Source organism: Cydia fagiglandana, chromosome 4 (genome assembly GCF_963556715.1).
Source record: "Cydia fagiglandana chromosome 4, ilCydFagi1.1, whole genome shotgun sequence".
NCBI lineage: Eukaryota > Metazoa > Arthropoda > Insecta > Lepidoptera > Tortricidae > Cydia > Cydia fagiglandana.
The window spans coordinates 20,287,724-20,359,812 of NC_085935.1; the positions used below are offsets into that span (position 1 = coordinate 20,287,724).

The 72,089-nt window shown below is 37.6% G+C and overlaps 3 protein-coding genes across 5 annotated transcripts in view; all 3 read right to left on the minus strand.

The window, feature by feature from the left end:
• Nucleotides 1-19,281: 19,281 nt before the first annotated feature.
• On the minus strand, nt 19,282-22,851 carry LOC134664026 (uncharacterized). The gene has a single exon (XM_063520589.1). The coding sequence runs from the start codon at nt 22,846-22,848 to the stop codon at nt 19,282-19,284; it is 3,567 nt and encodes a 1,188-aa protein (XP_063376659.1). The 5' UTR covers nt 22,849-22,851.
• A 3,667-nt stretch (nt 22,852-26,518) lies between these two features.
• LOC134664027 (uncharacterized) lies at nt 26,519-34,080 on the minus strand. Its single transcript, XM_063520590.1, has 4 exons — nt 33,897-34,080; nt 31,161-31,387; nt 30,233-30,397; nt 26,519-26,676 (listed from the first exon to the last, which is right to left on the minus strand). The coding sequence occupies exons 1-4, from the start codon at nt 34,010-34,012 to the stop codon at nt 26,519-26,521; spliced, it is 666 nt and encodes a 221-aa protein (XP_063376660.1). The 5' UTR covers nt 34,013-34,080.
• Nucleotides 34,081-68,892: 34,812 nt separating this feature from the next.
• The window catches only part of LOC134664189 (organic cation transporter protein-like), a 5,195-nt gene continuing 1,998 nt past the window's right edge, over nt 68,893-72,089 (minus strand). The window contains exons 1-6 of one of the 3 annotated variants that reach the window (XM_063520778.1): nt 71,983-72,089; nt 71,484-71,715; nt 70,914-71,169; nt 70,199-70,828; nt 69,823-70,004; nt 68,893-69,365 (exon numbers count right to left, since the gene is read on the minus strand). The exon at nt 71,983-72,089 is cut by the window's right edge and continues 1,998 nt beyond it. In XM_063520778.1, coding sequence (XP_063376848.1) covers nt 69,159-69,365; nt 69,823-70,004; nt 70,199-70,828; nt 70,914-71,169; nt 71,484-71,715; nt 71,983-72,089 — 1,614 coding nt within the window. In that variant the 3' untranslated portion in view covers nt 68,893-69,158. Of the gene's footprint in view, nt 69,366-69,822; nt 70,005-70,198; nt 70,829-70,913; nt 71,170-71,483; nt 71,725-71,982 lie in introns of all 3 variants that reach the window. The other 2 variants (XM_063520779.1, XM_063520777.1) reach the window with 2 other exon arrangements.

Below are 72,089 nucleotides of genomic sequence, written 5' to 3' on the forward strand. Positions count from 1 at the left end.
CATCATTCACTCCTCCGTTACGATCGTGTATGGTGTTCGTACATTCTCAAAAATGAAGCGTGGAAAAAGATTATCCGTTTCTTTAGAGGAACAAAAGTGTGTTTTCTTACAACACAGTGAACAATTCCGTGATGTGACTAGTTTGCCAAGTTCTGGAAGTGATGTTTACAAGACAATAAGTCGTAAGTTAAGTGCTCAAATATCACCTAAGGCTTTGTACCTTTCCGCTAAAAGAAATTTCAATTTATTTTTTAGTGAGATGGACATTAATAAAAATATTAATCATGAACTATCTATCGGTAAAAGTAACGGTTGTTCCGAAGATTCTTCAAGTGTGGATAGCAATAGTGGTGAGTCAACATTTTCTGATAGTAACAGTGATTGTGATGACAATATAGTAGAATTTGAAATGGAACTATGCGAATGGGAAAAGATCAAACCGCAGCTACATAATGACATCAAAGACAGTTCTGGTCGCCGCAGTTTAAAAAAGAGATTGCCGTCAGGAGTTTGGAGCGACAGTATAAGAAAACAAATTTGGGAAAAAACTAAAAATAGGTGCACATGGGTATTCAAAAATAATTATACTAATGGTGACAGTGTAAAAATAAATGGTTACTGTCAAGAATGCAGTGGTAAAATTTTTATCTACACCGATAATCGTGATAGTAATTCGATTTCTGTAAAGTGTATTCTGCAAAATGTAGATTCAGAATTGATCCACAAGAAAAAAGTTAGAATAACAAAATGCACTAAAGAAAAACTTGCTGCTAGCTTGGAAAATGAATATCCAATAGTATTTCGAAACAAATTAATGAATAGTGTCCTTGGTGATGATGATACACAGGAACCGCCTTTCATTCCTACACTTAAAACTCTTCAAAATATAAGGAGCCGGACTAATACTTCCACATATTATCACAGAGTTGTGACGATGGCGTTATGGATAATGAGTTTTACGCCACCATTTGATACTGTAATTCGGAATGTTTCCCTCAACCCCTTCTTTGTCTATTATTGGACGAAGTTGCAGCGAACATTTTATGAAACATTTTCACATACAAATTATACTTCACTGAGCCTAGACGCAACTGGATCATTATTTAAAAAAATACGGCCTCCAATCGACCCGAAACGCTGTTACCAGTCAAAACATCTGTTCTTATACGTTGTACTTCTTAAAATTAAAAACACGTCTATACCAATCGCTCAGATGATTTCAGCTACTCAAACACTAGACAACATATATTTATGGCTAAAAACATGGATACAATCTATGCCAAAACCTAAGGAAGTGATTACCGATGACTCCAGCGCTTTGATCGGTGCTTGTGTTAAAGTGTTCACTACCTTTAATACGACAAAAGCTTACATAAATCACTGTTTTTCACTTTTAGAAGGGCTAACGAAAGTTAGTCCAAAGTGTATAATGCGCCTTGATTCGTCACATTTTATAAAAACTTTATACAGACTTAAATGTTTCAAAAATGTTGAAATGCGTGTGAAGAAATTTTACATACGGCAATTGTTAAAGCTTAAAACGTGTAATATTTATGCGACGGCGAAAGAAATCATACTAAATGTTATAATAGTTGCAGTTAACAGATTTGATCGATGTACAAAAAATGGCCAGATAACGAGATGTGAAATAGCTAAAGAAAAGTTGCTTGGCACAACTGAAGAAATTGAAAACATTCTTGAAGAAATGGAACAACCAGAAGAAGTAATAGAATCAGACAACGAGGGTTCGATATTTGAAGAAAATGATGACGAATTACTTCTTCAGAACACAGTTATTGCCGATTTCGAACATATTATAAACAGAGAAAAAGTGCACAGTGATCTGTGTGAAAACACTAATTTTGAAAATGTTTATTTTTTTCCTATATTTATAGAAAGCTTTAAGAAACTTATATATAGACTGCCCCTTTGGACTAATCTAATGTTGCCTTTTTTCAAGGAATCGACTGACAATGCTAGTAGCAGCAACGTTGAAAGTTATTTTAAAAACATTAAACAGCTACTACTCAATTCAAGAAGCGGTCTTTTGCGTGTGGATAGATTTATTATGGTTCATACTGATTATTTATCTGGAGAATTAAAGGCCGCGAAATGCTCTTATCCTGATATTTTTCAGACAGCAAATGGTTCCCTTGATTGTACTAATGATTCACAAGAAAAATCACAGAAAAGCTTTGATGAAACTGATAAATCTTTCGGGGATAATTCTATATTCATAGCTAAACCAAAAAACGAAGAAAACTGGCGAAACAAAAACAATACTAATAAATCGAAACCTTTAATCGAAACAATTAAACCAAAGAGTAATAGAAAGTATGTACATTTGATTCCAAACGGAAATATTAGTAGATCAGGAATGAAAGATATAATTTTGCAAAATACATGCGCGTTTGATGCTGTTCTACAAGCATTTGCCGTACTTTATAAAGAGAATAATGTTTTTGCTCAACATGTCGACCGTATAAAATCGACTTTTTCTATGTTGGTTAAAGCAGTATCTCTGAATGACTTGGATGTTGATGTATTACGATTAAGGTCAGATATTCTTATAAATTTTTGTGACAAAATTTCTTACCAGGGTAATCTCAAAATTTATGATTGTCAGTGTAATGTGACCAAGATTTTTGAGTCGATTCTCTTTAGTGAATATTGTAGTGCAAGAATTTTAAAAACATGCAATACTTGTGACAAGAGAACAGAAAGAATGTTACCAATTTTACCGTTGAATATCCTATACTTGGAGGAGAGTCTTGCTGGCTTAGAATCATCAGCAAACTCTATGTTGAGCAATGAATATACAAAGTGTAATAACGAACAAGGTTTTGGCACAGTTGCGATGACCTATAATTTATCGGATCATATTATATTTGAAGTCGTTAATACAGTGACTATAAAAGAACTGCCAAAAACATTAGTTCTGCAAAGCAACAGACGATACGACCTAGCCTCAATTATTGAATTTGTACCTCCAACAGTTGCAACAGGACTTGGTCATTTTACAGCTCATTGTAAAACGGGACCTTACTGGTACTGCTATGATGATCTCAAGACAAAGGTACATAAAACAAATTTTGGTAAACCATTTCAATCAAACATACTTATTTACATCAAGAGTTAATTTTATTAAAAATGCAAAAAGTCAATCAATGTTTATATATGTTTAGATGATGATATTTTGTCAATAAGATAACTTAAAAATAGTTTTCAATCGATTTGTTTATTATGTTTCCTTGTATAACATATTTTACGTTAAACAATTAAAAATGATATAAAAATATGGTTTTATGAATTGTAACTCCTATAAGTACCTAGCAATAAAAATAAAAGTACTTAATCTTCGTTTTAACGTTATCAAGATACTTCAATAATGTCATGTAAAAAACACGAAGGTACGACTAAAAATAAGTACGTACGTTTATGATCAATGCAACTACACCCCCATTGCTGGTTGCCAAGAAAAAAATTGAACTCTCACCAGAAACCAAGTTCATAACATAAATAAAATGTGTGTATCTCATTGTACCTAAATAAAAACACAAAGTTTCGTACGTTTGATGGCTCCTCTACACGATGGGCCAACGCCAGCCACTCCAAGGGACGCAGCCATGCAGTAGAATGAGATAGCAATATCACTTGCTCCCTCTAACGCATAAATGCGTCCCTTGGAGTGGCCGGCGTTGGCCCATCGTGTAGAGGAGCTATGAGAAGTCGGCTGGAGGCGCTTGCGTCCTGGCGACAATTAGTTAATTTAACTAGCCATGGCTAACTCGATCAACATTAAAAACTGCAGTACAATTTTTTTAGGCGTCTTTTTTGCTAAAAAGTAAGTATTTACGTGAATTTTCTTTAATTAAATTTTGGGGTTGCTGGGGAGATGCTCTACAGCAAGTCCGAATTGAGTTAATTGTACTCTCGATCTATTGAGGTACAAATTTTTCTAAGTATGTACTAATTCAGTACATATTGTGTACATCAGCATTACGTTTCAATAAATCACAAAACAGACAGTGGGGTTTCCACGGAGCATGACGTCTATATTTCAGTACTAAATAATAAAAATAACTAAATTCTTTAAGGATGTTAACGGATTACTTTCAAAATAAAAAGATCACATGAAACCGTTAAAATCTTTATTCAAGTCAAACTAGGCCGGCTACAACCCTAGACATCTGACCTAAGAAGATTTAGATATGGGACCGGCAACAAACTCAGAGGGACAAATATTTTCAAAACAAGTTAAAACAACACATAACACATCCTTTCTTTATTTCACAAAAGTAAGCTACTAATGAAACATAAGAAACCAAAATAACACTTGAAATAAAACACTTAGCTAAATGGTTAAACAACGCTAGATTCTATAAGCTATCAGAATAATCCTTCAGGTATAAGCCTTCAGGAACGTAGCGAGTTAGGCACGAGGTTGGCTAACGAGTACGTCCGATCTCTAGCGCGGTCCGATCAAGAAGAACTACCAGCGGCGGAGCCACCCTGCTCCCGCTTCAAGTCAAGTTGGCAAACCTGCTCGACCAGTCTACCAACATACCGACAAAAATGCCACTCGTGCCTACGCTCACTCAAGAGAAATCTCTCGACGTTCCAAAGCCTTCTACCTGTCATTTTAGTTCAACAACACGCCAATAGATGGAGTTACTCTCTACGCAACTTTATTTCAACAATACTCCAATAGACGGCGTTACTCTCTACACAACTTTATTTATTTTGTTACAACCAAATAATACGTAGCTCAACATTGCTATTTAAAATCAATTAGCCCTATACAGTATGGTACAGGCGTCTAAAATAATGAACTATAACGCTGCAATAAGTCTTTCTGGTGTCAGGCTCCGACATACATATATATCAGTCATAATTCGCTTGCCCTTTTCCCATCACTTGGGGTCGGCGCAGCATGTCTTTTTAAGGTTCCGTACCCAAAGGGTAAAAACGGGGCCCTATTAGTAAGACTCCATTGTCCGTCCGTCTGTCACCAGGCTGTATCTCATGAACCCTGATAGCTAGACAGTTTAAATTTTCACAGATGATGTATTTCTGTTACCGCTATAACAACAAATACTAAAAATAATATGTAGATAATGGTACGGAACTCTTCATTAATCAAGTTCGTTTTCACCAACAAGCACAATGTCATCGGCAAACAGCATACACCAGGGTGCCTCCTCCTGTATGTCTGACGACAGAGCGTCCATAACAAGCAGGAAGAGGTAAGGGCTTAAAGCCGATCCCTGGTGCAAGCCTACCGTGACACTGAACTTGTCGGTGGTGCCAGCAGCTGACCGGACGCGTGTACAACATCGGTTGTACATTGACCTGATTAATCGACGGCGTTACACTGCCGGTTTGCTCCGACTTTAAGTACCTCGGTTCGCTCGTACAGTGCGATGGCGATATTGACCGTGACGTGAAAAACCGGATTAGCACAGGATGGATGAAATGGCGACAGGTCACGGGAACCATTTGCGACGCCCGAATGCCTCTTCGGTTGAAGGGTAAAATAATTATATAAATCAGTCATAAGACCTGTCGTCATGTATGGATCAGAGTGTTGGGCCCTAAAGGTGACGGATGAAAAGAGATTGCATGTAGCGGAGATGAGAATGTTGAGATGGATGTGTGGCGTGACGAGAATGGATAGGATAAGGAATGAGTATATAAGAGGAAGCCTGAAAGTTGCACCCATAACAGAAAAAGTAAGGGCAAATCGCCTAGCGTGGTACGGGCATGTGATGCGGAGGGATGAAAGTCATGTGACGAGAAAGGTATTACGAATGAATGTGGAGGGAAGTACGAGGAAAGGAAAACCGAGGAAAAGGTGGATGGACTGTGTGAGAGATGATATGAAACGAATGCAAGTGAATGATGAAATGACGGGCGACAGAGAGGTGTGGAAGAGAAAGACATGCTGCGCCGACCCCAAGTGAATGGGACAAGGGCAAGAGAATGATGATGATGATGATGGTACGGAACTCTTCATTAGCGAGTTCGAATCGCATTTGGCCGGTTTTTTTCATACCTCTTTGTCGTTCGTCATCTCATCATTCATATGTTTTAGTTTCATACTCTAGATCCCTCCACACTGTCACATGACTTTTATCCCTCCGCTCTGTACCTAATCACATGTCTAAAGGGGCCCACAGATTACCAGTTCGCCGGACGATATCAGCCTGTCAGTTGTTCGGAGCTGTCAAATTTTACATTTAACTGACAGGCCGATATCATCCGGCGGACTGGTAATCAGTGGGCCCCTCTCTGTACCACGTAGGGTTGCCAGATGGTCGGGATTTGGCGGGATTCTCCCGATTTTTAGCATGTGTTCCCGATTCCCGACAAAGTCTAAACTGTCCCGAAAAACAGCTTCACGTTATAAAACAACAATTTCAAGTTCCGAACTGTCGTCGAGCGAGCGAGCTGACGTAGTGCCAATAATGTAAAATATCGTTGTTTTTAAAACAATTACTTTAATTTCAATGTATTTTTTTTCCCGACTTAAGTCCCTAAATCCCGAAAAATTTATGTTGTTTCCCGATAATAGCGCCTTTCGATCTGGCAACCCTAGTACCACGCTACATGGCCATGTTAGTTTTTCTGCTATGGTTGCATATAAGACTCATAGTAGGGTTTCAATTGTGATTTAAAACGAATCCGAAGCAGTCCCATTAACTTCTATATCTTGTTTCTGTCCTGAGTAAACTTTCTAACGATTAGTTTGCAAATTGTGTCGATTGGATTGAACATGGAGTTGAATTACTCGGGTATTTGCTTGTGACAATTGTTTAAAAAGCAAGTAGATGTTCAAGTAAGGTCTATAGCGTTGAAAAAAAAACTGGAAAAACACGGGAAAATTTCGAAGCGGCTCGTTTTTTTTTCAAGTTTCTTTCGAAAAAAACAATGCAAATTTCAGTTACAATATTTGCGAAAAAAACTAATAAATCCGAAAAATTTTTTTTTTTTACTTCCGTATTACTATTCAATACTTAGGAATATTAATAGGTAGTAGGTTATCACTCCTTTTACGAACAAGTGTAAAAAAAATGTTTCATCAGTCAGCCGCCAATGTTTTTTTTGCGCACGCACATTGATTTACGACTGCGGTCAGTCATGGCAGTTTAAATTTCGAACGTGACGTGATCCGATCCGATAACGATAACGTCACGATTTATTTACGACAGGCAAATGTTTTATTACGAAATGTGGGTTTTTATTGGTGCTGTATTTTATTAATTAGGGGTGCTGCTACCCCGTATTGTATGAAGGTTATTACGTTATTAGGTATTTGTACCAGTGTAATTTATTGATTTGGAGACAAAGTTTAGTGTGGTACACCAAATTAGAATTATTTAAGATGTCCGAATAGGAAGAGTTCTAATCTTCAGTAACATACGGTCGGACACCTTCAACAATTCGAACTATTTTCAAATTACAAAATTGGTTATGGTTGTGATATTTATATCAAATATATAATAAATGCACATGAAAACTACAGTTTTATTCATGAGCTGCAGGAAAAGTGCTCAACGGCCTGAGGATTAGAAAAAAAAACATTTAATGTAAAATCCAAAAAGGATTTTTTATTTAAGAAATCCAATTGAAAATAATAAGTTACCCTGTTTTTTCATACGGTAAACTCTGTAATCTTTTTGGTGGCAGCTTGTGTTTTATCAACATATAAATTAATAATATATGTATTCCAGCTCCTCAAAAAAACCCGACATGACTCATTTTACAACAAACGTAAAACATTCCGTGCGTGACGTCATCACAGGGGTAAGCTTACCCATTTTAAACGACTTATGTAGCCCCTATTAAAAGGCACTTAGGCCTTTTTATAGGACTAGGGTAGTGGCCCTTGGGAGTCGTAAATGGGACAAGTTTATTGGACTTTGGATTGCATGTCAGCTGTGCTGTTAGTGAAATATGCTGTGTAATTGGTTGAATGGTGGCGTGAAACGGAACGTCACATAATTATTACATAAATAATAAACCCGGCCCAGTTTCCAGTGAAAACATCACCATTGACCAGACAACGGCACACCTACCCTACCTTGTACTGGCCACGCATACTATCTTGCAAACGAGTTGAACATTATAGCAAGACCTCTCATCAAATCTCATACTGCCGTATTCGAACTTCAAGATATTCACAAGAGACGACACGTACTAGATCCATTCTAGATACGTTATAGTTAAGATATTTATTTAAACTTTATTGCACAAAACACAAAAAAAATGTACAAATGGCGGACTTAATGGATTGCTTAGATACCTATCAACTAGTTCTTTTTTGCAGCGCAAGTCGGGCAACCAATGTCACTTTTACGTTAGATAGCGTAAGATATCTATTAGATGTGAATTGGATCTCTAAGTCATATCCTGTGGAAATCGTTCAAGAGTATCTCCAGAATCGCGCAAATGTCAAATTTGACAGGTTAGATCTTAAACATATCGTTATCGTATCTTGGTGATGTCTAAAAGATATATAATAGATATATATTTCAAAATCCGAATCGGGCCTATAGAAACCTTTGTATCTCAAATATCTGGACGACCGAGCTTTGCTCGGAAAAACATATAAAAACTAAAAAAATCGCGTTTTCCCAGCTAGACCTAGCTAGATTAATTTATCGCCCCCGAAAACCCCCATATAGCACGTTCCTCGAAATCGTTTGAGTCGTTTCCAAGATCCGTGCGTTCCGAGTTTCGTTTTCGAGAGAGATATAAATAAATAAATAAACAAGAACTGCTAGTTTAAAGGTAAGTATTCGATATCTTGATCGATCCTAGTCGTATAAGAACTTTAAAATGTTTAAAACATGTGTAATTATTTTGTTTAACATACATATAAACGCTATCAGGACATCGATAACAAAAATGATAAAATAATTGTAATTTTTATTATATATGTTTATAAACTATTATTAAAATTAAGTATAAACTAAATAAATTAAAACTAAAACTAATAAAATAAATAAATAAAACTTACCCACCTACCTTAGGTCCCCCAGATCTGTCCCCTGCGGAAGGGTGCCCATAAGACTGGCTACATTCCCACGCTGAATAGCTATGCCTATTCTTTGGCATAGGAATGAGCCTGCCCTAGGGTCACCCGTGGTTTCCAATAGTCTTTTTTTTAGGCCCTTAAAAAGATTGTGAGCGTCACGACACCACGGCCCCAGGGTCTCTTTCCTAACAAATTCTATTTTTTTAGGAAAGGCCAGTAACTATGATTGTAGTTGCCAATAACTTTAGCTGTCACCCTACTTGTTTATATTACTAAGGAATTATTATATCCTTAAATTTAAATGCTCTAGTGCAGAAACGTATCATTTTCTTCACACCTTTTAGAACAACAATGACTCCCTTTCAGAGCATGAGAAATTAAAAAGAATTTGCCCTGACAATATCATGTGAATTTTTAGTGGGTTCTTGCTGTTGTTAAAAAGGCTACATATAATACAAAACATTTGATATAATAATATTTTTCTGTTTCTTCAAGATTAAGAATAACAAAATTTCCTATAAATCCAGATACGTTTTATAACAGATTGTTCTATAATAACAAAATTGTAGACCGAAGTGGTTATTTTAAATATTTTTTATTAATCTTGTTTAACTATTCCTACACATTTTCACACAGTAGTTTAAGTATAGTACACCAGCTTAGACAAAGAACAAATTGAAATACAATGCAACACAACATACAATTTACAAAAATTTACAATTTACAATTATGTTACTGTATATCCTCACAAAAACCCATTTTGACAAACTCTCAGATAATCCAATCAATGATCCATTAACCAATCCCATTGACATCAAATACTCAAGTGACAAGTCCCATTAACTAAATTGAAAACAAAAACTCCCAATCCGCCCAAACAAGACGGCGATTTAAAAGAAATAAAAATACATTTTTAATTCGCCGACATCCATTTTCGTAAATCGAACGCGTCATCAATTAAATTACTTACCCTATTGTGACGTACAAAAGTGTACGTTATTACAAACTTGGCTAATACATCTTCAGCAAACAAAAAAGAACCCTAAACATAATGACATAAGTGTTATTTAGAGTGCCTTTATAAGTTGGTATCGAGGGGAGACGAGGGCGAGACGATGAAGAGAAATTCCCCCAAATTCTTACAGAGGGGAAGTCGGGCTATAAAGAGTGCCTCCTGGGACGTTGTATGCAACCGATGTGTTCTTGCATTTGCCTCGCGTGTTTGTTTTCAAAGGGGAGGCTGGGCCGAAATGTTTTGACGGATATCAAAATGGGAGCTTTAAATAATAAAATGTTTAGAATAACATATTGTTTGTTATGTTTTATTAATGGAAATTGGTCATGTAAAATATTTCCATTAAACCAGAGATGTGTTTTTTTTTTGTAGCTACAAACATTGAGATCTTTTAAAGTCCTTAGAGCACCTACACTCACGTCTAAAGTCAGCAAAACTTGTGGCACTGAATGGTTTATCATGAATTAAGTATAGTATTAAGTAGATTATAATAAAGTTAATTAAACAACCGTCTATCATGTGGTAAATGCATCCTTCTGCACTTCTTTTAACTTGTAACAAAACAAAATGCTTAGCGTGAAAAATGACAATTACCCTTTCTGAAACTTAAAGGGCCCTTTCCAAAACTTAAACATCATTACAATCGGCACTTAATCTCAATAACCCCACCATTGACAGATCACCTGTCGTCCCAACGATGGGCAGATCATGTCCACTTTACCCCCAAGAGACGTAAAGTGAGCGATAAGTCTTTTATTGCGTTTTTTGAGAGGGGACGCGGAATTTCGCAAAATGAACGTATGGCACTTTACGTAATTGGACGATGGGAGATTTACTTTTACGCTATTCTATAAAGATTGATATTTTATAGAGGCGTGTCGAGGGCCATCACCGAAATTTGGTATAAATAACTTTGTATATTAGATAAATTGAAAAATTCTGGAAAAATAAATACATGATTTATCATCATCGTCTTCCTCGCGTTGTCCCGGATTTATGCCACAGCTCATGGTTTGGGTGCTGGGGTCCGCTTGAGAACTAATCCCGAGAATTGGCGTTGGCACTAGTTTTTACGGAAGCGACTGCCATCTGATCGTCCAACAGGGTAAACTAGACCTTATTGGGATTAGTCCGGGTGCCTCACGATGTTTTCCTTCACCAAAAAGCGACTAGTAAATGTCAAATGATATTTCGTACATATTTTCTGAAAAACTCAAACCTGCGACCTGGGGTTCGAACCTGCGACCTCCGGATTGAAAGTCGCACGGTGTTAGCGCTAGGCCGCCAGCGTTTTTTTCACGACTGACATCTACAATCCATCAAGTGGAAGCTCAGACTCCCTAGTATCTATAAGTACACGTACTTCAATATTATATTCTCCGTTCTCCGTCAGTCAGGTGAAAAAACAATTTATTCATGTAGCGTTAAAAATACAATAAGAAACTACCTACTACTAGTAATTCCATTAAACATAACACGTCCACGTCCCATTCATAAATCGTGGCGTATCCGAAATGACTCGCGCCGCGGGCGCCATTAAGAAATACAGCTACACAGTACCCAACCCGCATGCAAACTTCTGCACCCGTGTACCCCGGGGAGTACACGGATTTAGGTTATACTGGATGAGACATCATCAAGAATGTTGGGTCAACCAAGTAAGAAATACAGCTGCAGTACCCAACCCGCATGCAAACTTCTGCACCCGTGTACCCCGGGGAGTATACTGATTTTGATAATACTGGATGAGACATCACCAAGAATGTTGATTCCAACCAACAGGAAGAAATACAGCTACAGTACCCAACCCGCATGCAAATATCTGCACCCATGTACCCTGGGGAATACACGGAGTTAGGTGATACTGGATAAATGAAATGAAATGAAATGAAAACATTTATTTTCAGGCAACTATTGGCCCATAGATAAATACCTTAAAACTAGCATACATATTAATACAAAATATATCTTAAAACTAAAAACAAAATTATGGCTGCGATGCAGTTCGCAAGTTTCGCAACCCCGCAGTGTCAGGGAGCCGGCCGCGGAACCGCCGGAACTTGACACCCTTCGGCCAAAACTCCTCCTTGGTGAAGGTCGCTAGTTGTTCAGTCGCAACGCTCAGCACAAAAGAATTAAAATTCACATTGTGTCGAGATTCCAACTTCACGACCCTCAGGATGAATCCGGACTTGGCTCGTACATACTTCACGATCTCCTCGACCTTCTCGATGCGACATCATCAAGAATGTTGAGTCAACCAACGGTAAGAAATATAGTTACATGCAAACTTCTGCACCCGTGTACACTGGAGAGTACACGGATATAAGTGATACTGATACTGGATAAGGCTTCCCTAATATTGTTGAATCAACCAATTAAGAAATACATCTACAGTACCCAACACGCATGCAAACTTCTGCACCCGTGTACCCTGGGGAGTACACGGAGTTAGGTGATGAACCGAACCACCCCGAGTTCCGAATTAAGTTTTGGTTGTACCAAATGATATTATCATCAGGCGATCGAATCAACACTTGATAGAATCATCATGCAATAAAATCAACTGTTGATTTGACGTGGATGCGAAATCTGACAGTTGTACATGTCGAATTTGGCCCCTGTTTTCGTTTCCATGAATAACTATGGAAAAGCTTATCCATGTAACTATATCCCTGTGAGATGCTGCAGTAAAAATCATCATGTAGACCCTGCATTACTTACTTTAATTTTCCTTTTACATCAAACGAAATTTGCTTTTATTATTTTAAATTAATTATTCAAGAAAGATTTGAAGGGAAAAGGTCTACGTAGGCGATTTGCTTGGCTACTTTGGCTATTGTGTTATGATTATTTTCAGAATTACTTTGTTTTGCTAATGATTTGCACACACTACAGGAAAAAAAATTTAAGAAAAATTAAAAAGATCATCGCGACAGGCAGGATTTGAACTAGCGATCTTTTGGAACGTAGCGTAGCGTTTTGCAGGCGTAGGCTTAAAAAACCTCTACTAGTAGCTAGTTAACAATGAAATCGTTAATTACATTAGCTAATTTGACTTTATTTATTTATTTATTTATTTAATCTTTATTGCACAAAAGAAAAATCTTATAGTACAAAAGGCGGACTTAATGCCATAAGGCATTCTCTACCAGTCAACCTTAAGGCTAAGCAGAGAGATTGTGAGCGGTGCTATAATTACAACAGCAAAACGAACAATAAATTACGTATAACATATTAATTACCTATACAAATATACTGTACACATATACTATAATATATATATACACATATATATATATATATATATATAAATATATAAATAAATAACGACTTTATAATGCCCACCTACAACGTCTGATCTTTTAGTACAGTCAGATACCTATTGAGTGCCAGGAACCCGCTCGGCTGGTTCTCTGTTTGTAGTTTGTAGTCGCTTTCCTCTACAAAGTAGGAAAACGCTGGTATCGGCTACGAGAGCAACGCGAAAACGTCGGCAGTGAATATGTTAAACTCGCTCGCTTAGCAACTTCTGCTGCTGACTGTACAACCCACTTGAACATAAAACATTGCGACCATAAAGAAATCTGCTCCAGCAAACTCTTTTTAATTTCCCGCCATATGTCCCATCAAACAGCAATATCCGCGGACATGTCCAAATAATTATCAAAATTATTCAAACCACGGGGGATTCCTTTTATACGCTTTTACATTACTCACGATGGGGGACCTTTTTAACGGTTCTAGGGTCATTTAACTAAATACATTAGCAAGGAAAGGGTGGAGATCTTCCACGTTATTCACAACACCTATTAGTTACATCTAGTCTTACTTGACCTCTGGATGTCTTATAGCTCTTGGTTAACAGGGATCAAAGTTAAACTGGTTTATTTAAAGAGGCGCCCAGTGATAGGTATTGCAGGACCCGATCAAGTGTATACATCTAATGTTTTTATTTGGCCCATTTGCGAGGGGACCATAGTGTCGCAAGCTATCAATTTGCACGGAATTACCCCGTTTTTTTATTGCGATGTATAAAGAGGGGTTAATTAATGAGGGTATGGTTTTAAATGTATTGCGGGGCAAGTTGGCTTTGCGAAAAGTAAAATAAAAAACATTTTAAACGGCGACCCGTCTATAAAATACCGGTATATTTATTTTGACTGGTATAGTCGGTAGTGACTCTGCTTATGAAGCCGATGGTCGTGGGTTCGAACCCCGGTAAGAGCATTTTCTTCTTGAAACAAACCAAGAAAACCAAGCTCTTAATCGCATCATACTGGAGTCAGATGATGTAGATATATTTGCTGATAGTGCTGGTGTATTTTACAGGAATCTGATAAGGTGCATAGAAAATAATACAATGTAAAATGCGTCCCGGATCTCATTGTTATAAGTTTATTTGTTGTTGTATAAATATTTTTAGAATTTTAATATAATAATGTAATATACCACATAAGTGCTTTGGTGTCATACTGTTAATTTATGTGTAAAGTATAATAAATAAAATAAAAAAGAAGCTAAAAATAAAAAATCTCAACCCACAAATTCAATAACCAACAGCGATCAGTATGCCGTCCAGGCGTCCAGCCATCTTGAAGAGGATAGTGGAATACCGCTTTTCGATACAACCTTAGTCCCCATTTTCCTCTCTGAAAATTACATTATGGAAAATACTTTTAAGTACTTGTACAATTTGATGTACTGGTTCGTTAGGGTAAGATAGAAAGGGTTTTTCACGAGGGGTAAGACAAAACATCGTCCTTATATCATCATCATTTCATCTTACCCTACACGAAAAACCCTTTCAATCTTACTCCAACGGACAAACTAACCATTGATATGTCCCTTGGTTTGACTTTTTTCAGATTTTTTATTTACTGTTGGAATTAGGAGCGAAAAACATAATTTCCATAAAAAATCTAAAAACTAGTACCTATTAAATAAAGCTCTAGTATACATTAAAAAAATCTTACAAAGTGGTATAGCTTGGGGTCTTAGAGGTTATAACCAAACGGAGATGCCTTGTGTGTAATTGTCTATACAAAACACTCTGCCGATTTCTTACAGATAAACTTCAGTCCATACATTGTGTATGACCATTTGCCGCCTATTTTCGACAGAGGGGAACACCTGTTAAAGACTACTCCGTTTGGTTATATCCTCTAAGGCTGTTGTTGATACACATAAAATTGTGTAAGAATATTTTCAGTAATGTTTAACATCCAGAGAGGAAAACGGGTGCTATCGTTTGTATGGAACGGCAGCTTTACGCGGTTCGCTTCGTCTTAAGATTCCACCAGCGCGCTAATAGCAGACACTTTAATGGATAGTCGGCCTTATTATTCCATTCGGGAACCTGCTGGGTAAATAAAATGCATGCAATTACTTAAAAACGCAAGTCCAAGTTGAATGCAAATATAGCAATACCCCACTTTGCTCCCTTGGGCGATGCGGAAGGGCTAGTGTTGTTAGTAACTCAAGTCTTTAAATAATATTTGAAGAACTTGACTCGTTTTTCTTTTAGTAGTAGTGAACATTTTATTGCACAAAAAAACATTAAAAATAACATACAATTAGTAAGAAGTACAAAGGCGAACTTATCCCTTTGAGGGATTTATTCCAGTTAACCTCCTTCAAGCTGTCTTTTTGAAGACTGCTCGACTTTGATGGCTCGGCCATATGGAGGGGATGGGAGAGGATCGTGCGGCCAAGAGAGCTTATCTGGGGCGACCAACTGGGAGAAGTCCGGTCGGAAGGCCTAGGTACCGGTGGATCGATGAGGTCTAAAAAGACCTGTTTGCGACATCCAAGCAGCTGAATGGCGTCTGATCGCACAGGACTGGATAGGAACGAATGGCGAAATCTAGTATCAGATGCCAATATCCACTTCGGGTCGCTGAGCCAGCGAAGTAATTAACTTAAGTAAGTGACTCGTTTTTACGAGACTCGGCGTTTAAAAGACTTCCGAGTCTTTTAAGTCCCGAGTCGAGTCTTTTGTCGGGTATTTTTTAAGCTTAACTCAAAAGTACTCGAGCCTCTTTAAATAACAGTATAGAAAATAGCCGTTATTGTATGATTTGTGTACCTACCTCATGAATTTACTGTGAAAATACGTTTTTTGAAAAAGATGGGAAAGGTGGACTGTATGAGTGGAATAAAAGTGAGATTTTACCTGGTGAATTATGTTTTTAATTATGATTATATTTACAACAATGGATGAGAAAAACACGTCTTTCATATGACTGTCAAATATAAACCCAAAAATAACACTAAGTGACAATTTCCTTTCCTTTTTAATAATTTCGAATTTTGATAACTTGAAATAAGAATTATATGATGATAATACTCCAAAGAATATGCAACATTTATAATTATGTAATTGTAAAAATATTGAGAGTTATTTAAAAAAGATTCGAGTCTCTACAAAAGACACAGGTCAAGACAAATTTTAAAGAACTCAATATTCAAATTGATTATTAAAGTCTGAAAAACTAAGTTGAGTCTTCAAACAGAGGACTCAAAAGACTCAAGTGTTAACCAGCACTAGAAGGGCGCCACGGGGTGGAAAAGTGCGGAGATGATTTTGTCTGTCATGCTGCGTCATACTTGCAAATTGAATCATTATTGCTAACAGTATCAAACTGTCATTCAGTACAGGGTGACCCAAAAATACGTTGCCAAATTTTTGTTACAATATTTTCTTACACGTATTTAACAAAGTAACATTAAAAATTCAAACTACAAGTATTTAACGGAAACCAAACGTGTTATCTTCAAAATATTCCCCTTTGACTTTGATGCACAAACACAAACGTTTCTTAAAATTATCAAAAATATGAACATTAAAAATTTTTTGTCAACATATTTTTGGGCTAGCCTGTATTTAAAGCGGAACAAGATTTTCGTAATCATCCGACTATGGTAAAGCCATAGGGAATGATTATGATTTTAGCAGTCTACGTAGATGGCACAAAAAATTAAATAAATAACTGTTGCTCTACTGTAGAGCTAGAATAAAATTTATGGATCTATTGTAAATTCTATGCAACTTTATAAATTAAGGTACCAAGTCTCCATGTCTGTTTTACGAGTAAGAAATTTATTTACATTCAACAAAGAAAAACTTTTGACCGAGCAAACGCGAAGCGAGGGCCAATCGTCTCCGTTTCTGCCTGAGTAAATATTCTTTCGTGTGTTTTTTCAACCAATTTTGGTCATGTGAAAATGTGAACAGACATTTTTTGTCAATTCAGTTCAAGGGAATTTTTCACAATGTCAGAACCATAGGGCTCGTAAAATATACAGCTTATACAGGTCATAGAGCACCAGTTTAAATGTAAGTACTTATATTAAGTTCACTCCTATATTTTCAATACTAAGTGGCCCGGTGAATTAAAATTATAACGAATAGAAAGAAATGTGCAAGTTTTTTATACTACGTTGGTGGCAAACAAACATTAGTATCTCCGGCTTTCATATTTCTTTAAGCTTTTGGAAAGTTTTTACTCCACGGAAATCACACTGATTAGACGAAAAGTAATCTCCTAAAATTACGTATCTTATAATTTTTAATTGAAAACATTATATTTTGATTTATGAGTAACTACAATGTTTTTCTTATATCTTAAATATTGCAAGTAAGTATTTGATTATACCTACATATTTGTTACTCATTACCTCATTACATGACATTACATCATACCTATATATTATCTGGCTGGCCTGGCGTCCGTTGGCTCGTTGTGTGGACGACATCCGGAAAATTGCGGGTCACTTCTGGACCGGGACAAGTGGCGTACTAGAAGAGACGCCTTTGTTCAGCAGAGGTGTATAGGTAGTTGCATTGGGGTAATTCAAAAGGGGGAAATTTTGAAAATAGCAATTATCTTACTAGAAACACATTCTACTACAGCAGCAGTAACCAAGATGCCTCGGTAAGCTTTGTATTTGTTTTGTAGCGTAAGTGTTGCTTAAGTATGAAGTGCTTCTGATTTTATAGATATTTTCAAAAAATATCCCGTTTTAGGAGCTACTTCTCCCAATGCACCTTAAGAAATGTCAATGACAACACTTAATAACTATTAGTAAATAAAAAATATAACATAATGAGAACTAATGAAACTGACAAAAAAACTTTGTATCACATTTATTGCCACTAACTGCTACGGGTTACGCTCGTAGCGTAACCACGTCTTCGCCGTATGGAGCGCGTAGTCGACAATCGGGTTCTTGGCGCTGAATGTGATAAAGAAAAGCAAACGTTTATCTTACGATAATACGAGCGAGTATAGGTATAGGCAAAAAGATTAGATAGTATAGAGGGGTCCTGTCATTGTTAATTTTGTAGTCACAGTAAATTTACTGCCATCTATCGACACACGATTAAAACTCAAAATGAAAACGTATAAAATTATCAAAAAAATGTATATATATGGATAAATGATTTTATTATTTTTAGTAGTAGTAGTAGTAGTAGTAAAATACTTTATTGTACAAAAAGAAACATAAAACATGAAAGAACACACATCATTAGTACAAAGGCGAACTTATCCCTTTCAGGGATCTCTTCCAGTTAACCCTTGAGCAGTACTTAGTGCTTAGTGCTTTTATATAATTTTGATCCATATTCATTTACTGATATCTATGTGTTAAAATTGTTAAATATGAAACGGTGTCGTCACGCCATCTAGCCGAGAATAGGCTAAAGGTGCGTGCGCCATCTATCCGAGAATGACTTTTTCTTGATTTCCGAGGCACGTTTTTTCCTCAGACTTTATTCATCTTATACGAAGTTACATATGTCTGGTAAGCAAAGCTGTACAGCCGCCATCAGATACAACATACCAAGCCGAGATGCCTAAGTTTTCAAAAATATCTGAACCCACATTCTAATTAACGCTTTGACAATAGAGGCGTGTTCTGTTCAGATATTTTTAAGCACCTTGGCCGCTTCCATATATTTAATGGCGACTGTACATAGTGGTTAATATTCTCTTTGATTGTACATAGCTCGTATATTGACGTTTTGACCAGATCTTAAACGGAACAAACAATGTAAGGTGCACAAAACAGACAACACTTTTATAAAAATAATTATTTATATAAAATTGTACATACATATAGGGGGCAGACATTTAACCTCAATAATAATTAACACAAAATTAGTTGTTTATTTTTCCTTAAATTACGTGGGATTGAAATAAACAGCAACACCATATCTAATTTAAAATTCTATATTTAATGAAAAGCGTAACTCATTATTATTTGTAACTTTCAGATTATCCTTAATATCACTGAAGTCTAATCCGTATTTAAAATATCTATTCTCATGTCTTACAAACATATGACTAGCCAAAAAATGTGCTTCTTTAGCATCTTTTTCATCTAAAATACTTTTTATAACAGCTATAACAAACCTCTCTTTACTATAATCAAATGATGTATAATCAATATACTTATTAAGGTATTCCATCAACTCTTCTCTATATATTTCTCTTATGCTTTCAAAATATTTATCTTGTAATTCTTCATAATCAAGTGCAAGCAATTTGCCAAAAATATTTCCAAACATATCAATACCTTTGTCAAGATTTTGAAGATCACTAGTAAAGTATTCAAGTTTCTGACTAATACAGATTCTGGCTACTTTGTAATAAAGCATTGTTAAATGTAACTTAATGTAAATATCAAACCATTTCTCTATAGTCAAGAAACTGTGCAACCAAGCAAGAACTCTTTCAAAAACAGGCATACACGAGACATACTTAACGTCAAAAAATACTTTATTATATTTTAAGGCTTCCAAAAATGTTTCCAAAAACAAGCTTTTCGAAACATCATCATCAATTATTTTCCAATATTCTTCCAGCCGTTGCAATAAAGAGTCTAAGCTCTTCATTCTTATCTTTTGAGAGTCCTCAGAATCGCAAAGCAGTATGTACTTTATGATAAGTCGAATATATAAACATGATTGTTGCCTGAGGAAATATTCACGATTCAGTAACTCATTATCTACTATTATATTGTTCACAAGATTACAGAAAAATGATTCATTTACATCGTAACATATATTTTCTATATCGAAAAGTATGCTTAGTGATGGTTTGTATAATGGACTTTCGTCTTTATCTATTTGTGTAAAAGCTTGATATACAAGAACACAATACTCGGGTTTAATCAAGGATGGCACAAATTTAATATTCTTAAGGTTTGCGCAAAGTCTGGGTCGTTTAGTAAAATCCAGTTTAGTAATAAGAGATTTTACAATATTCCAAATCGTTAGAAATTCACTGCCAATTTTACCGACTTTTAAATAGCGCAAAAACATTTTTAAAGCTATCCCTGGCCTTAATTCTGCCATTATTTTATAAGCGATCTTAACATCTTCATCATCTGTCAAAGTAAGTGTCAATCGAATAGTGCGTCCCCAGGTTAGAAGCTCTATAACCATATTATTTAGCTGATTTCGAGGACTGGTACAAACTAAGTTAGCTATTGCTTTAGCTCCTGCTGCTTGCCAACCGATCTCTTTTAAATCTACCCGTGGTCGGGTGGTATGAGCGTTTGCTCTTAATGCAGCCGCTAGACGTCTTTCTGCTGATTTTTTTGGCGCACTATCTAAAGTTTTTAGTAACGTAATGAAACCTTTTCCAACGAATAGACACAAAGGCTTTGCGAGACAGTTATGTGGCCTTGTTTCAGCTAAGCGTTTGAAAAATGCATGGAACTGCTCTGCCAGTCCTCCTGGTTCCGCAAAATATATTATCAATTTTCTTAAAAAAATCTGATAACGCGAAGAACCTTCCATTTCTACGACTTCTAGAAACCCATCACTATTGTCAAATTCAATCACTGAAATGTCATGTCGTAGGGCGTTCATGTATGATGCAATATCGTGATTTAAAGAAAAGTTTTCTTTGAAAAATTGTTTTCGAGCAACGCGAGCATTGTACAAGCGGATGAGTAGGTATTGAGAAGAATCTCGGTCTTCTAGGACAGCTGTTGCGATAGCTTCTACAGCACCAGGAAACTTGTCAAAAGGAATATGATACTGATCCAGTGTACTCAGCAATTGCTCCAAAAGCGTCTGTTTTACAGATCCCGTTTCTGAAACAGCTGCTTCAATTAGCAATTGGGGCAGACTATATTTAAGTAACCTGCGTTCTACAGCACTTAAGGAGTACTCTGTAAAATATGTAAAGTTATCAAAAAATAATTTAGCTGCAACTGGATTAAATTCCTGATCGGTGAGAAGATTTCGCAAGACAACCGCATGCACTCCCTCAGTGCAATTAATTTCTGAGGGACTTCCATCTAAACCCATACCGTGCGCCCATTGCAGCAAGTCAGCCCATAGGTCATCAGGTAAACGCCACACAAAGGCACGTTTCACCAAACTTCGGACAATAGCTGCTCGAAAGTGCACAGGCTCATTTCTATACTGTGATAATAGCCCGAACAAGGTTCTAAGACTATCTTCGCGTCCACCGGACTTGCTGACCAGTACAAGCATCATGAACTCACGGTTTTGTAAATTACTCTCAGCTTTCAGTCGTTTCCGAAGATCAGACAAAGTCGCTTCGAAACTCATGAATCGATAACGATCGAATAAATCATCAAGTAGAGTTCGGCGTACACGTATCTCAATATTTTCATGTAGTGGGCCTTTTCTTTTTTTTATTAAACGTTTTGCGGTTCTCAATGCGTGTTCTTCATGTTCTTTGTCCTTAAAAAGGCTATATCCAGGAACTTCTTTCATAATAGGCGAGCTAAGCGGAGTGTATGGCCAATCTTTGAGTTTATCTCCTATAGCTTTGTCAACAAAAACAAGTTTTTTGAATGCAACTCTTTCGTTCTTGTTCAGCCTTTTGATCAAAGGTTCTACCTTTTGATAAGTAAACCAGTTACCCAAGTATTCCGCTCTTGCTAATTTTAAAACAACCTCTTTTACTTCCTCGGGACTTAAGTAGTTGGCTAAAATATTAATGTTTAGTAACCAAGCTGTGTACAATTCAGGTTTACAAAAGAATCTTTTTCTGTGATGAACCATTATTTGTTTTGTAATGTCTGGCCCAAAGGAATTAAACTTCTTAACATTGAAGTATTTTTCAACAACATTGAAAAATGTTTCAGGATCAGATTTCAAGATATATTTTATGTTGAAAAAGAAAGATTTTTCATCGTCAAGGTAGTGTTTCAAAACATTTTGATTATGTTCTAAATTTTCGTAAAATATTCTGGTTAATTGTGGGCATTTATCACTGAGTACTTTTAAATTACGTGCACCTATTCTATCTGTGATATTCATGAACTCTTCGAGTAGATATTCGTTGGAGCAATGCCAAAGAAATTTAATAGCTATTTTAAACTGTTTTTCCTTGTAATACGTGTAAAATTCTTTGCATCTGTCAGGTTCATGTAAGTGTCGTTGTAGCCAATGCTGCATTTTGCAGACGGCGGTTGACATCATGTGTGGAAATAGCTCATTCTCCAAATCGTTTGCGTTTATTTTATCTTTGTATTCTGATTCCAATAGCCAAGTGCATTTCAGAGCTTTGGAAACAAATAGCATGTCTGGATCTTTTAGATTTTTGAATATGTAATCAATGTTTCTGTATTTTGAAGCAAGGGCGATCTTGAAGAGTCTGTCCACTAGTGTGGCTTCCGGAAGGTCTTGTATGGCCTCAAATGGTACTGATGATTGGAAAGCATCTTCAACCAGTGTATTTAACTGACAGTGTCGTACTCCTAAATTGTTTCCTGTTAAATTCAGCGGAATGTATTGCGCCATCTGTAAAAATAAACGATTTATGTTGATTTATATGTATTTGAATTATTTATCAAACCTACTCACAAGATTTATTTTTCATCATAGTTAATCATGATCACATAATTCTATTTAAAGTTGACGATAATATATCCATTTCTTGGCTTCCTGTTTGTTTGAAATCATTCATAAGAATCATAAGTTATCTACCTATCAAAATAAATTAACGGGTGAATGCAGTAGAGAATAAAAAACAAAATTTATAATTTCAACATAATAGTCGTCATAATATTCACAACACATCCTCACCTACTTTAATTACAACTAACATAAGAAATTTAAAAAGCCTTACCTTTGTTAATCTGTTCCTAATTTTTTAATTTCCAAAAGTGTTTCACGTATCACAAATAATTATTTTCATATAGATTATAGGAACGCGTTCTGTCTAAAAATACGACTAGTCATTGCAAAAATCGCGGATTACTGATCGACTGCGCCGGAGTGAAGCGGCGCGCTGTGGCTTCAAGGTTCATAGTGTTTTTATGATTACAAGACCTATTTTAGGATTAGGATTTTTATTTTGCGTTCGTCAGATTTTGATAATATTTGGTATATTTTAAGAGTTCCTCATTCAGGGTGGAATTAATACGAAATCCAAAGGGCGAAGAATGTGTATGTAATTTTCCGTTGAGGTACACAAAATCCATACTTTTACGTGACTAAGTAATTTTTAGGACTTCACTTAATATAACGTCAGGTGACAACCTAAACTCACTAAAACTAAAAAAATAATGAATCAAAAATGAACCTTATTTTGATACTAATATGGTTCACTATGGCTATGAACTTGTGGTGGTAATTAGTAAGTTATGGTTGACACTTGGCGATATATTGTATAGAATAGGGAACTCTTACGACACGACCATTTCTTTAAAACTATCCTCGAGGGGCGGATAGGACACAAGCGGGGACGAGGAAAACCCAGACGCAGCTTTTTGGAGCAAGTGAAAGGAAAAGTGGGGGTCGTGTCGTACCAAAAAGTCAAAGAGCTGGCGCAGGATAGGGAAAGCTGGAAGATACTCCACCGACAAGAGAATACGTCTTAAGTTAATGATGATGAGGGAACTCTTAACTATCCTCTTAACTCTTAAAAATCGAATATGAAAAATATCGACACCAATATACTAATCGGTCCTTTAGAATATTTTAAAAGTTAAATGTTTTATTTCACACCAAATAAACTATTTCTATATTAAATATCTTAAGAACGGGTCACTCACGTATTTTAAGTCGAAAAACGCTTAATATGTCTGTCTCTCACGGAAGTTTTGTTATTAAAATATTTCTATATTTCCCAAAACTCTTTTTCTACCAGTACCGACATCTCAAAAGCAAGTGCCGGCAGTTTATTTCTAGTTTACACGCTCGGTACGGTTAGCAGGCGGCGATATGTTATCGAACAGGTGTGAGAAGCGTGCGATATCGACATAGCAAAGCTTATGAAAATATGTCGACGTAAGTAATCTAATTATGTTTGATTGTATTTATAGTACAGTCACCTGCAATATTATGTTACACAACGAAGGCCGCAATAATATCTGACACGATCTTATTAGTAGAGTCATAAGAGCGTGTCATATATTTTTGGAGTCTTCAAAGAGTAACATATTATTGCAGGTGACTATACAATATTGCGAGAATCCCTACTGGTTATAATACTCATAATCCCTACTAATCCATATCGATACTAATATTATAAATACGTAAGTGTGTCTGTCTGTTACCTCTTCACGCTTAAACCGTTGAACAAATTTGGACAAAATTTGATATAGAGATAGTTTGGGCATCATCATCATCCCACGCAGACGAAGACGTGGGCAAAAGCTATATTATGACTAGAGCTAGTCTATTAAGCTGATAATTTGATAAACACAGATACAATCCCATTATCCACCCTTACATTAAAAACTCCCCTTATTATAATCGATTCATAATCAAATCCATTACCAACCAATACTATTCACACGGTTTGTCTGTACACCCCCCGTTTAAACGCTTCCGCCATTTTACTTCCTAATTGATGTTTGTATGTCTGTCAATGTGTCTAAAACACGCAAACCTTGTTGTTTTAGAGGGGTCTTTTATTGGAAAACGATAATAATAAATTGCATTTAGTGATATGCATTAATGTTAAAGCTGTAGGTACAGTCAGTACCTGCAATAATATGTTACGCTTCGAAGACCGAAAAACTATGTGACACGCTCTTATGGCTCTAAAAATAATACTGCCGTATTCGAACTTCAAGATATTCGCAAGTGACGACACGTACTAAATCCATTCTAGATACGTTATTATAATTTAGATATGAGTTCTCTTTTGCAGCGCAATTCAGGCAACCAATGTCACTTTTACGTTAGATGGAGTAAGATATCTATTAGATGTGAATTGGATCTCTAAGTCATATCCTGTGGAAATCGTTCAAGAGTATCTCCAGAATCGCGCAAATGTTAAATTTGACAGGTTAGATCTTAAACATATCGATATCGTATCTTGGTATCTTGGTATCTTGGTATCTTGGTATCTTGGTGATGTCTAAAAGATGTCTAATAGATATCTATTTCAAAATCCGAATCGGGCCCCGAGTCAGATATTTTTGCAGCCTAATTGTGTAACATTATTGCAGGTGACTGTACATGCACCAAGCGCTACTTTAGGTGATTCACACGCTGATATCGCTGTCTGCCATGTTAAGCGAAGCACGGACCTATTCGAACAAAGCCTTTTTTTTTTAACGTTGGGGAAATGCGTTTACGCATGCCACCTGGCCCGGGGAACCAGGAGCGATGACGGACTAACCAGTATTAGGACTACCGTCTAAAACCACCAACGAATGCCAACTCCGCCTTGTAGAGGAGCGCCGCAGGATCACTGTCAGCATTCGACTGCGTACGCCCTCGGAATTCGAACAAAGCCTATAAGATATCACACCGATACAATACCGATCTGTCAGTGTCAAAAGTATCGTTTTTGGTTGAAGAAATGTCAGCACTGACAGATCAGTGTCGTATCGGTGTGATATCGTTATAAGCTTTGTTCGAATAGCTGATACTCGAGAGTAATACCTATATCAATTATCCGGAACGCTAATTTTCAATTTTTTCATGATATAGGAGACAAACGAGCAGACGAACAGTCTGATGGTAAGCAATTACCGTTGAACATGGACACCTGCAACACCAGATGGGTTGCAAGTACGTTGCCTGCCTTAGGGCTGATTTAGACGAGGCGCGAACTCGCATATGGGATTTTAGTCAATTCAACCGACCGATCAATCGCTACCTCGCATCGTCTAAATGAACCCTTAAGGATGGAAATACGTTATTTGCAAGTGCATTGCCGGCTTTTAATATGGGTACGTTTATTTCTTGAAAGTTCGAAGGTCGTATCGGAAGTTGTAAGCTAAACCACATATTCCTTTAAACCTATTTATTAAAATAAACGTTACGTACAAACTTAAGGCCGAGCCACACCGGCTTGCGTGTGCGTGGCGTGCGCGTGTGAGTGCGCTAAAATGTTGGAGCCGCACACGCACACGTCACGCAAACGGTGTGCCGTCTCTCATAAGGATCTGTATACTACAACGCCGCACGCGCACGTGCACGTCACGCACATGCAGCCGGTGTGCACAGGCCTTTAATCGGTCCTTACAAAGCCGAGTTTCTTATAGAACATGAGTTCCCACCGCATGAGTTTGGCTATAGGCGCGTCGACAGCGACCGATTTGCCTCTCTTGTACTTCTTGAAGAATTGCCGGTCGATCTTGATGCGCTGGTCTGAATTATCTCTTGCCCCTAAAAGTAAAATAAAAAAAAACTTTAAAATGTTTATACGACAACGGTTTCACTCATTTGAATTTTTAGTCGCTATTGGCGAGTTTAATATCGATTGAAAAAACTTTATTATCAGCTAAGATAACAATACACAGGTAAAATAAACTAAGCACAGGTTTTGGGTCAGTATGGAATAGTGATGCCATCTATGGGATGGTTGCGCCAAGCATAAAAAACCAAGAGAGACAAACGGCTCGATTCTGAAAATGTATTAGATCTCTACTAGACCTCAGCAAGTTACGATATGGATAACTAGCTGTTGCCCGCGACTTCGTCCGCGTGGAATCTTATCTTCAACATTTTACATCTTTAGTGCCTTAAATTTTCATATCCAAGCAATGTTGAAATTAAGTACTTTTCTGTTTTAGCAAGTTGTATGAAGTTTTAAGTCAAGTGGATTTTGATGTTGGTTGCTGAAATTTCTTTTCTTGTATTCTCATAATAGGTACCTATGCCCTTATACAAAGATTCAAGTTCCGCACTTACAAAATATCTGATCTCCATACAAACTTTCAACCCCTTTCTCACCACCTTGGGGGATGATTTTCAAAAATGCAAAAATGTAAAAAGTTCAAGTTCCTAGCTTAAAATTAAATTTACACTCCAAGACGAACTTTCATCCCTTTTTAACCCCCTTAGGGGTTGAATTTCCAAAAACGTTGCAATTACTTCTTTTTGTAATCGGCTATTATGTCTTTCTAAGAACATTCAAAGCATTTGTAATGGATTCAAACTTTGAACCCCATTTTAACCCTGTTAGGGGATGAATTTTACAAATCGCTGAAATCACTTTTATTGTCTTCCAATAGTATCGCCAAATACAAAGATTCAAATCTCGCGCTCGAAAAAATGTTTGATATCCATACAAACTTTCAACCCCTTTTTCACCACCTTAGGGGATGAATTTTCAAAAACGCTGAAATTAGTTTTCTTGTATTTTAATTTAAAACGTTTTTACCAAGTTGCAAGTTCCCTGCTTAAAATAAAATTTGCACCCGCAGACGAAATTTCATCTCCTTTTTAACCCCCTTAGGGATTGAAATTCCAAAAACGTTGCAATCACTTTTTTTTGTTATCGGCTAATAATCGGCTATTATGCCTTTCTAAGAAGTTTCAAAACCATTTGTAATGGATTCATACTTTCAACCTCTTTTTAACCCTGTTAGGGGATAAATTTTACAAAACGCTGAAATTACTTTTCCTGCCTTCAAATAATATCCCGAAATACAAAGATTCAAGTCCACCACTCGAAATTTTTTTTGATATCCATACAAACTTTCAACCTCTTTTTCACTACCTTAGGGGATGAATTTTCAAAAACGCTGAAATTAGTTTTCTTGTATTTTAATAATATATCTTTTTACGAAGTTTCAAATTCCTAGCTTAAAAGAAAACTTTAACCCTATACAAACTGTCATGTCATCCCCTTTTTAACCCTGTTAGGGGATGAATTTTACAAAAGTCTGAAATTACTTTTCCTGTCTTCTTTTTTTTTTTGAGAGAGTGAGAGTTATAATAAAATTTTAATGTATTGTAATTTTCATCACGCTAATAAAAATAATACTTACACAAAACCTAAAACTAACAACTAAAACTAAATATTAAATATAAAATATCTCTCCTAAGTTGCCCGCTTCTGGAATGGACCCTAGAATGCTGGCGGCGTTGCCCCTTTGAACCGCCAAACTTAATCTTTGAGCCAAGAAGGAGCCCGCCCTATGGTCGCCCGAGACGCCTATTAATCTGGCCGACACTTCCTTTATAAACTGTTTGGTGTCGGTCGACCATGGGCCCAGTGTTTCAATGGCGAGCGCCGCAAAATCGTATTGGTCCGTTAGGAACGCGTATTTGCGGCGCTTTAGTGTCTGGGCCTGGTCCGCGGCAGTCCCGGGCTTCCGGGCCGATCCCTCAACGTGGGACGGTGCTAGCGTATCGACACAGGTAGCGTCCCACGCTAAAGGGCGGCCCAGGCTCCAGGGCACAAGAGTGCAGCCGTCAGGTCTCTTGCCATCTGTGGCAGAGAGGCCTAACGGCTCCAGAGTTGCGGGTAGAGAGGCGGTGCAAAGGGCGCGGCGGATCAGGTCGTTCAATGTGGCGTGTCTATATAGTCTTCTAATAATATCCCTAAATACAAAGATTCAAGTCCACCACTTGAAATTTTTTTTGATATCCATACAAACTTTCAACCCCTTTTTCACCACCTTAGGGGATGAATTTTCAAAAACGCTGAAATTAGTTTTCCTGTATTTTAATAATATATCTTTTTACGAAGTTTCAAATTCCTAGCTTAAAAGAACACTTTAACCCCATACAAACTTTCATCCCCTTTTTAACCCCCTTAGGGGTTGAATTTCTCAAAATCGCTTCTTATCTCTTGTACACTTTATAAATGCAATCTGGTGTGCAAATTTCAACTTTCTGGCTTTTGTAGTTTCGGCTCTGCGTTGATGAATCAGTCAGTCAGTCAGTCAGTCAGTCAGTCAGGACACTTGCATTTATATATATAGATTTAAAGATATTTGTAAGATAGATATGTCAAATTTGACGTTTCCGCGATTCTGGAGGTCCTCTTGACGGATTTCGACAAGATAGGTATGTCAAATTTGACGTTTCCGCGATTCTGGAGGTCCTCCTGAACGATTTCGACAAGTTATGACTTAGATATCCAAGTCACATCTAGTCGATATCTAATGTAAATCTAGTTGATCTCTATATCGTTTCTAGATCTTGTGATTATCTCGTTTCCCGAATACGCGTGAAAGGAGAAGTTTTGACCAAAGAGTGTCAAGTTCCGGTTCCGCGGCCGGCTCCCTGACACTACGGAGTTGCGAACTTCATCGCAACCATTATTGTGTTTTTAGTTTTAAGATATATTTCATAATAATATGTAGGTATGTTAGTTTTAATGTATCTATGGACCAATTGTTGCCTGAAAATAAATATTTTCATTTCATTTCATAAATGTGTACAGTTAAGTGCCAATGGAAATGACACGATCTAATTCTACGTTAAATTATTCCACATCAAGACATGGGAAGCGAATGCACTCTTACATTGCCAACATTGCCGTATATTTATGTTCATGAATGGAACTCAACATTAATGTTCAACATCTTTCTCCGGAATCCTGCTGTTCGAAATCTCACAAGCTTGTTTGCTTGGCATAATGCTATGGAGATAGCAGTATGCCAAGCAAACAAAATAGTATAAGATGATCACCTGCAACCATCCCAGTGACACGTTCGCTGGTCGGGATCGAGACTATCAGAGGACACAGCTACTTGGTAGAACCAAGTTCGTTGCTCTTCAAAATCACACAAGTACTACCAGCAGTAGGTATGCCAAGTAAACAAAATATAGTTGGTCAAACCAATTTGTCAGTCAGTAAGAACCAAGAAAACTATACTCATCCTTTTCTTTTGGGTGCTAAACTACAAGTAAGACAAAGATAGTATAATTCTCTGTGTATGTGTTTGAAATGAGATAGTCCTTTGACAAACTAAAGTAAAGATGGCACCTGCAACCTTCCCAGTGACCGGTTCGCTGGTGGTGGTCGTGGCTCTAGGATAAAACAGCCACCTCTTGGAACCGAGTCCGTCGATTTTTAGAAGCTCCTCGACGTGATCCTGCCGCTTCTTCGTTGCGAGGTACTTGGCTGTGCTTTTTTTAGTTTTGTTGCTTGCTGGAAATAACGTCTTGATTAAATTGACTTAAGGTGAATAATGGTAAGTAGGAATCGAAGGCTATTTAAATAGTTTGCTATCAGCAGGCATAGGCAGCTTATTGATTCGATAGTTTCAAAGCTTTCTAAACGATATCGAAAACATGTTTACTTGGATGTTTATAGGATTCATTCCTTTAGGATGTCATTTATTACCTATGTTAGCGCTCTGGCAACCCAGCCAACTTCGAACCAACCAATGATGTGTGGAAATGCAGCCCAAGATGCCAACATGTACGGCGAGATCAGCGGCCAATCAAAAAGTGCGATGCTAGCGCCAATGTTTCGCCTATAAGACGAATCCCCAGGCAGCGGACCACTCTCATCTCTCTCTTGCAATCTAATCACCGATCTGAACGCGCGTGTCCTAGACTTATTATAAACGAACCTTGTACATTTTCACCATTAAAAGAATGGTATATTTTTTAATCATCTGTTTTATTTAAATAGCCCAAAGGGCTCAAACAACCTATGTAATGAAGAATCTTAATATTTTTTTTAATTAAAGTTTCTCTGATTGTATCTGCTATCTATATTTGGCTACATCTCATTTCTACCCGAATGGAGAAGTAGAATCAATTATAAGTTGTGCTGGATAATAATGGCTCTTAAGACACACCAAGAAAACTAGTTAGGTCATATCAAGAAACAAAAAAGTTTTTATTTCAGCGTAATGTTAATGAGCAACAGTAAAAATAGCAAAAACCATTTAAAGAAAACTCACGTGTCAAATACAATACTCGAAAGGCGTCCAGAAAGCTCGGATCTCTCATATTCAGTCCCCGCCGAATACTCCGAGTACGTGTCGAGTGAGAGCGAGATCTCGACACGGAGTGAGATCGAGATCTCGAGTGGGACCGGGATCTCGGCGTCCGAGATTTGGAGCGAGACCTAGATCCGCTGGCGCTTCGGGATCGTTTCTCTCGACGATTGGTGCGGTGTTTAGGTGAGCTTAAAATATTAAGGTTTAAGATCATTTAATCTCATTAAGAATTTTACAATTCACTTGCACGAGATAAAACATTAATAATAAAAAGATTATAATAATATGGATATTAATGAAATTATTAGTGAAATTTAATACCCTTTAGACGCCAAAATCTTTAAAAAGTCGTCGTGGTATGGTCAGACATGTCTCACTCCGCGATTTCGTCGCGTCGTTACATAATTCGGTCAAGTTGTGTTCTAATGTATGTGTAAATTAAATGTGGTGCTCTTCCACATGGAAGAGAAACGAATTATAGCCAGCATTCAATGAATGTAGTATAATACCTTTGGGTATGGTGCTTTACGCACACTAGTGTCCCATCCCCTCCCCCTGACGCAACCCCCCTTTTAGCATGAAATGTGTCCCGGTCGATGGTTTCTTTAAATTAATTTATCTAATTATTCTTTTTTTTTTCTATCTTAACTTATGCAAAAACCGGACTAGTGCGAGTCGGACTCACCCACCGAGGGTTCCGTACTTTTTAGTATCTGTTGTTATAACGGCAATAGAAATACATCATCTGTGAAAATTTCAACTGTCTAGCTATCACAGTTTATGAGATATAGCCTGGTGACAGACAGAAGGATGGACAGCGGATTCTTAGTAATAGGGTACCGTTTTTATCCTTTGGGTACGGAACCCTAAAAGGCGGCTAAGTTCATGTCGAACCACGCATAATGTGGTAAAGTATCATATTACCCCTCTGGGACAGTAGTACTACCATCTAGTTCAACTGGTAGTACAAATGATACACCTTAGGGTCACTAGTACTACTTCTAAAAGTACAAGAATATCCCTCGGGTTTTGTCATAGACCACTGTAATAAAAGTTCAACTGGTAGTACATATGATACACATTCCAGATGTAAACAAAATATGTATAACGTGTTTTCTAACCCACTGAAAACCTTGATCGGGGTGATTTGATAGGTTATACTGAACAACTTTTACTATGGTCGATCGGTATCGATCGGTCAAAATGTATGAAAAAGACATTTTTTTTAGATTTCGTCATTAGCACCATAGTAAAAGTTATTCAGTACTAGCTGTTGCCCGCGACTTCGTCCGCGTGGAATCTTATCTTCAACATTTTACGTCTTTAGTACCTATAATGTTCATATCCAAGCAATGTTGAAATTAAGTACTTTTCTTTTTTAGCAAGTTGTATGAAGTTTTAAGTCAAGTGGATTTTGATGTTGGTTGCTGAAATTACTTTTCTTGTATTCTCATAATAGGTACCTATGCCCTTATACAAAGATTCAAGTTCCGCATTCCGCACTCACAAAATATGTGATCTCCATACAAACTTTCAACCCCTTTTTTACCACCTTAGGGGTTGAATTTTATAAAACGCTGAAATAAGTTTTCTTGTATTTTAATAATATATCATTTAACGAAGTTTCAAATTCGTAGCTGAAAAGAAAACTTTAACCCCATACAAACTTTCATCCCCTTTTTAACCCTGTTAGGGGATGAATTTTACAAAACGCTGAAATTACTTTTATTGTCTTCTAATAATATCCCCAAATACAAAGATTCAAGTCCCGCGCTCGAAAAATTTTTTGATATACATACAAACTTTCAACCCCTTTTTCACCACCTTGGGGGACGAATTTTCTAAAACGCTGAAATCAGTTTTCTTGTATTTGAATTTGGTACTTTTTTACAAACTACAGGACAGTTGTACTACCGGTCTGCCGTTATGGTCACTAGTACTACTGGTAGTACTAGTGACCTTAGGGTGTATTATTTGTACTACCAGTTGAACTAGATGGTAGTACTACTGTCCCAGAGGGCATATTACCACACGCATGGTACGCTTAGACAGTTCATCCCACAGATAAGCTGTGCTATAGTTCGTTTTTTTTTAGCATTAGAAAGAACTTGAAAGAAGGTAAGCGATCTTGACATGTCTTTTAATTGAAAAGCGCTTTTTAAAAATCAGTAAGTATTACTTATGAAAGCAGAAGAATATAAATGATTGTATTAGATTCATAATTGTTACATATTTGCCGTAACATATTTTTAAAATGTGTTTTTCAATTAAAAGAAAATCTTGGGGACCTTGCCACAGGGGCCTTTTTTAGATTTAGTTTAGTTTAGATTAGTTTTATTTTATTTTAGAATAGTTTGTATTTAGTTTAATTTTAAGTTATTTTTATTTATTGTTTTTTGACTTGTTTTTGTACCATATATATGAATAAATTGTCATTAAAAGACACATCACGATTGTTTACCTTATTTCTAATGCTAAAAAAACGAACTATAGGTCGGAAAGTTTCTGGAGAAACGTACAGTTAAGGTCTGCACATGAGTCGCTTAACTTCAAACTTGGGTAAATCCATCTGTCTGATTATGCGATTTTGGTGTTAATAAAAGGTAAGCTAGATATTTGCTGAGAGGGTCGAATGGATTTATTCGAGTTTGAAGTTAAGCGACACACATTAAGTGGTGAAGATGGAAATGTACTTACCTTTTATGATCTCTGCCATCCATAGGCTGCATGCCGTAATAGTCTGCATTATCCCCGTGACCCTGGTCTGGTGGCATCATAGGGTAATGCCCGTACGGACATAAGTACGCTTCCATTATTTTTGTACAAAAAAACTGTTTTTATTTAGATGACAATTAATTTTGCTTGCGGGTGACACTGTCAAATTTTATTTTCTGAAAAGTAAGGAGGTTTAGTTTGACACATCGATAAAAAATGTAATAAAGCTCTCTACATACTGTTGAAGTTTATGCGGAAAGAGAAGAGTCGTGGAATGTATGACTCGATATTCTCTTTCCGAACAGACTCTAGGTATTTTAGCTTTGGCCAAATATTATCGGCAAATCTATAAATACAATTCTTCATTTGATGCCAACAAATTATCCAAAAATACACGAGTAAACCAATTTTAAAACTCCCATTATAAAATAAATCACATCTTAATAAATATTATCGTTAAGATTAACGACATTTCGAACTTCGATTCGAATTCGAAAAAAGTCGGATTAATTTGCCGATTGCAAAAAGAACAATTAAAAAGTAAAGATAAATTAGGAATCGATTCCTGCCTAATGGTTGCCCCCATTAGAGGGTCCTGTAGTACTTTGAAAGGATAATTTTTTGCCTCCATCTAAAGTTTAAGGGGAAAACTTGGATATAGAAGTGTGACACAATAGTGACTGGAAGTGACATTCAATAAATATTAAGAAAATATTGGTTGAGTTGATATTAAGAAGTAACTAGGTAACAAAACTTGCGTTTTCAGAAATTGGAGACTATTGCGACCAATGTTAAATATATCCTGCGTGAAGTTTCTAATCCACAGTGGAGCAATCGAATAGCCGCGAAAATCGAAGTTCGCAAATTGAGGGCACCTTTGTCTGTCGCTTTCATTGGAGTAAAAAAGAAATATCCCCGTAATTTGCGAATTTCGGTTTTCGCGGTTTTGGCGGCCAGCTGTTGTGAGTCACTCGCGCGTTTTGTTTCAGTGAACGAATGCAGCCAAAAGCATTTCTGCAGGAAATGTCAACTTTGATGTCAGACTGAACACTTTTAAGGTGACTGTCCATTTCCAACTACAGCAGCACTACCATTGTTTACTATGGAAATTGACAATAACAACGACACGTTCGTACTAGTAGTGCAGCTGCGGTCAGAAATGGAATGTTACCCTTACGTTTCTCAGTCCTAGAGAAATGCTAGAACGTTACTGCGGCAGCACTGCAGCCCGACATTACTGCCGAAAATGTCATAATCATAATCAATGTTTTTGCCCGGATTTTTAACATTGGCGGCAGCAATGCAGTCAGCAGTAATGTTGCGCTGCGATGCTGTTGCAGTAATGCTGACAGAGGTAGACCAAGAAAAGTCTGCAGCGATTTTGATAGCCCTCGCAGTGCAAGTGTTATTTATACGTCATAATTTCATAGAAGTTTGACGTTTTAAATGACACTTCCACTGCGTGGGCTATCAAAATCACTGCAGTCTTTTCTCGGTCTGACTCTATCATAATCTTAATTCGAACGTACCTTTAATTCTGCAGTGATTACATCCAGCTTCTCTAGATCTGTCACACAAACGCTCGCCCGTTCTTAACTTTGCTTTGAGTGGTCCATTCTTCAGTTCTCCTTAATATTCCCCGAGTTAGCGCTAAGCATGCTTTGCTGCTGTGTTTTAAAGTTGCTGCTTAATATTCACACGCTACTTTTTAGTTATAGAACTGGTACATTTTAGATGCGATAACGATTTATTCTCCAAATATGACGCGGAATCGGCAAAATCCGATAGGAAAAAGCTTTATGTCTACGCAATAAGAGCGAAAAAGTCGTTGCTCGGCTCGGCTCGCATCGGCCAGCGCCTGCCGACGCGTCCACGGCTTTTTCTCACTTGCGCGGACATAAAGCTTTTTCCTATCGGATTTTGCCGAATGCGCGTCAATATATCTGGGGAGACCCTAAAGGTGGCCACTGACGAGCCTTCCAACAGTCCAAATTGCGTGGCTGCAATCCAAAATCGGTCCGTGAATGTCAAAAACGTACAATGTTTAATATTAGGATGCCGTCCATTTGGATGAATCCATTGTAACGGCATCCATTTGGAAGGCTCGTCAGTGGCCTGCTTAATATAGCAGCCGTGTAGAGCACGTTTCTAAACTACAGATAGTGCATAATTATTTTCCATCGTGTTTTCACGGAAACATACGAACGTGTCCTGCTATTTCAGTCAGTCTCAGTACAAAAAGTACTGAAGTTGACTAAAGTAGCACGACAAATACGAACGTTTCCGGCCTGTCGGTTGAATCCGGTCCACTAACTTTACTAAGTACAAATGTTTAAATAAAAGGAAAAATAATACAACGGTTTTCCAGTCACAAGTTCGATTTTTGCCCAAAGCTATGAAATTTTTCAATATTTCTTCATTTAAAAAAAATGTAGTATCGCTTGCGGTTTCGCTTGACAAAAAATAGTTTACTCCTAGTAGAGTCAGCAGCAGAAGTTGCTAAGCGGGTCAGGTGTTCAAAATTACCTTGACACGCTCTTATTTTCTTAGCAATAAAGTCGCGTTAAGATCATTTTGAACACCTGGCCCGCTTAGTAACTTCTGCTGCTGACTGTACTCTCTACTACTACTCCAGTCAATTACATATATGTATAACATATTAAATAAACACCCGAATCTAATATAACATACATTGACTCCAACCAAAACTACTCCAAACGAAATAAACTTCCAACTGCAGCGTTCAGGTGGGTACTTTTAAAAACTGAAAATTCTCGTTAATTAACAGAAAATATAACCTGTCAAAGGCAAGTTACTCGTTACTTAACTACTTGTATACTTTACGAGAAATTAATCTCTAAACATGAACCATAAACAAATTACTTTACGGTTCATTATTGTTTGAGCAATGTTCAGGGAATATCATATGAGTATTCGTTTTAAGTGAAATGGCAAATTTCAGAATTAATTAACAACTTAACGTGGTAGTCGATGGCAAAAACATGTGTGCATTTTCAGCCTTATTAAAAGGGAGTAAGACGCAAATTGTAAACATATATTTGTCGTTGACTGTATCACCCGCTATGCTGCTCTTTTTGATAGTACTTGAGTCACGGATACACGAGTAGGTAATTTGAATTAGCAAATTCCGGACAGTTTTATTTGGCTACATTCTCAGTATAGTACACCTCGAATAGTACAAAACATATTGAATTAGAACTTAAAGTTCTAAGATATTGGATATAAAGGTAAGAAAGCCGCGGGATCAACTGGCGACTTCTTTCACTATTTCACTATTTATTATAGCTGCTGCTATATTATAAGCTACTTGCAATTCAAGTTGCAAGCTTTTGGCCAGATGAAATAATATCTATTAAACAAAAAATCTTAAGATAAGATGCTTCCACTCGGCTATAATTTTGTATTATATACTTTTATTATAGCACTAAATTCTTTAAATTTAACAAGCCCTTAAATAACTACTTCTTTACAACTCAAAGGTATCGCCATCATTAAAAATATCCCTATTCAGATCCGAATCACACGAACATCAAACGCAATAACGCGGCGCGAATCGAAAGTTCTCCATTCGAGTGGCAAACTGAGTGTTGTCCCGATCGCTTACTTAACTCGGGCGAATCAAATTTTATAGGGACTGTGCACATTGGAGGGTCTGTATAGGAGATGAATCGCTTGATGGTAAGCAGTTACCACCGCCTATTGACTCCTGCACAACTAAGAGTTGAAAGTGCGTTGCCAGATTAAGATTGGGATATGCTCTTTTCTTGAAGGTTTGAAGGTCGGCTCTTCTTCCTCGCGTTATCCCGGCATTTCGCCACGGCTCATGAGAGCCTGGGGTCCGCTTGACAACTAATCCCATGATTTGACGTAGGCACTAGTTTTTACGAAAGCGACTGCCATCTGACCTTCCAACCCAGGTTTACCAACCAACCAAGCAAGCCAAGGTTTCCGACCAAGGTTTGAAGGTCGTATCGGTCGGAAATACCGCGGGCGACAGTTCGTTTCACAGGCTAGCTGGACGAGACAGGAAGTTATTGGAGAAACTTTCAGTTGAGGACTGCCAACAGTGCCAATCATCTAAGGTGGTGAAGATGTCGCGTAGTGTGATGGCCGAAGGAAGCAGCTGGAGTTATAGTGAATCAGTATAAGCTTACCCAAGACTTTTAGTATTGTAAGCTTCGAAGCGGACTTTAGAAAAGTAAGCTATTTAAAGAAATGGTTCGCAATTTGCTAATGTTAATAACCTGTGGTTTTATAAGGTGCATTGGGGCAAGTTTGAAAGTGGATTAATTTTGAAAATTGCATCTACTTATCTCTAAAACCAGAAGCACTTCATACTTTAGCAACACGCTACTGCAACGCTTACCAAGACATCTTGCTGACTGTTGCCTGCCTGCTTCCAATTTAGTAGATCTTTGCCATTTTCAAAACTGTCCCGCATTCTTAGTTACCCCAAAGCATTATACTTTAGTCATTCTTGAGACAAAAACACTGGTTCTATAAATAACTCGAACCGCCGTAGCTATCGCCTTCATTACGAATACCAGTCAAACTGAAGGAAACTGAGACGCACTTTCGACAATCTTCGAGTGTTTTCGAGCTCGGTACTTTTCCGAGCTAAAGGGGGCCCTTTTCTACCTCCTACTGTTAGAAAAGGACGCAAACGACATTAAAATTCGCGTTAACATAAGGCTTTTTAAAAAAGACTTTTTCGGTGCGAATCGATAGAATGGGGAAAAATTGAGATTTTTTTCAAGTGTTTTGGTGGATAAAGATTTTGCGGTAGGCTCTGGGTGTTTTAAATATTACGGGTCAGTATTTTTTTTGTGACTGTGACATATAAAGGAATTTCTGTTACAATGGAGGCTTATAAATTTAAAAGATATCTAGATCCCATCAAAAACATAAATGTAAAAAAGGAGAGCCAAGTTCAATACAAAAATTATGCTTGGCTGTGGGGTTCGCCGCAAAAAGAATGGAGATCTAAATGAGTGCCAAGTTCTATGCAAAATCCAAATATGTATTTATAGGAACAAAATAACATAATAAACAAGTATTAAACTCTATTTCTTTGCTTTATTGGATACCTATAACAATTGCTGTTATTTAAAAAAAATGCGAGATCTTAAAGCAGGTTAGATTTGACTTGGCCAGTTTTCATTACATCAGTCATTTTATAAAGTTATTCAACATATATATTTTGTAATTCTGATAAAAACTGGCCAAGCCAAATCTAACCTACTTTAAGATCTCACATTTTTTTTAAATAACAGCAATTGTTATAGGTATCCAATAAAGCAAAGAAATAGAGTTTAATACTTGTTTATAATGTTATTTTGTTCCTATAAATACATATTTGGATTTTGCATAGAACTTGGCACTCATTTAGATCTCCATTCTTTTTGCGGCGAACCCCATAGCCAAGCATAATTTTTGTATTGAACTTGGCTCTCCTTTTTTACATTTATGTCTTTGATGGGATATCAATACTTTTTGTAAAGAAAACTAGGCAGGTATTGAGATTTAATGTTTTTTCTTGTGTTTCCGCTGCATGTTTTTTACTTCTGTTCTTTGTATTAATTATGTGGTGCCGCGCGCCGCCAACGACACACCGTTGGCCGGTTGTTTAGTGCGTATTACAGGTTTTTTGTATGGGGACCCCCCCTATTTTTTAACTTTTTTATTTTTAGATTTTTTCCTACGCTTACACACTATTACCGAGCTGGATTCCAAATTTCATCCTTCTAGGTCATCTGGAAGTAGGTTAGGTTTAGGTACTATATGTCAGTCACAATAAAAAAGAAATTTGTATGGGGTCCCCCCCTATTTATTAACTTTTTGTTTTTAGATTTTTTCCTACGCTTACACACAATAACCGAGCTGGATTCCAAATTTCATCCTTCTAGGTTATCTGGAAGTAGGTTAGGTTTAGGTACTTATATGTCAGTCACAATAAAAAATGTTTTTTTTGTATGGGGACCCCCCCTATTTTATAACTTTTTTTTATTTTTAGATTTTTTCCTACGCTTTCACACAATAACTGAGCTGGATTCCAAATTTCATCCTTCTAGGTCATCTGGAAGTAAGTTAGGTTTAGGTACTTATATGTCAGTCACAATAAAAAATGTTTTTTTTGTATGGGGACCCCCCCCTATTTTATAACTTTTTTTATTTTTAGATTTTTTCCTACGCTTTCACACAATAACTGAGCTGGATTCCAAATTTCATCCTTCTAGGTCATCTGGAAGTAGGTTAGGTTTAGGTACTATAAGTCTGTCAGTCAGTCTTAAAATTTACGACTTTTTGACCTTCATATCTTTATAACCGTTTGAGCTAGCTTCATGAAATTTGGGCTTCTAGATGTTCTTATGGATATAATTAAACACACGTAGTTTTATGTGTTTACGTTAAAGATGTTTTGAGTTATAGAAGGGTCAAAAGTGGCACCAAGTGGTTCGTGTAATATTACACTTGGCGCTGGCTAGCCAGTTCCTTTGCTTGAACTTGGCTTGACACGCTGCCGCGTGTCTAGATATCATCATCATCAACTTAATAGCATTTTATTAATAGATTTTTTAAATATTTATGCTGCGCATAGGCCTCTCTTTTAGTATCCTATTTGTCCCGGTCTTCAGTTAATCACATCTAGAAGTGACCCACAATCTCCAGAATGTCGTCCACCCTACTGCGTGCACAGGTACTTAAGAAAATTTAACTTTATATCTTTTTTTTTACCTTAAAGAAGTTAATGCTAATATACAGGGTGTTACTGACCATGGGGCTTTAAATCCAGGGCTCGATTTTACTCGCTAAACTGAGCTACTTTTATTATGGCACCAACCCCGAAATCCCGAAAAAAAATTTACTTTTTCATACATTTCGGCTGATCAGATGTCGACGTTTTCTATGGAAAAGCCAAAAAAAAATCCCCGATTTTAGGGTTGGTCCCATAGTAAAAGTAGCTCAGTTTAGCGAGTAAAATCAAGCCCTGGAATTAAAGCCCCATGGTCAGACACATACTGTATAATACAGCACAGAATCCGCTCAATTCCTTGTATCCGCCCAATCTGCAACAATGGCCGACAGCAAACATTACGACACAATACGACGCGGATCCGACACGACCCATGTCACGCTAACAGAATCGGACCTCTATTTTGCGACAGTCAATACAAATCTGTTGTTATAAATTTGGCTTGATAGAAAAATCACACGAAAACATGTCCATATTTCATTTATTTTCAGTTACAGTACCGCTACCTACCCTGCATACATAGCAGTATACTTAGTGTTAATATAAAATAGGTAGCTAGTGATACACCCGACGACCTTGTTAAGGTCGCTGGAAGACGCTGGATGCGGGTCGCTTCCAACCGGCACGTATGGAGATCCAAGGGGGAGGCCTATGTTCAGCAGTGGACGTCTTGTGGCTGAGATGATGATGATGATGATGATGATGATGATGATGATGATGATGATACACCCGAAGGATGTGAAGAGCAAATGTGTAGGTAGTGGTAAATCTCTGGCATTGTACGTTTAAGAAATTTGTCTTCATTATTTTATGATACAACAGATGAATCCTCATATGGTAAGCAATAACCGTCGCCTATGGAAACCTGTATCACCAGAGGGGGTTGTAAGTGCATTGCCGGTATTTAAGATGGGAGTACAATCAATACATCAATACGATTTAGCTGTGCGATGCAGGAAGTTGGTGAAGATGGAAATGTCACGCAGGGCGATAGCAGAAAGAAGCAGGGAATAATCCGAACAGTTCCTCGGAACACTCTCCGTTATACATTTGTGTTAGAAATGCAGAGCGAGGCTACATCTCTAGTCAACGCCATTAAGTCACGCTAATCTGAAATATGCTGGCAGTCGACAATTCAAGTCACAATAGCAAGAGCTACGTATTTGTATGATTTCATGTACATATCTATTTTTTGTACCAAATTTCTATAAAGTTATATACCTACTGAGTATAAATGCATGAATTCTATAGTAATTTAAATTGTATTTTTCTTATTTACTCGTAATGCATGTTAATGAATGAATGAATGAATGAATGAATGAAAACATTTATTTTCAGGCAACTATTGGCCCATAGATAAATACCTTAAAACTAGCATACATATTATTACAAAATATATCTTAAAACTAAAAAACACAATTAGCCCCATGCGTGATTTTATTTTAATTTTTCAAATCATTATTTACATCGTTTGAACACCGGAAAATATAAAAATTCTTTTATAAAGTTTCCCATTATTTTATTAAAATATATTTAAAATGTTGAAAAATTTTGAGCGGTTGAAACGCTCATAATTTTTGGCGCGAATTCTTGATGACGCGATGACGTCACGCGTTGGATCGTGAACTAACTGACGTTTGTTATTATTTACTGTTCTATATGAAACTTATGCAAGCAACTCCGCTCTTTCTGTGTTTATTCGTTGTATTGTTGTTAATAACATGGAAAAACCTAAAAAAACATTTTATACTTCTAATAGGTATTGTTTAGTACCAATGTGTAGAAACACTACCATGAATGCACCCGAGAAAACATTTTTTGACGTGCCAAGAGAGATGCGAAAGTACGCAAACGATGGTGTAAACTTATGAAAAGAGGAAAACTAAACCCCAAAACTACTTTTCATTGTTGTAAAATTACAACAATGTTGATACATACATGGTCATAATTGTCATAAAACGTTACTCGTCATAGATATAAACTATGGATGAGCGCATGCATACGAATTGCCTGTTGCGAGCTTCATGTCAGCAAAAAAGCGCCATCTGTTACACACTGCGTACAACTACGTGAGCTCGACTCTCGCGATAACTTTGTACGGGCGTACAAGGCTTGTTAAGTTTATTCGCGGTTTATATCAGAGGAGCGTCGAATAAGTTTATGGTTAATCAAAACGATATTTATTGTATTAAAATGGGCGAACTTATCCTTCTAAGTTTCCGTTCTTCTACGTTATTTCGTGATGTCATTATCGTCTCAGGCGGCAATGCAATATTTTAAACATTCGCGCCGTGCGGTGTGCCGCCCTGTGTAAAGGCTCCTCTTCACGTTGGGCCAACGCCAACGCCAACGAGAGACGAATTTATGCGTTAGAAGGAGCAAGTGATATTGCTATCTCATTCTACCGCATGGCTGCGTCCCTCGTTGGCGTTGGCGTTGGCCCAACGTGAAGAGGAGCCTTAAGCCGGCTCTGTCAAGGTCGACAAGTTGGCCGAGCTACTAGCTACAGCAGTACAGTTCGATAAGTACCTCCCGAGCTTTCGCGGGTAAAATGCGGCGAACAACTATTTCTGTCAGTTTCTTGTTTGCAAAACAGGTAGAGTAAAAAAGAAGGAATCTATACAGCAATACAAACTAACTAACTATTTTGGCTCAGTGATCCAAAGAGAATCTTGGCCTCCGAAACGAGAGCGTGCCACCTGTCCACAAACATGATGCAAAAATATAAGTAGGTAATGGAAAGTAATAAATACAGCGATGTGAATTAATCGGTGTTTGAAAATGCGCGCTTTGTTCCTAGCGCTCACCTGTTAAATTTTTTTGAGTTTTACCTACAGTTAATTAAAAACTTATACCTGACAAGAATTAATATACTAGGTACCTAAGTCAACGAATGAAACAATAACAAATACTTGATCTTGTTATTTTGAATGTTTTTAATAATTATGTAAAAGAAACGGGAACAAACTCTGTAAGTCAGACAATAGGTACTTTAATTTCGGTAATTATATCCGGTAGGTAATCAACTAATCATATTTAAGTAAATTTACCTATACAAATCACGCATTATGCATTTCTACTTCATAATAACTTCCAAAGAGAAATGACGTCCTTACAAGGTTAATGCATTAGCGCTATGACGTACGAGCGAACATCAGTTGCGCGTGAGAATGAAATAAAATTATCGTTTAAAATTGGTTTTAAGCAATAAATAAACCTAATTGGAAATTACTTACCGATGATATGAGGTCCCATTTTTTTTCTTATACTTCCTATAATGGTTTTTGCACCCTTTTACAACGCAATAAGGCATTTTTGTGTTATGCTGCGTGACAACTTTCTACTGCGCAATTCGCCACACGACTGAGCGCCGGGGTGTGATAAATGCAAATATCACACCCATGTAGCGGCCCCCTTTTTAGTGCTCGTTAGCCGCGTCCTTACGAAGTAATATATATGTCCATGTTACTCGTCCTTTGCGTTTTCAAAGCAAAATATACATACACAGTTTATAGGTTATTTATTATGGTAACTATACATTTGCTATCACTTTGAGCTTTACACACACACATAGTAAAATTCATTATATTATTATATTTACCTTTCAGCTTTCTTTCCTTTCATCTCAGCGGAAACGAAATTTTTATTGTTGGCGAAATATGCAGACATCATGAAAGCATCTACATATGTGTTGTAGATTGTCCGATTGCGCTTTGACAAACCCGCTGTCCGTCATCGTCTCGGTGGCGTCGTTTTATTTGATAAATACTTATATTTTCTATTTCACTTAAATTTCCACCGCTTTGTTGTTTGGTTAATTTGCATTGATAAAATTGAAATAGCGCGCTTTGAGTATCCCGTGCGCATGACAATGATAAATTAGATGACAGCACTAACCGTTCAGATACTTACAAAGTTTCATGGTTATAAAAATTATAAATAAAAGATATCTTTATTATTCATGTTTTCAGAAATATCACATGCAGTGTATTGGATCTAATATGGGGTCACACGCAATGCGTAAATAAAAAAACCGGGCAAGTGCGAGTCGGACTCGCGCACGAAGGGTTCCGTACCATAATGCAAAAAAAAAAAACAAAAAAAAGCAACAAAAAAAAAACGGTCACCCATCCAAGTACTGACCACTCCCGACGTTGCTTAACTTTGGTCAAAAATCACGTTTGTTGTATGGGAGCCCCATTTAAATTTTTATTTTATTCTGTTTTTAGTATTTGTTGTTATAGCGGCAACAGAAATACATCATCTGTGAAAATTTCAACTGTCTAGCTATCACGGTTCGTGAGATACAGCCTGGTGACAGACGGACGGACGGACGGACGGACGGACAGCGAAGTCTTAGTAATAGGGTCCCGTTTTACCCTTTGGGTACGGAACCCTAATGACACTAAACTCAACGAGTGACGTCACGTGACGTTTCGACCAATGGCGTTGCGTTTCGTTCACTAGCTTTTCGCGGGCAAATTTTTGTACTTTTTATTTATTATTTTAAAGAATTCAATGATAATTTAATAACGGAAATGCATTTGTAACATGATATAATAGTAACAATCATCCGAATAAAAAATATTTGAATGAAATTTAAACTTCATGCATGAAGCCAATTATGGTTGCGACGCAGTTCGCAACCCCGCAGTGTCAGGGAGCCGGCCGCGGAACCGCCGGAACTTGACACCCTTCGGCCAAAACTCCTCCTTGGTGAAGGTCGCTAGATGTTCAGTCGGAACGCTCAGCACAAAAGAATTAAAATTCACATTGTGTCGAGATTCCAACTTCACGGCCCTCAGGATGAATCCGGACTTGGCTCGTACATACTTCACGATCTCCTCGACCTTCGTAATGTTATGTTAATGTAATATAGTTTTGAAAAGATGTGTCCCGCCGAGTTTGTTGCCGGTCCCATATTGGGATACCCTCCTCCAATTGAGGGGGGATTTCAATTTGGGGGTCGGAGCCAGTATAGCTTTATTTGACGTTCATAAGCGCATATTGTAACATGCCTACTTGAATAAACTATTTTTTATCTTTATCTTATCTAATACACTTCATTTTGTGAAAATGTTATCCAATTTGAATTAGGATTCCGCGATGTGAGAACAGAGTCTCGACCATCGTGACAAATTCTAAAGGTCTTTTTCTTGCGGTTACTGATACAAAACTCAAACTAAAATGATCAGTAAACCCATAGGCATAAAGGTTGTGGCGAAAATTGTGGAGCGCTAGTACTTATATGTTGGTATTTTGACGTCATATACCTACACCTTAGTTGCAAATGTTTTTTGTTGTTCAAAGATTTATGGTTTAAGGAAATTTGTATAGGCATAAATACCTGTATTTTGATCATAAATATCATAACGTATAATTTTCAAAATTAAAAAAAGTAAATTCAGGAGACACGCTATTCAGTAAATTATATTCTTTCCCGAATTCTTTAAGGAATAAATTCGTATTTATTCTTTGACGACCGGTCTGGCCTAGTCTGTAGTGACCCTGCCTATGAAGCCGATGTTCCTGGGTTCAAATCCCTTTAAGGGCATTTATTTGTGTGATGAGCAAAGATAATGTTCCCGAGTCATGGACGCTTTCTATATATTTAAGTACAATTTTTATATTATGTATATCGTTGTCTGACACTTCTTGAGCTTACTGTGGGGCTTAGTTAATTTGGCGGATGTCTTTATTATATGTATGAAAACTTGTATTACAGAGGTATACAAACTAAAATGTTATAAAACAGAAATGAAGTTACGTTAATATTATTAACTTAATAGTAACTTCTATGTGGAACCCAATACTTGGTGGAACCCTTGTTATGTTAAAATGTAATGATGTGTTGTAATTGTTATGTGTAAGTTTTTTTTTCTTTTGTTCCCCTTTTCTTTATCTGTAATTTCTTTATTTCTTTGCCACGATTAAACTATTTCTATTTCTATAAAAAAACATCAATTTTACCTATTTACTTATTGGTACAATGCCTCAGGGACCTATTTTAGATTTAAGCTAGTTATTAAGTTCGTTTAGTTGTACCACTGTATACATATTGTTTGTAAATAAATGATTTTATATCTTATTGGGTGACAGAAACAATTCGGCAATGATAAATCACATTGTGCTAACCTAGTCCGATCCATTATAATGTTATTATGTTATCATTCACAGGGCCTCAGAAATGTACTTTTGTAATGAGGAAAACAATTTGTATGGTCACGCGAGACACAAGTCCGTCTTAAAAGACAGGAGAATTAACAACGTGAATAGGAAAATGTAGTTAGTTTCCTATTATATTTATTTATACTTTATTTTGTTACCTATGACTGAAGTAGCATGACAAATACGAACGTTTCCGAGTAAATACGATCATCATCATCATCATCATTTCAGCCTATATACGTCCCACTGCTGAGCACAGGCCTCCTCTCATGCGCGAGAGGGCTTGGGCTATAGTCCCCACGCCCAATGCGGATTGGGAGTACCTAAATACGATCGCTAACAATTAGCAATCAATAAATTTATTTATTTCATAAAGATAACAATGATCTTATTTTTGTTAGTACATACTTAAAAATAATATTAGTACAATTATGTACTACATCTGTAGTTTTGGTTGTTTACCTATATCTCCGTTGACATTTTGCAGTAACGTCAGTCATCCGTGACTGGCGCAACCCTGCTGAAACGTCGGATTTGGTAGAATAATGAAATTTAATGTCAATAGACCCGCCAATAGGTATAACATTAAATAAAAATTTACTCATCTTTGTTACTACTTAAGCAATATGTGTGAATGACAATGTAATATAGTCATTGAATTGCTCAACTTAATCTTAACTGCAATTGCTATTTACATTATGCGACGTTGTAGCGAAATGGGCACCAATCTGTTATGCTAGTTGTATTTGCTGTTCGCCGTTAATCATAGCGGTAATAATGTGATTAATATTAATTTAGCGAAGGAGGCGTGGGGTGGCCACGTCGGCACCTTGGCGCGGGACAAGAGTCCTGGGGCAGTTAATCATTGTGTCCGGTTATCTACAAAAGCTGCTGGACGTTTTGGTAGGTTTGATTGGGATGTTACTTCAAATGAAAGGTGCCCCTCGGCGCGTCGTATGAAAAAGTCTTAACGTCATTGTAACAATAACAATGGAAGAGTGTTACGAGCATATTTATGTTTAATAATGGTAGAACCATGGGCATGGACACGGGAAAGCATAGTGTGCAAAAGTAATGTATTACTTAAATTTTCTGAAGTATTAAGAGTGATGACATGATAACTCTGTAAAGTTTTAAATATAGGTGGTAATCGTTTGGTTTGAAATTAAGAGTGTAGTGTACTACACTTAGAACTTAGTGGACTATTCTTATTTTGTTATGTTATTATTATAACGAGTTTTTAGCGAATGAAGAAATAAAGGAATTAGGTATATTATTACTTCAAGTTTCGCGCTATCGCATAGTTTAGTCAATCGTTTAATTTTAGTTAAGGGTCAAGTTTCTAACAGTAGATTGAGTAAGCAGAAATGTTAGCTTATTCTAGCTACCCGAAAATATCTTAGCAATCCCACAAAAACATTACAAATCGACATCTCACAAACACACCTACCAATCCAGAAAACTATTAATACAAAACTGCGACGTGACAGCGAACCATTTGGTCATTTATCACAGGACAAGTCCCGCGATATTTCAAGCCGTGTGGTCACCCTAGCGCCTATGATGGATAACCGCCATATTGCCCAATGCTGGTGGGCAATAAATCAAGAGCCGTGGACAGAGGAGGGCGAAAAATTTGGCGGGCATTTTTGTGTCGTGTGATTTTTAATGAAAATGGAAAACACCTTGGGAGCTTTTAATATAGTCTCAGAGGAGAATTTATGGGACGAGTCAATGAAATAAGTAAGTACGTTAGGATGGGAATTGTTTTAAAAAGTTAGTGACGAGGGAATGAATCCGAATTCACAAAATACAATTATATAATTATTTAACCCGCTCAAAATTCTTCATATTTTCATGAATGAGTATAGCGGTAACCGAAACGTACACGTCCAGTCGCCATCAGATATATAGGAGCGGCCGAGATGCTCAAAAATATCTGAACACGCACTCTAACGCCTTGGCAATAAAGGCGTGTTCAGAAATTTGTGGGCACCTTGGCCGCTCCGATGTATCTGATGGCGACTATACACTTCAGGCTGTATATTTATGAGACTCACTGTATGCTCTGATTAGTCTGATTTGCTCTATATATATGTTGAAATTACCTTCTGACGAATAGCAAAAAGAATAGATAGTATAGAGCCCTGTCATTGTAAATTTTGTAGTCACAGTAAATTTACTGCCATCTTTCGACACACGACTAAAACTCAAAATGAAAACGTATAAATTTATCAAAAAAATGTATATATATAGATAAATGATTTTATTATTTTTATATCATTTTGATCCATGTTCATTCACTGATATCTATGTGTTAAAATTGTTTAATATGAAACGGTGTCGTCACGCCATCTAGCCGAGCATAGGCTAAAGGTGTGTGCGGCATCTATCCGAGAATGACTTTTTCTTGATTTCCGAGGCACGTTTTTTCCTCAGACTTTATTCATCTTATACGAAGTTACATATGTCTTTGCTAATAGTAAGTATGTGTAATAGTAAGCTCTCCTGTGGACTTTCCGTTAGTTTTAATTTGAACCCGTGACCTTAATAAAAAAAGTCGTCGTATAAATTATAATTTGCAACTCTAGACCAAATAGGCCGTGGTAAGCAGCCTATCGAGATTGTGCCATCTGCGCTAATTTATATCGGTTAGTTTATTGGAGTGTCTTGGGTTTAATTAATAGTTTAATTTGTGGACCTATTTATTATAGATTTAGTATTTGTGCTGATAAATTATTTTGGTTGGAACTAGATAATATTTTGGCAATGTTTTAGTTTATTACGGGTAGATAGCCGCTTAAAATATCTTACTAGGTTGTTATGTAAATACAAACAGCAAAATTTATTTATTGTACAAAAGGTTAAACAACACAAGCCTTCTTGAGCTTACCGTGGGGCTTAGCCAATTTGTGTAAAAATGTCGTATAATATTTATTTATTTATTTATTTATTTAATGGTATATAAAAAAACATACAAAAATAACTTAAATATATCTAAATATTTAAATATTTTAATCTAAAAGACCTCCGCGGGTTCTACCGGGTGCAAAGGTTGCCGTGACACTTGCCGCGTTACCACGTTGGATAGCGATGGCCAGCCTTTGCACCAGGTACGAACCCGCGCGAGCATCAGAGGTCCTGTAAATATCATTCATAATTTTTTTGTTCAAAAAGTTTTGTAGGTGTGAATTTAGTGTAAATAAAAAACCGGGCAAGTGCGAGTCGGACTCGCGCACGAAGGGCTCCGTACCATAATGCAAAAAGAAAACAAAAAAAAAAACGGTCACCCATCCAAGTACTGACCACTCCCGACGTTGCTTAACTTTGGTCAAAAATCACGTTTGTTGTATGGGATTTAAATCTTTATTTTATTCTGTTTTTAGTATTTGTTGTTATAGCGGCAACAGAAATACATCATCTGTGAAAATTTCAACTGTCTAAATATCACGGTTCGTGAGATACAGCCTGGTGACAGACGGACGGACGGACGGACGGACAGCGAAGTCTTAGTAATAGGGTCCCGTTTTGCCCTTTGGGTACGGAACCCTAAAAAATATTTAAGATAGGTACCTACTTAAAATTGTATGCTGATTGGAATCTGACTCTAGTGCGTAAGCGCAAGTTTCATGATCTCCACTGCACCCGAATTCCAGTTAAACCTACCCGTTCCTTTTTTTAAATTAAGTCATCATCATCATCTCAGCCATAAGACGTCCACTGCTGAACATAGGCCTCCCCCTTGGACCTCCATTCGTACCGGTTGGAAGCGACCCGCATCCAGCGTCTTCCGGCGGCCTTAACAAGGTCGTCCGTCCATCTTGTGGGTGGACGTCCTACGCTGCGCTTGCTAGTCCGTGGTCTCCACTCGAGCACTTTTCGACCCCATCGGCCATCTTCTCTGCGCGCAATGTGGCCTGTCCATTGCCACTTCAGCTTGCTAATCCGGTGGGCTATGTCGGTGACTTTAGTTCGTTTACGAATCTCCTCATAGCCCTCTCCATAGCTCGTTGAGCGAGCGTTTAAATTAAGTACCAATTTATAAATTGTTTAATCACTATATTGCAGTTAATTAAAAAAAAATCCAGAATGAAGTGTCAACCATAAATCTCCGGGTGAAGCCACTTGAAATGGCCTGAAGTTTTCCGAACAACAATCTATTAAGGGCACGATAACGCGATTCGCTTTAAAATAAATTGATTTTATTCAAATTTCTATTAGGGCCGTGTTCCTGGAGATTGCTATGGGCAGATTTGGATAAAAATTAAGATTTGGATGCGGTAGTTTACTTTTTAATGAGCTTAGAATAAATTTAAAAGCGGAAAATTTATTGTCTTGAACCATAATTATGGTGGAAAAATTTGCTGGCTATGGATGAGGTCTCGGTGGCTCAAATGGCATGACATTTCTTCAACCAAAAACGTCACCTTTGATACTGACAGATGTGAATCAGATCAAATTTTTGGCTTATTATTAAAATCAGAATAAGTACGTTAGCGTGAAAAAAAAAACTTGTACGAGTAGAATCAATTCAGTGTGGAAAGAAAAGAGTCGCGGAATATAACCAACCAATACAAACCAATCAAATATGAGGTCTTCTATGTCTTTTCTCTTTCTTAGACTCTAATATACCGCATCCACAAAACTTGATACAATGTTCTGTAAAATCTCCACTCGACGCTTGTAATTGAAAAGTTTGCGCGCGATGTAAAGCGATTTACAAGACAGACGGACTACGGACTGCGGCCTGGGGTTCCTTAGTTCATCTAATTTGACATGTGGAACCCTAACTCAGTTATCTTCTTAGAATTTAAACTGTGGTGAGTCACATAGGCGTACCCAGCATTTTTTAAAGGGACAAGTATGGTTACGTGCCTTAATTGTTCCTAAAAATTTTTAGCTTCTCGTCAGACCACAGACCAGGGTGGGGCAAGTTGCCCCACTTGCCCCACCGTGCGTACGCCTATGGACTGAGTCATATAACTAATTTTGCGGCATTTTAAAGTCAATAACGCGAGTTGCGCGACATATTTCTGAGATTCTAGGTCTCAATTTTCAAGTATCAATTTTTGACCAAAGTCTTTTAAAGGAGTATTGCGTGTAATTCATTAGGTAAGTACGAGACTACCGAGAAAGGTTTGGGGCTTAAGGACTTCTACGCAAAGTCTAGAAGAACGCGATCGGTCTAGGTTTCCGCTTCTGATAATTAAAATATCTTTTCTCCAATATGCTCGGAAATGTTCACCTTACTGTAGCAAAAATAGTACGGGAAGTTCTTCGTTAATGTCAAACTCTAACTAAAAAACATCAAACTATCGCTGTCCTGTTCTAGCGGACGGGAAGTAAAAAAACACTACAGTAATAACTTATTACTGTAGTGTTTTTTACTTTTTAATAATAAAAAACGCAAACAGCCAATTATTATTGCCGCGAGCCGCTTCTACACGACCCGATCAGCTATCATTTCACGTGTATGATCGTGCGAATACTGCTTAATAAAATCAAAGATTATTATTATATTTTTTTTAAATCTCATCCGTGTTCATAAAGCTTACATAGTTTGTCAAAGGACTTTCTCATTTCAAACATAGACAAAGAGAATCATGCTATCTTTGTCTTACACTAGTACTAGCACCCAAAAGAAAAGGATGGGTGTAGTTTTCCTGGTTCTTACTGACTGAAAAGTTGGTTTGACAAACTATATTGCGCAATTATATTGAATGAACGAATATTGAATGGTACTGAATGGCAGAATAAGTTTGTGCCTTTAACTTTTAAAAATTAATTAAAGAGGGAAATTGTTTTTGACATTTTGGATGTGAAGGTTTGATTTGAGTGATGCTTGATGCTTAAATAATAATTATTTTAGCTTATTTCCTCGCATGTTTGGAGAAAAGCACTATATATGCCTCGGCAGGAATAGCAATTCGTGGATTCGTCTTCTTTGTCGGACTCCGCTTCGCGTCGTCCGACAAAATCGAAACTCATCCACGAATTGCCCTTTCCCGGCCTCTGCAATAATGTACTATTTACCACTACTGCTTTTTACCATCGTACACTCTGAAACCTAAATGGTCACAAAATGTAGCGTGATTTTGACCAACTAATATTCTCTCGTTAAATTCTTTGTTTTTGGAATATACTGCGTATTTTCATACGGAGTACATTTCGTCCATAGGCTACGTATTCGCTAATCAATCAGGCGGGTTATTTTTGGTTAACACTGACATGATATAATATACTATCTTTTTCCTCATAGTGTAACGGAACCCTGCACATTTTTTCAGTTTTTCGTGATCAACAGATACAAAGGACATCTCGAACAATTATTCTGCCAGACATGACAGCCGGCTTAGCCGAGATTTATGAACTGGGGGTCAAGCCATCTTTACAGACTATAGAGGACCTTTATTTGACTCACAGTAACTACTGCATTATAGCCATAGCCCAGGTTTTCGGGGGCAAAAATGTATTACAACTTCATTTTAGTGTTATAAGGTGAAAGTTCTCACGGTGTACTTTAAATCGGCATCACTATACATTATAAAGCATAGTCCCCTGCCGCATCTGTCTGTTTGTGTGTTAGTATGTTTGTTCGCGATAAACTCAAAAACTACTGAATGGATTTTCATGCGGTTTTTACCTAACGATAGAGTGATTTTTGAGAAAGGTTTGTGTATAATTTTTTAACCCGTGCGAAGCCGGGGCGGGTCATTAGTACGTGTATTACAAGCACTTTTCGTTTGTTCGGTGTGTTTCATGAGTAATTTATTTGAACTGAACCACTACCACCACTTTTGACATTGACAGGATACGCTCGCGTCTAAGCTTACTTTCTATGCATCTCGATCGAACTCGCATATTAATGCAAGCGAGATGATAATAATTTACGTAGACGCGAGCGTATCTGTCAATGTCAAAACTGGTGGTAGCCGCACTGAATTGAATTGATTGCAAATTCATAAATACATTATTTTGACCACCCACCTCAAACACAGAAACGTTAAGAGTTTATACAGATATAAGAAACGCATTTCACGCGCAGAGCCATACAAAGCTACCCCAACACTTAAACACATACCATTCAGCCACAATTTCGTATTAACGGGACCCTATATGAGCTAAGGAGTAATAAAGGTCCCCTACATAATCCATAATTCTTTCGGAGGGCAAGGGCTAAGGGCTGATCATAATTCTCCAATAACACAAATTGCATTTTTGACACTGGAAAGGTTTGTAGTGTAGGAAATGTAATGGGAAGAAATGAAGCTTATATCAGGGCGTGTCAGGCATTTTGTACTGTTTAAACCAAGACGATTGCCGACATAGAGGTAACACGATATTTTTAGGGTTCCGTAAATCCGTACCCAAAGGGTCAAAACGGGACCTTATTACTAAGACTCCACCGTCTGTCACCAAACTGTATCTCATGAACCGTGACAATAGAAATTTTCACAGATTATGTATTTCGTTGCCGCTATAACAACAAACACTGAAAAGTACGGAACCCTCGGTGGGCGAGTCCGACTCGCACTTGTCCGGTTTTTTTTTCATCAAATAGTCACAGACAAAACATCCTCCAGACCGAGCATAGTCGCACTAACCCCTCTGCCACGCATACGGTAATTTTACTCCATGTTCGAGTCGAAAGTGTCTTTGTGTGACATCCGTGTCTTTGAACGGACCAATCACGGCACGGGACTTCGCTCACCTCGTCCCGCGCACCCCCGCATTTTTGGCATCATCGGTTGCATGAAATAATTGCTCTAAACTCGGTCTAGAGGATTCCTAGTCTATGCAAATAGTATAATGGTTAAACTATAAGCTTAACCATAATACTATTTGATCGCGTATTCTTAAGCTTCATTACCTCCACCGTTTCGAGGATGGCATTGGATGGTCGACCCACACTCGTACTCTCCACCCGAAAAGAATGTTAAATTTTCCTCATTCTAAAAATGTTCTTAAAATACAATAAGCTCGTATATTATTTTCTCACAAGCCAGCCTTACACGTAAACATTTACCCGCAACCGTCTTCTACTGAAAAAACCGGGCAAGTGCGAGTCGGACTCGCGCACGAAGCGTTCCGTACCATAAAGCAAAAAAAAACGGAAAAAAATGCAAAAAGAAAACGGTCACCCATCCAAGTACTGACCACTCCCGACGTTGCTTAACTTTGGTCAAAAATCACGTTTGTTGTATGGGAGCCCCATTTAAATCTTTATTTTATTCTGTTTTTAGTATTTGTTGTTATAGCGGCAACAGAAATACATCATCTGTGAAAATTTCAACTGTGATAGCTAGATCACGGTTCGTGAGATACAGCCTGGTGACAGACGGACGGACGGACGGACGGACAGCGAAGTCTTAGTAATTGGGTCCCGTTTTACCCTTTGGGTACGGAACCCTAAAAAGAGGAAACTGGGTTAATCCCAAAATCCTTTATACTAAATGATATACGCCGCATCCGTACAAGCGTACCAATTTCAATTTACGAGTGGCCACGCTATAAAATTGGCACGTGATCGCCGGGACAAATAAGTGGATCGCTTATGTGTATTACTAACAGTGGCCGGTTGTACGGTGAGGGTGATAAGCGGAGCGGAAGCGGATTCTGTGGAACGTCAAAAAATCCTGGCAGTAAGGTCTGTAGACTTAAGTCTTTGCCGTTTGAACCTTTGAATTTGAAGGTGCATCCTTGGCTTGGCACCGCAGCAGTTTATCGCTCGATATAGACTACTATTTTTTTTCTAAATTAATTATTAAATAGAGAGAAACGGATATTTTATCTCGCGGAGTAGATAATGTCGCTCCTCTGCTAAGCCTAGCGAATGCGCCGCGGATGCCCACGCATTGAGAGCTTGACATGGCTCGCGCTAATTAGGCACGCAATCTGAGCGAACACGATTGGTGGACATATTATAATATATGTCCATTCAGCAGCAGTGGACGCATCTTGAGCCTAAACTAACCTAGACAAAGCTCATGTTCTTATAAACTCGAATAGGTTTATTCTGTTTTGGCATCATAAAGCCTAATTGAAAATTATTTCAACTTCCTAACGTACTTGAGACTACGGTGAAATTACCAAAATTTCCTTGCGCGGCTAGAATCTATGAAATGATAATTAGTTATATGTATGTACTTACATGCATGACAAGCTGTAAAACAGTATTTAAGTACTCTAAGTCTGCGTGGAACGATGATGATGATTGATAAAAACTAAATGTCCTTTCCTGGGACTCAAACTATATTCATAGGTACTAAATTTTATCCAGCGATTTTATCGTGAATATTAGGCGTCGGGATGACAACGTGACGCCATGTACGCTTTTCTCGCTTCATGTAGTCTCGCCCGAAAGCACATGTGGGTATCAAATTGGACCGCAAATGACAAACGGCTGCTGTAAACTGACACAAACATACATTTGGCACATAACTGTCGAGTTTCAATTACATTATCATTAAATTTCATTATATTATATGACTTATGTCAGATTATTTGATATTCTTTGAGCAACTCTTCGGGAAAGGAAAAATAATTAAAAATAACACATTATAAAACTCATCTGCAAAGACATTTGGGGCATTATCTATGAAAAGCGACCTTATTATCGATGGCCCTTATACGGCCCCGACACTATCATGGATACTGACATTACTTTGACGGAATGACGTTTTTAGTGATAGTGTAGGGAGTGTCATGAAGGAATGACGGCAAGTAATGAAGTTTATTTTAATAATTTCCGTCAGTATTGGAGTTATGTCAAAGTAATGATACTAGAAATGACATTATACTGACAGTGAATTGGTTAGAATGATGGAATCAGAAATGACAGAAAGAATGATGGACGATAATGAAGTTATTAAACATTTTTAATATTTTTGAAGAAATGTCAAAATAATGACATTATACTGATAGTGAGTGGAGCGCATCACTCTAATCTCTCATTCCGTCATTTAAAGTACTTTAGAACAAGGTTTTATACTAACAAGAGTCATTACTGGCATTTAAATCAATAAGTGAAGTATACCTACTCTATTATCATTGCTCTAAAGTTTATTTTCACTTGACTCTTAAGAAAAAAGGAAAACATGCAGAATACGATGCACAAAGAAAATCTCTGTCCCTTTCTAAAAGTTTCCATACATGAAATAAAAATTAAATACCTTTTATTTTATGTTGTTTACAACAATTTAATTATATTTTTAACGGGAAACGCGATAATCTAAATTTAGTTATCTGCCTCTTTATTGTTCGAATATGCAAAAGTGAGGATGATGATGATGAAAAGTGATAGAGAGGTTAGATAACGAAATTTCGTGTTTCGCGGTAGACCCCCGATTGTGATGGATTGTGGTAGTGGCGCCCCCTACGCAGAGTTTCGAGTAATATTATATTCAGGGAAATAGAATAATATTACGCAATACTCTGCGTAGGGGGCGCCACTACCACATACTGAGGGCTTACCGCGTAATTTCGTTTTCTGCCTCTTTATCACTCTTGCGTATTCGAGCGTTAGAGACTGATAACGAAATTTCGATTTTCGCATTTCGAAGTAGACCCTCTGAATTTGCTAGTGGACCCTACACCGACTTTTGCGTAATTCCCTTTTGTGTTTTATTTCGTGCATAGAGTTCAATATATTTTTTAAAATATGGTCAACATCCCTATTTTGTATATTCTGTATATGGCCTTATATAATAACATGTTGTAAGTATGCATCTATCCTATAAGTAAACTCTCTGGTTTATGGCATTATTTATAAACGCGTTACTGACCTGAATTAGCTATGAATAGTTTTGATCTTCTCGTTTTGGTCTTTATCTCTCATTTTGACTTATGTATTTGTAAGAAGGATAAAACATATTAACTAAATCAGGCCTGTAAAGCTTAAAAAGTTTTATGACTAATTGAGAATGAATAGTTAGTGTTTATGGTTGAATGTTCCATATAAAACTATCCCGTTCGAACTTGCATTATGACGGACTCTTTTTTTATACCTCCTTACTTCGAACCTCCACAGATATTGTTTTTACTAAACGTCAGGTCAACCGCAGAAACCCCGACTAGTTTTAATCAGCAAAATCCTAACCACTTTTTTAATATATAACATAATTATGTACAAATATTAGTATTTCGGATACCCCAAAAACCTGTGCCTTAAAGTGGGCTATAATGGTTTGTACAAAATAAAACGAAAGAACATGTACATTAAATTACAATGAAACTACACAATAAATTGAATATAAACCAATCCAGTACTTACGGTGCACGGAAATCTCAACGCTACGACTACACATATTTCGTCGGCTAGAAGACTGGCGTCAACTAACAAACAAGTTGTTGTGTTGCTGTTTGCGAGCGAGAAAATTCGAATATTGGCGAGAACTTTTCCATTTTAGCAGTGTTTTAAGCTGTTATTTTATATTTTAGCGCTTTGATTTACTTTACCGGATCCGAGACCGGATCCGGTGAATTTTGCCGGATCCAGTATCTTGAAAAATGTGCCGGATCCGGCCGGATTACCGGATCCGCCGGACCGGATTGCAATCCCTACATATCAGGTACCTTTTTTCTTAACCAAATACGTATACATTCTTACATAACAGAAGAATCCAGTAGGTACAGTCAGCGTCGTATAGTAGGTAGTATCCAAAGTATTCAAATAGTTCGGTACACCATATAATAGGTATGTATGGCGTACCAAACTATTTGAATAGGTACTTTGGATGCTACCTACTATATGATGCTGATTGTACTTTAAGAATAGTTTGATTCCCGGTTCGTGGTAAGAATAAAAAAATATATTTGGATACATTTTTTAACTACCAATCTTTCACACAGTCATGGCGCACGCACGCACGAAAAGGTTGAAACAAATAAATATTCTTTTTAATTAACAATTTCTTTTTCTGCATTTTTCTGGCTCATCGGGCATAGAGTTGCCACAGTACATAGTAAATTACGACAGGTTAGAAATATTTGAATCGATGATTGAATAATGTCTTGGTTTTGTGTTCTTCAAAACATACACTACAACATAACTAAGAACGGTTAGGAAAATAATAACTTAAAATTCCCCGTGAAAGGTAATGATGAAAATACTGATAGAAATACTGATAAGTGTGTGGGGAGATTTAGGAATGTCATGACCTGACTGGACCAAACGCTGGAGCGTCATGTAATTTCATGTCATTGCTAATGATAGTGTCGGGGCCGTATTACGCAGCACAACATTCTCGTGGCATTGTATATTAATATCGGAACATCTTTAATAATGGCGTAACTGTCATCGCCAATAAGGTCCCTTTTCATATATAACGTCACATTTAAAGGTCATGTTCAGATTGCAGCTGCATTACTGTTGCGAGATTACTACTGCGGCCTTGAGACGGACGCTGCTGTAAGTATCTGTCAATTTTAATAGTAGTGGATGACCTTTACAATACGAGTTAGTTATGTCTATATATTATACACCGTGTTTTTATTGAATTCCGTTAACTTCGGGGTATGGTTAAGAACGTTTAAGTGAACTAATAGGCATAGCTAATTTTCAAAAAAAAAATTTTTTTGCTTTTTTTTAAAGAAAAAATTAAGTTTAAAAAGTAATTAAATGTAGCATATAGCGTTGTTGTAACACGGGCATTACATTTAACTCAACCAAACAATTGAAATCTGTGACATATCAATGTCATTTCGAACATCGATCGACCGAGATTGTACTTAAGTTTAGTAGCAAATGTATGAACTCATTCTTAACACTAACCAATATGTAAACCAGCCCTAAGGCAAGTGTACAAGCTTGTAGAGGCCTTATAGGAAAAAAATAAATTATTGATTATCTCCGAAATGGAGTTAATTAGAATATCGGTGTCTTTGAGAAAGTTACTTAATTTAAGCTCAGGAATGCACCCTCGAAATTAACGGAAATTAAAAAAAACACGGTGTATAAAACGGCACCAATCATTAACCCTGGAGTTATCATGGTTACCAGTACAATTTGACACCGGGTTAACAGTTTAACCGGTTAACCCCGGTTAATGGATTGTAGCGCTTAGTGGGCTCGGCGATACGTTCTTCTGTCCGATAATATTGGTGTATTTAACCTAAAAAACATAAAGCGCTTGTTCAAAGAATTATAATATATTATAAATTATACTTATTTCATAACAATTATACATTATTACTCAATCGAACGTAAGTACACTACATAATTAAGGGCACACTCTACCAGCAATTCAAGTTAACCCCCCAACGGCCCGCGGCGTCAATAGTGGCCTAATTGCGTTGCCATTTATTTACTCTGACGATTATCCGAACTGCGTTAACGGCATCTGGCCGTTCACGAGCGAAATGACAGTTGTGCAAAGTTTGGTTAGGCCCACTCGCACCATCACACTAACCCGGGGTTAAGCGGTTAAACAGTTAACTTACTGCCCGATTCGAACTTTAAGGTACGTCTATTCATAGAACTAGAAATGATGTGGATTAGATGTGTCAGTGTCAAAAGTGACGTTTTTGTTTGAAGAAACGTCACATTTGACACTGACATATCTAATCCATAACGTTTCTAGATCTATCAACTGACGTATCTTAAAGTTAGAATCGAGCCGTTAGTGTTAAATTGTACTGGTAACCATGGTAACTCCAGGTTTAACCGGTTAACCCCGGGTTAGTAGAATGGTGCAAGTGGGCCTTAGAGTTTGAATGGCGAGGCATGGGAAGACATGAATGTTTCAGTTGTCAATAGTTAACACTGTTTCTACAATAGAAAACCGGATGTTGACTCGGACTCGCGCACGAAGGGTTTCATACCATTACGTAAAAAACGGCAAAAAAAATCACGTCTGTTGTATGGGAGCCCCACTTAAATATTTATTTTGTTTTGTTTTTTAGTATTTGTTGTTATAGCGGCAACAGAAATACATCATCTGTGAAAATTTAAACTGTATCACTATCACGGTTCATAAGATACAGCATGGTGACAGACAGACGGACAGTGGAGTCTTAGTATTAGGGTCCCGTTTTTACCCTTTGGGTACGAAACCCTAAAAATAAAATGTGACGTCCCACGGGTAAAGGTACCTTATGGCGGTTGGCGCTTACGCTATTATTAACGCCGCTCCAATATTATTGCGGCGCTATGCGACGTAAGCGACAGCCGCCATAAGGTACCTTTTGAACGTCACAAATATAGGCTTAATAGGCACTATTCACTAGGCCAGACAGGTCGTCCACATAAATAACAATAAAACCTAACAGTACTAGTTAGGCAATTTTCTTGCTAAAGTTGACCCGGACAGAATCAAACCAGCGACCGCGAGCAGTCATTTATTAGACGTCGGCAGCAGCCGTCGCCGATAGAAAGATGACGATATCGTATCGATTGTTGAAGATGGAACGAATATTAGATGCGGAGGAGTATGGTCACCTTTACTCCTTAACCCCTTTAACCCTGTTTTAAGATGTAAGTACATGATAATTAATACCCTAAGCTCAAAAATCGATAGACTCACTAACAGTGGGTACTAAAGGCAATGTTCTTGCTAAACTTGACCCGGATGAAGAAGTCGAACCGGCGACCGCGAGCAGTCATTTATTAGACGTCGGCAGCAGCCGTCGCCGATAGAAAGATGACGATATCGTATCGATTGTTGAAGATGGAAGTAATTTTAGATGCGAGAGTTGTGTAAAACATCTATCTGGTCGTAAATATTGTTGTCTCTTATCCCTATGACTTAAAAGTAATTAATTTTGACTTATTCAAAAAATTAAAACAATTCACCCTAACATTTTCAGAAGTATAAAGAGTGGCGTTCAATATCTATTAATGGTGAAAAGCGCCAGATTTAGGTTATAGAGCGGCCACGCACATAACATAACACTCTCTCCATGCCTATTTACTCATAATTTTAGACCTTTTCCTGTATGTATAATTTCGCCGCCTGTCTCAAAATGGCGATACCTACCTCTATCATCACGCGTCTGTGCGTCTGTTCAAGTTTTTGCAATAGACGCAACAAACTGACTTGGGGTTTTTTAAAAACACCTCCTGAAACTCTTTCCCAATACTGACGAATCTACCTCAGCATCTAAAGAAGCCCTTAATGCCTCAGGGTGTCGCATCGCAATAAATTACCAACCGCCGTAACTTAACGGCAAATTAAACAACAATCCCCACGTTTCCCGGCCGGGGTGAATAATTTTACAACTCACAGTATTGCTGGCCTGATTCGGAAATAATTTTAGTTTGATATAGAATTTGATAGTTTATTTGGAAGTTTGGGAATAGTGATGAGACCTTTTTGTTGAAGAGATTTTAATTGTATATTTGTTTTAGCTTACATTTCCGCGTCGTATGATGGTCCCTATGAGAGTTCGTTTAAGTTTGTTTTGGTTGAGCTTAATGTAAAAAAATAATGATTATATTTTTATCGTATCTTAAACGTTCGGTACATTTCGTGACTACTTTGAAAAAAACTTGTATCTTGTTCTCTCAATCAAAAGAAAAATGTGGCAAGTAGGTATGTATGGGATACATACAGAGTTACTGCGTTTTAACTTTGAGTAGCAGATTCTTCAAAAAAAATACCACAAAGACTTTACGTCGCAGCTAGGTATTCCATAAAAAATGGGATCATATAATAATGAGAAGTATAGGTGGTTCTACTAGGCTACCAAAGATTTTTAGGGTTTTTAGGGGTAAATAGGAGTCCACTGTCTGTCTGTTTGTCACCAGGCTGTATCTCATGAACCGTGACAGCTAGACAGTTGAAATTTTCACAAACGATGTATTTCTGTTACCGCTATAACGACAAATACCTACAAAAAACAGAATAAAATAAATATTTAAGTGTGGCTCCCATACAGTGCATGTGATGTTTTTGCCTTTTTTGCCTAATGCTGCGGAACCCATCGTGCGCGAGTCCGACTCACACTTGGACGGTTTTTCCCTATACATATCAACATGCAGAGTTATTAATCGCCAGACATGAGTACGCATAATCCGCTCACACTACGGATTTGCATTTTTATTTGATTTTTTGACGAGCCAAAACATGTGTACGACAGAAAATAGCTTTAAGTAATTTATGGAAAACTGAGTGGCTTTGGAAAGTGGGTTTGTGTTTTTTATGAACTCGATTATACGCTCTAGTTTATGCAATCTCTCTAAGAGTAATAGGTTTTGTAAAGGAGTTTTTTAATAGGTAATTTACAGTTAAGTTTACGAGGTGGAACAACAGTTCAATAGAACTTATTAGCAAGTAAAATAAATTCTAGGATGGCCTAACTCCCTAGCTCCCCACTACAGTCCAAAATTAACTCATTTAGATGTGAATATTTAAAAATGTCGTACTTATACGGCGAAATATGTATGTTTAAAAATAGAAACAAACTCAGACGAAAAAACCGGCCAAGTGCGAGTCGGACTCGCACACACACGAAGGGTTCCGTACCATTATCTATAAAAACGGTCACCCATCCAAGTACTGACCCCGCCCGACGTTGCTTAACTTCGGTCAAAAATCACGTTTGTTTGTATGGGAGCCCCACTTAAATCTTTATTTTATTCTGTTTTTAATATTTGTTGTTATAGCGGCAACAGAAATCACGGTTCATGAGATACAGCCTGGTGACAGACGGACGGACGGACGGACAGCGGAGTCTTAGCAATAGGGTCCCGTTTTTACCCTTTGGGTAAACCTACCCTACCCTAAAAAAGATGAATGCTATACTAGGTACTTAATCAAACACTTGTGGACCATAGTTGTAGGTTGTATTAGTACAAGGGCCGGTTTTTAGGGTTCCGTACCCAAAGGGTAAAACGGGACCCTATTACTAAGACTCCGCTGTCCGTCCGTCCGTCCGTCCGTCCATCCGTCTATCACCAGGCTGTATCTCGTGATCTATGATAGCTAGACAGCTGAAATTTTTACAGATGACGTATTTCTGTTGCCGCTATAACAACTAGTATTTGTTGTTATAGCGGCAACAAAAAACAGAATAAAATAAAGATTTAAGTGGGGCTCCCATACAACAAACGTGATTTTTGACCGAAGTTAAGCAACGTCGGGCGGGGTCAGTACTTGGATGGGTGACCGTTTTTATAGATAATGGTACGGAACCCTTCGTGTGCGAGTCCGACTCGCACTTGCCCAGTTTTATTTAATTTCGAGCGCTCTATTTCGTGACTTCCTTCACCTTATATGCTATCTCGAAAACGAAACGAAAACGAGTGGTCAATAACTTGGTTCCCAATTTCTATCGCTCATATGTCAAAAATAGCATTTCGCCGTTTTCCACAGATTTTCTAATGATGAAATCGAGCGCTCTAAATTCAAAAATCTCTCCCCTGGACTGTAGTTGAATGGTTTTTTAACGGCATGACATCTTATTATTTATTACGAGCCCATTGTGTCCCACTGCTGGGCAAAGGCCTCCCCCCTCTTCTTCCATTCTTCCCGATTTTGAGCTGCATCTGGCCAGTCTCTCAAAAAGGAGTCTAAGTTATCCCGCCATCGCCGACGAGGTCTGCCGCATCTCCGGTTCGACTCATGGGGCACCCACTCCGTGGTTATCTTGGCCCATAAGTCATTCGGCATGCGGCAGACATGACCAGCCCAGTCCCACTTTAACTTGGCCGCTTTTCGAGCTACATCTATTATTTGAGTTTTAGAGCGCAGCGTGGTGTTCCGGATGTGATCCCTTAGTTTCACACCTAATATGCTGCGCTCCATAGCTCTCTGACAAACCCCGAGTTTGGACTTCTGAGCTTCCGTCAAAGACCAAGTTTGAGCACCATAGGTGAGGACTGGAAGTATACACATGTCCATGAGCCTACGTTTGAGAGACAGAGGTAGATCACCCTTCATGAGGTGTTTCATGGACCAATAGCTCTTCCAGGCGTTCTCGGTCCGTCTGTCGACCTCTTTTTCTTGTCGCGCCTGGAAAGAGACTATTTGGCCCAAATAAAGGTATTCATGGACATATGCAATGTGTTCTCCGTTTACCTCAATCCTACGTTGTATACCGTTAGTCATGACTTTGGTCTTTGACATATTCATCTTCAGTCCAACCTCGAGGCTTGCATTGCTAAGGTCTTCTAGCATATGATGTAGCTCGGATGCCGTTGAGGAAAAAAGGACAATGTCATCGGCAAAGCGAAGGTTAGTTAACCTTTTCTCGCCGACAACCAGCCCCTTGTCTCCCCAATGCGGCGCAAGCTTCTGGAAGACATGTTCTAATGTACTGGTGAAAAGTTTCGGCGATAGCGGATCTCCTTGTTTCACTCCCCTTTGCACTTCGAAGGACGGGCCAGAAGACTGTAATTTTATGGCGGCTGTACTATGTTTGTATATGGTGCTTAGAAGTTGGATGTAACTAGGGGCTATTTCTTGGTGACTTAGAGCTGTGAAGATGGCATGGTGCGATATGCTGTCAAACGCTTTTGAATAATCTACGAAGGCTAAGTAGAGGGGGAAATTATGTTCGTGGCATTTTTCGATAACTTGGTTTAACGTGTGCAGGTGGTCGGTGGTAGACAAGCCGGGGCGGAATCCCGCTTGTTCGGGTGGTTGGTGCAGATCAAGTTGACCCGAAATGCGGTTTTCTATTATTTTTATAAATATTTTATAAAGATGGGATACAAGGCTAATAGGGCGATAGCAGTTACCTATATCAGCCTTGTCGCCCTTCTTGTGCAACAGGATTATGTTCGAGTGGCACATATTTTTGGGAAAAGTTTGAGTTACTATAATTTTATTAAATAATTTACAAATATGTGGGATTAATGATGGCTCCCCAACTCGCAATGTTTCAGTTGTGACGTGACATCTGTGAAGTTAAAATCATAACTGTTTCGTGCCACTATTTATATTTATATTATACGTTATACACAAATCATTCTGTAATATGAACTGACCGCAAAAAGCGAACTCAACAACGATGTCACAAGGCAGTGAAAAACTACATTATTTCCTTGTGCACACAATAATTCTACGACGGTTTATTTCCGAGTCCTGCTGATTTATGGCAGTGCGGAAATTGACTGGCGACCATCCTTTATCATCTGTGTAGGTTGTTGCTGTAATGTTTCCTCTAAACATGACTGGTTAGAGCAGCCATTCTCAAAGTGTGCTCCGCGGACCCCTAGAGCAAAGCCTCTGTTGGGACTCCGCGAGAATACTTAATACTTAGTAATAAGAAAAAAACGCGGCCAAGTGTGAGTCGGACTCTTTTAGTTTTATCATTCTCTTATTTTAGAAGTTACAGGGGGAGGGGGGTACACACATTTTACCATTTGGAAGTGTCTCTCGCGCAAACTATTCAGTTTAGAAAAAAATTATATTAGAAACCTCAATATAATTTTTGAAGACCTATCCATAGACACCCCACACGTACGGGTTTGATGAAATTTTTTTTTTGAGGTTCAGATCTAAGTATGGGGAACCCCCAAAAATGTTGTTTTCTATTTTTGTGTAAAACTCTTAATGCGGTTCACAGAATACATCTACTTACCAAGTTTCAACAGTATAGTTCTTATAGTTTCGGAAAAAAGTGGCTGTGACATACGGACGGACAGACAGACAGACATGACGAATCCATAAGGGTTCCGTTTTTTGCCATTTGGCTACGGAACCCTAAAAACAGCTATTCTGTAGGTATATTATGAACTGGACCACAGTAATTTTTAATTTTAGGCTCCGTCAAATATTTTGCTTTCCAAATGGGGTCCGTCGCCAAAAAAGTTTGAGAACCGCTGGATTAGAGTGTTTTCACATTGTCCAATCCGATAACGGAGAAAACCAGCTGCTAGAAAATGCCCTACGGCATCAAGTGTACAAATGATCAAAGTTGTAAAAGTTCTCGAAAACTTCAGAAATGTTCGAAACGGAATATTCCGATGCCCATACAAAAATATAATACTTATTCTGAAATTTGGTAAACTTTTTTTTGACACACATGTAATTTCATCATTTTATTTTTGCATTACTTAATAAACAATAACTAAGTCGTATAGCACAAACTAAGAAAATTGAATGAAAACTTATGATGATAAATAAATAAAACGTTATCTGATAAAATGTCTATAACATTCTAGACAATACCTTTAATACTTGATTATTAAAAACATTTCGATTACAATAGATTAAACATACAAATTATAAACTAAAAAAAAACTTTTTACAAAAAAAAGAAAACCGACTTCAAAAAGGATGAAATAAAATATTATCCTTTTTAAGTCTATGCGTTACCAACTGATATGTTTGAAGTCGGTGCCAAGCCAACTTTTGAAGCATACCATGATTTTGGTGCGATTCTATAATGATTTACGTTGGATTGCCTTACGCGACGACAATGAACGTACTTTCTGTAGGTACAGTCGTCGTTAAAAATATGTTTACACTTTTCGTCTTATATTACATATTACAAAGGAGTACGGTGCAAAAGTGTAAACATATCTTTGACGTCGACTGTACCTAAGAACACACGATCAAACCTTCTTGGTACAGTCCGTACCATGTTTGTCGGCACGCAAGCGTGGGATTGAGACTGAGTTATTTCCCGTCCCTTATTCAGAGGACTACATTTCAAAATATAAAACAAATCAAGGAATTTACGTTCTTGCCAAATTTCACCTAAAGCGGTTCAGTGGTTTAGCCATGAAAAGGCGACAAAGAGGCAGACAGAATTACTTACACATTTATAATACTCATTAGTACAGTTCTAATGGGGTTTAAAGCTGATTATTTTTGACGGGTATTGTTACTACTTGGCTTGGCACCGACTTCAAACATATCAGTTGGTAACGCATAGACTTAAAAAGGATAATATTTTATTTCATCCTTTTTGAAGTCGGTTTTCTTTTTTTTGTAAAAAGTTTTTATTTTTCCATTTTTAGTTTTTAACGCATTGTTAAGTGCGTGACGCATGAATGAAAAACAACATCATGATTAAAACTAAATTCGTGTACCTACTTTAATAAATATGTACTTAATCAGGAATTTTTTCGAGTCCGTCTGGGAAATTATAATTCCTGTCACTACACTAAATCCATCCTCCGCCCCGCCGCTGACCCAATCCCTCAACTCCCCGATCACTCTACCTCACAGCGCATCAACCCCTGATCCATGAACCCCTCGACCCTGAACCAGCAGCCCTTCAACCGCCATTCCCTTAACTTCGCTTCGCCTTAACTCCTAACCCTAACCCCCGATCAGTAGCCTTACCAGCTTACCAAGAGTTTGACATTGATTTATTCGCTAGCGTGTGTGTAACTTACTTTCTTTGCATCTCGCTCGTACTGGCATATTAGTGCGAGCGAGATGCATAAATAGTAAGTTACGAAGACGTTAGCGTCGCTAACTTAGCGAATATGTCAATGTCAAACTCGTGGTAAGGCTACACTTGGCTACACTTGCACTACATCAAATTGGCGGTTTTCGGAAGCAAATACTCGAGTTACTTTAGAAAACACCGAAATCACTTTACACGTGCCTTTAAAAACTGAGGAGTTCCCTCAATTCCTCATGGATTCCATCATCAGACCAGAACCAAAAATAATACGGAAACACCGTGGAGGTAACTCCTTCCAAACAAAAAAAGAATTACTCAAATCGGATCACAGGTGCCGGAGTAATCGCTGAACATACTACATTTAAAAAATCATCATCATTATCATCAAAACAATCATCATCATCAGGTCTACTTCATCAAAGTGGTGGTTTTCGGGAGAAAATGCTCGAGTTGCTTAAGAAAACACCCAAATCACCATGCATGTGCCTTTAAAAATTGAGGAGTTCCCTCAATTCCTCATGGATCCCATCATCAGAACAGAACCAAATTAAAATGGGACCAACTCGGAGGTAGCTCCTTTCAAACAAAAAAAGAATTACTCAAATCTGACTACGGATGTCGGAGTAATCGGTGAACGTACATAGAAAAAAAAAAAAAAATAGCCACAACCGAATACAGAACCTCCTCCTTCTATGAAATGGAAGTCGGTTAATAAACCTAAGAATGAGTAAAACGAACTTAACAAATAAAATATTGCCCCCCACTCTGATTGTCTCCCGGATCAAATGTGCCAAAAATACTGGCGGCATTACCCCGCTGAATGGCCAGTGATATTTGTTGGATAAGGAAAGAACCAGAGCGAGGGTCGCAGCCCCTATCCCTTAAGCGTCGCCCTATATCCTTAATAATTAATAAAGGCTTTGGCCTCGGCACACCAAGGCCCCGCCGTCTCGACGGCAACCGGGACAAAATCGTACACCTGATAATAAAACACTGACTCAACTTATCGAATAAACTTTACTTCTAAACACAAGCGTCCTCAAGCACCGCAGGACGGATGAATCCTTCCCGAGCTGGGATGCCTGTTCCATGGTGTCGGGCAGAGTGGCGCCCAGGGTCTCCGGAGCCAGCAGCACCAGCAGCCCGGAAACCAGTGCCATCACACCGAAAATCAGGAATGGGAGATGTTCCCACGTATGGGCACCCTGGAAATATAGCTCATCTAAACTTGAATAGATAATACTTATACTTTTACGAAAGAAAAATTAAGAATAAGAGGAAGCCCAAAAGATGCAGAAACATTAAGGCAGATAGCATGGTTGGGCATGTGAAACGACTAGGAACAACCCAATTTATTCTTTATCCTCGCGTTATCTCGGCATTTTTCGACGGATCATAAGCCTGGGGTCCGCTTGACATATAATCCCAAGAATTGGACGTAGGCACTAGTTTTTACGAAAGCGACTGCCGTCTGACCTTCCAACTCAGAGGGGAAACTAGGTCTTATTGAACATCCCAATTTATTGTAATTATTAAATATGAATGACGATGACAGGTGCTGGTACCAAACGAAAAAGACCAAAAAATGCGCTCGGCGCTTGTTAGTGCTATGTCGCAAAATTATAACTATTATAAGACAACCCTTTCAAATGAGATACTCACTAAGCCAGGCATAAGCGGCGCCACGATGCTTCCAACTTTTCCCATCAGGGAGGAGTAAGCGAGAAAGCTGACCCGATACCGCGTTGGATACATCTCGGCGGTGTACACATAGAGTGATGTCGCGACGCACGAGATGCACATCTTGCCGATCAGGTAAACTGATAAAGACAGCCAGTAATTTCCTGAAAAATGACACAGTTGAGAATATATGAACGACAAGGTATATAATACGTATATGTAGAATTAAATGAGCGTTTAGGATATTAAAAGTCAGAGAGCTAGTCAGTTTTTTTTTCTTGATACGATATTATGTCATATTTCAACTTTAATGGCCCAAAGAAAAGCAAAAACTAGAATAAAAGAGGACTTAACTTACTACTGGATGTAAATATGAACGCAAACTGACAAGCTCCACTTATCCAAAATCCTGCCATTACTAATGCTTTTCTACCAATTCTATCCATTAGCAACACAGACAGCCAGTCACCTGGAATCTGGATAGCAACTGCAGCTATAAAGTTCAGATATTTGTTGCCAGATATCCCCACAGCAGAAATCGTTAAGCCATAATGCATTAAACTAGCCGTAATCCACCACATTGGTGTTACTAAACAACGCAGTAATATCGGCTTATGTTTGAAAACTAAACACACTAGCCAAGGTTCTGAAGAATGTTTCTCTTTCTTTTCAAGAATGTCTTTTTTAGTCTCCGAGAATAATTTCATAGTATTTTCTGATATAGAACTCCCGTTCATTTCAGCAGCTTTTTTTAAAATGACCAAAGATTCATCATAGCGACCTTTGCTCATCAACCAACGAATAGATTCTGGCGCAATCCAAAAGTAAATTATAAATAATAGTTGAGGTACGTAGATCATAAGAATCAAATGTCTCCAATAAGGCTCTGTCCAGGCTATCAGACCTAAAATAATTTCTCCCACAGCGGCACAAGTACTTATGGTGACACCAGTTACTACTCGATATTTAGATCGCGCGTATTCCATAGCTGGAAAAAAAGATAGAACATTTTAAGTATCTATGTAGAATTATTTGGATCAACTATGTCATAGTAAGGTATAACCAAGACAAACCTAAAATATAAGCACACGTAAAAGAACACGATCCTAGAAGATATTCTACAAAAGATAACAAAGTGTAGCTGGTATAGGAGTCGGCAACACATGTCAATGTCCCAGTCCAGGCCAGGTTGAAGGCAGTCAGGGCAAGTGCCAGCCGCCGGCCCCAACGGTCAGCCACAAACCCTTTTATAGGCAAAGAAATCATCAAGCCTAAAATTCTGGCTGACCCGACTAGATATGGTCGTAAATCGTCGCATGCTAGATTGAACTGTAATCAAAAAATGTAAACTTCACTATGTACCTACTCGTATATTTCAATTATTTGTAAGAAAATACAATGTAAAATACGTTCAGCACCTGAACTAAAAGCACTAAATTATTTCAGGATGTACAATATTAGGATAGGATAATCATGGCGCAAAAATGTCAGAAGGGCGGACTCCAAATAAAATACTCAAAAGAATAATGATGACTGTTAATACTTACTTACTTAGGGCTTACCGCGCTGATGGTGGAATTAAAAGTTCTCCTATATTATGGGGTTTATGGTTATTTTATAAAAAAATACTTTACAAAAGGTACCTCGAAATAAGCCGAATTTTTCTGCTCATAAACATACTCCTGGCATTGTACCGAAGCGTTCTTGTCAAACAAGGTTTCCACGCACGATACAGAAACTGACGTGTTTACTCGTATTGGTGGAAAACGATGGCAATTATCGAAGGAGTCGCCTGATCTTGGCACCGCTTCCAGGATCCAAGGCGGAGAGAATACGTCTGGGGCAGTGGTATCCTCGCATTCGGGAATTAAACATCTGGAATCACTCGAATTATATTTTGTTTTATGAATGTTACAAACAATAGTGCCATCAGCATCATATTTTAGATTTTTTAATTAAATTTAACTGATTGTCTTTGGAAAACTTATCCGTGAACGCATTGTAATAAAATTTACGTTTTTATAAATACAGAATTTTATTAAGCTCAAGAATAAAAAAGAATTATTAAACAATAAAAAGCCTTAAAATAGAAAATACTAAATTAAGCTCTATTTTTAACAATCTCTAATGTCATACTCATACCTTGTTCTGGACTTCGTTAGTGTGAACAAGTAGGAATACATCTGCAGTCCCGCCATCGATGCCACAATAGTACACAGCACCAACACTTTGATCTGAAACTTTCCCCA

Bases quoted from the DNA above. Each gene is read 5' to 3' on its own strand.
- LOC134664026 (XM_063520589.1), bottom strand. From the start codon at position 22,848: ATGGCGCAATACATTCCGCTGAATTTAACAGGAAACAATTTAGGAGTA.
- LOC134664027 (XM_063520590.1), bottom strand. From the start codon at position 34,012: ATGGAAGCGTACTTATGTCCGTACGGGCATTACCCTATGATGCCACCA. The intron at 31,388-33,896 runs GTAAGTACATTT...TAATATTTTAAG, and splicing joins GATGGCAGAGATCATAAAAG to CTCACCTAAACACCGCACCA. The intron at 26,677-30,232 runs GTGCCATCTTTA...TTTTACTTTTAG, and splicing joins GGTCACTGGGAAGGTTGCAG to GGGCAAGAGATAATTCAGAC.